Here is a 66,834-nt window from a genome sequence, read left to right on the forward strand (position 1 = left end):
ACATTCATAGTGTTTGTTTATATTGTTTTCTCTTCTTGACTCGATTCTTCAAATTCTCCTTCTTCTCTTCTTGTTCTTTCCTTTCGTAGTCTTCTCTCCTCACGGTCGATATCTACAACAAAATCACAAAGTACACTCCGAGAGGAGCGGGTCATGCACAAAAGGATAGTTTAACCAAACTAACTATTTTTTTTGTTTTGTTTTTATTTATTTTTCTTAAAAAAGAGGAATTCAAAGATTCTTAAAGGCCAATTGCACGGTTCCCCGACAACATTGCCAGTTTGATTGGTGAAAAATAGTGTTGTTAGTTCTATCTTACCCAAGTAAATGAAATTTATAAGGCTCTATCAGCTACCAAAACTAACACGTAGTTAAAGTGGAAGTAATACATCAATCCCAAAGGAACCTCTATTAATTGTCCAAAAAAAACCCTTGAATTAAAAAAAAAAAGTAATTGGGGGGGGGGGGGGGTTGTAAAGAGATTAAAAGCTAATTGAAATGAAGATAACGGAAAATTGGAACACAAACTTACTATTTTTGTTAGAAGAAAGTTGATAGAAAAAGATTCTTAAGATTCTTAGGAAGAAAGTTAATCCTATCATTGTTCTTGAACATTTGCTTGAAAACTCAACATCCCACAATCTGATAAGGAAAACCCTTAAAGACTCATACAACTAATTAACATGAATCACATCAATTAGCCTTAATCTAAGTAAAAAAAACACTTCCATATTGCATTTATCATGTTCTTTTCTTAGATTGCTTTAAAGACGTGGGTTATCATGATAGTGACATTCAAGAAACATATTAGAGTAAGTTTCAAGAATGATTGAATGAATGTTCTAATTAAGAATTTCAAGAGTTAAATTCGGAAAAAGTCCTAATTAACACAAGAAATCTTAATTTTGTAACCTATCTCACTATTATGCAATAGTGCCAAACAAGGATTATATACAAGAATTCAATGGAATCAAAGCGTCAACTATCCTCCATTAATTTCTATTCAAAATCAACACAAGAACATTCAAGAATGAAGACAATTCAAGAAAATATAAAAAAAGAACTTAAGAATTAAACCTAGAATTAAGAATCTCCAAGAAAAAGAATTACTTAGCCATAAATATAACAAGTCTTGAAGAAGTTCTTGAAAGTATGATGAATTCCATCAAGCAATTCACTAGGTGATCGTAGAAGTTGCAAGAAATCTCTCATACAAAACACAAAGTTGGGTAATTTTCTCTCTAATTTTGTTCTAAGTTCTCTATCAACTGAAAAATAAAATTTTCTCCTCGTTCTCGCTAAAAATGAAACAACTAAATTCAAATCTGCGCTGGTGCTCAGTTGCGTAAGGTGCATGCGTGCACATGGACGATTTCGTAAATCTTCGGAGCGTTGCGACCCTAGGTGAAGCGTTGCAACGCTGCCCTGTTGCACCAAATAGGTGCATTCTGTCTTCAAGCGTCGAGCTAGCATCAGGCTCAGTGTTGTGATGAGCATTGCGACGGTGCAAGCATTGCTGAATTTTGTTGAATTATTCCTCTTGAAAGGCAAAGTGGTAATTTTTCCTGGATCTTCTTGTTAAGTGATTTTTGGGTGTCGTTTGGCTCGAATTAGCTCCAAATCTTTCAAAATAACTTCGTTTGAGTCGGGATTAGAATTTACCTATCAAAATAGACATTTTATGCAAATAATTGAATAATAATTGAGGGAATTAGTATTAATAAGATAGTTCTTTACAAGACCTATCAATAATATAACTTATAAATATTATAACTCATATACATCTTTATGATTTTTGTTTGAAGTTTGTAATAGATATCATGGCTTTCAATATTTAACATTTGAGTTTGATGAAATTTTAGTTATTAGTATGTGTTGTAGACAAATTTAAGTATTTTAAGTTAATAAAAGAATATTAAAAATAAATAAATAACCCTCAACCCAACCCAACTGAATTTTAAGGGTTGGGTTGGGTTGGAGACCTAATTTGGGTCATTCGGGTAGCCAACCCGACCAACCCGAATTTTTGGGTTGGACTAAAAGATCCACTCAACCCAACCCAACCCAACCCAACCTAACTCAACCCATGTACACCTTTGTTGCTCAAGCCATAAAATCCTAGGGTATCCACGTAACTGAATGTTGGGAATGTCCTAAAATTCGCAGTTCGTAATCATGGAAACATATTCTATTTATCAATAAAAGTATTGTTGAAGCATTTATTCAATAAAAGTGTTATTGAAATTACATTAGGTAATAAAACCCAATAAACGAATCCACGACTATAGTATGAATACTGTAACTTTATGTAGAGACATAAAATAGAATCAAGTTATAATATATAGCCAAAAAGGTCTATGAGTATATGGGTGAGATTGGGTACCTCGTCTGAGGGGACACTATGGATGTGACCTACTTTGTATACTGATACAAACGACGTGATCCCGAAATTGTTCATGTGGAGACATGCGAGTGGGGCATCCTATGCAAAAGAGTTTTGCATTAGACCAGACCACGAAATAGTCACTTACCATTTACTGTTAAAACTAACTTTTTCAAATCGATGACGTATGGTAACTCGATCTTAATCCTAAGCTAACTATGAACTCCTATTTATTTAGGATTATCCTTTAATCTACATAGATGAGAGTAGTTCAATGACATTGCTCAACAAGCCTCCCATTTTAGGGATAAGATCGGATAGATAGTTGAGGACATAGTCCTGCAAGATGAAATTCACTCATACCCATTTTAAGGTTAGTAGATAGGTTGTTTCCTTAAGTACTGATTCCCGGTCTTGAACAAATGGGCTCCACCCTCTCATGGCTGAGAGGGACATGGTTTATTAGTTGGACTATAAACCAATTGTTCAATAGAGGATCAGTGGGAGCTTAAGGAGCAAGATGTATTTACAGGGGTAAAATGATAATTTTGACCTAGTTGTAAATACGAACGACCTGTGAATGATCGACTTACAGATCATGGTTAAATCAAGTGGACATAAATATTTCTACAGTGAGGAGAATGCAACCATCGAGCTATAGTGGTATGTCTCGGTGGTTGACGAATATTAATTAACTCGAGTTAAAGAGTTTAACTGATTAATCTTAAATTGTTGGGGCTCATGATCTGTAAGTCCATAAGGTTCCTCTACTAGTTCGTAAAACATTACATCTTGGATTGGAAATTTGAGTGAATTTGAAGTGTTCAAATCCGAAATTAAGGTTTGAATTTGAAATGTTCAAATTCAATTTAGGGTTTAGATAATTATATTCGATATAATTAACATTTGAATGTATCAAAATTAAACGTAATTGAAGAGTTTAAAATATTTAAATATTGATTACATGAATAGGAATTCATGTTTGAACTCGGTGTTTTATTAATTTAATATTTGATATTAAATTATTATTATTTAATTAATTAAATTTGTTTAATTGATTATTTAAATGAAAGTAATTTCAAATTAAAAATTCAATTTTAGAAATTGAATTTGTTGTTTAAATTAATTAATAACAATTAATTTAAATAAAAAATTGAAATTTAATTGAAAGTGGAAATTTGAAAGATTTGATCTTATTAGTGGGTTTTTCCTTAATTCAACACCTAGATCACTAAGTTGATGCTTCTTGAAGTGTTAATTTGCTGAATGCTTAGTGCTTGCATGTATTAACTAAATAAAAACCTTAAATTTCTGTGAATTGATGATCATGCATTCTGAAATTTATGAAATTTCTGCAAAAAAAAAAAAAAAAAAAAAACTCTTTAACTCTCAAACTTTCTCCAATCCCTTGCCTAATCCATCTCAATTTAGAGTTTCTACCACTTAATCCAAGGTTGAGAATAGTAGAAAAGCTCCTCTTTGTGGTCTGCTAAGAATTTGGAGATCCAATTCATGGAATTCAATAAGGAATTGAAGTGAATCTACAAAGATATACACAAATGAAACCCTCTTTATATTGAAACTATTTTTCAGCATGCTTTGAACTCAAATAAATGTAATTAGGGTGCTTAATGATTATGTTAGCTTCTGCTTTATGCATGTTTACTCTATCATTGAACCCCTTAGAGAAGCTCATGACTAACGATAAAAGAATGACCTTCATTAAATCATAAATTATACCTACAAGATGATGTTGAATGGGTGCAAAGAAAAAAGAAAAGTATAAGGAATAAATGAATAATAAATACTGAAAATACAACTCAAGAGGTCTTAGGATAAATCCTCAACTCTTTCGTCTTTCCCTAGGTTGATTTCCCTTTTTCAATGAAGAATTGCTCCTCACCACACGCTTTCACGAGATGAGATGACTTAGAGCCACTACGTCTTAGAGGAACATTCATTCTTGAGGCTATTGATTTATGAAACTGAGAAAATACCAAAGGGGCTGATCGAATGACAAAAACAATGAAGAATGGTGATGATTTCGATGATGGAGAATTGTTGCTTGAAATAGGAGGCTTCTCCTCTTTTATATAGGCCAAGGTGGTTGAGAAATGACCTAAATCATGCTCTAGACGTTTACCCATCATTTTAGGCATTGAATAATAGCTTTGACCCAGGAAATAGCAACCATAATTGACTGGTCGTGAATTTGCAAAATTAGGACTTTCTAATGCAGTTGCATTAGACAGAAATTTGTAATATAGCCAAAATCACCTGCCAAAATCCACCAAACTACCTTTAAATCAATAAATAATATCTTTTAAGCTCAATCAAACCCTCATAAACTCATTTAACTAATTAAGACCAAATTTAGGAGAAAACACATGCAAAAGTCCATTTTTCTAAGTAAAAGTGTATAAACAGAGGCCTTAAAACATGCATTTCATGGCATGTATCTATTGCTGATACGTGGCGCATCGAAATCTCCTCTTGAAACTGGTAGTTTACTTCTTGAATTCTTCTAATTCTACGAGATCTTCCTTGCTGTGACTCTAGAAAGGATCCGACTTGTGGGAACTACTTCTTGAAAGAATAGAAGGAATATGAAGAAGAATTTACTTAGAACTCTTATGCACTATAGGACACGTTATGTCCATGGATATAATCAATATAGGTAATTCGATAATTCACGAGTTGTTCATAGTTATACTAGGTCAAAAAGTCCATTTTACCCCTGTAATTACATATTTTCCTAAAGCTCCACTGATTCTTCTAATGAACAATTTATTTACGACCCAACCAAAAACTAAATTCATCTCGGGCCAATGAGAGGGTGAAATGCCTTTGTTCAAGACCCGAAATCAGCGCTTAAGGGAGCTACTCATCTACTTACTCTATATGAGAAGTAGTGAATTCCATCTCGTGAAGTTATGTTCCTTGAAGGAAATCGGATATGAGGATTTCCATGAGCAGCGGAATGATCGTTCCAAATTCCATTCGTATTTGAACATACACAATTACAGTCAAGAAATGAAAACTAACCGGTCATGCACAAAATGAAATTACAGCATGCTTAACAAGATAATTAAGGGAAAGATTACACATACCTTTGAAGAATTATCTTCAAACTCCCTTGATCACGAACGCTTGAATAATCTCCAAAACTGCAACACATGAATGCTCGAACACAGCGACCGCAACACAGCACGATCATACGAACACCACACGAACACCGTGAACTCAAAGAATGGCCTCCAAAAACCTCGAACTATGTCGAGTTGAATACGACACCACCACAATGGCTACCTTGGTATTCTCGATGTGAGAATCCAGAAGTGTGGGCTCTGTGTGGACTTGGTTAGAGGAAGAGACCGGAGGAAGAACAATCATGTAAACGATTGAGTAAGTGGGAGATGAAAAAGGTCTATCGTATAAACGATGCCTAATCGTTTAACAAAAGCTATGCGATTGTTTAACAAAAGCTCCGCAATTGTTTAGCTAATGGCCAGCTGAGTGAACTATTGTATAATGTCACTCCACGATCGTTTAGTCTCTCTTCAGCTATCCTTTAGTGAATCTAATCCACTTGACAACCTTTCCGTGAGTCTTTGCGAGAATAGAAACTCTCAATTCAACCACCACTAAATTTAGGAAAAAATATTTTCCTTTTATCTCAAGGTTACCATGAAAACTACCAATAACCTCCGACTCAATTGGTTATTAGAGAAAAAGAGATAATTAATATTATTATAAATATATGTGATAACCAACTTATCATACTATATTTATAACCTATGATTTTAATATTTAATCTCATGAAACATATAAACTATAGTTCTTTTTCTATCTCATGGTACTTAATGTAAATCTCATTTACATTAATCCTCCACTTGATGTATCTCATACATCACACGATCATATCATATATAATCAAACTACCTCTTGTCAATTTGAACACTTCAAATCAATACCAATAACTTATTCTCAACTTGAATCCATTGAGCGACCAAGGGGACCTTATGGACCTGTAGTTTGAAGCTCCAATAGTACGTGAATAACTAACCAAACTCTTTAGTCACGGGATCCACTTATTGGGATTGGTGTCCTAATTCTCCCGGAATCTCGTTGTTTTGTAAAGATACACATTGTTTGATGAATAAAGTAAATGTTATTTCATTCTGGCATTTACTCATATCCAATAAACAAAGCTCCTTGGTTATCTTATGTGAACTTAAACATGTATATGTGATATATTAGTGGATCATGCCTTAAGTGATAACCTAAATAGGTCTGTAGTATAAGGATTAAGGTGGGATACCTGATCCTGGTGACACTACGGATATAGTCCGCTTTGTAGAGGTTTGCAAGTATTGTAAACTATTACAATTGATAGATCCTAACCATTCATGTGGAGACGTGCGAGCGGGGGTGTACTATACAAAGAGTTTGTATAAGATCTGGACCACGAGATGACTAGACTCTGTATATAATACCGTTGATACTAGAGACTTACATCTCACCTAAACAACCATAGGTGACACGACTTCAATCCTGAGTGTTTTGGGAACTCCTGCCTTTGAGAGCAGTCATTTGATTAGTATGGGTGAGAGTGGCCAGATTGTCAAATCAACATACCTACCTTTTTGAGGATTTGTCTGATCTGGGAGTTGGGAACTTAATTCAAAAGATGGAATTCACTCATTTCCCGAAGCAGGGATAAGTAAAGAGATTTCTCTATTAAGGGCTGATTCCGGGGCTCGAACATAGTGGCCACAACTTCTCTTTGGAAGAGAGGACTCAGTCATAGTAGGACTATGACTTATGTTCATTAGAGGGATCGGTGGTACTTAAGGAGTTAAATGTAATTACAGGGGCATAACGATTATGTTGGGGTTGATGCCCTAAAGTCTCGTGTCCTATAGTTTGTAAACAGTTTGTACGAACGCTTGTGTTGTTAATATATGATCCTGATCATTCGTGTTGGGGACATGCAAGCGGAGGCGTCCTAGACAAAGAGTTTGTATAAGACCTGATCACGAAGTGTTAACGTTTTATTATATAACACCGTTCATGACAGAGACTTCACTTCACTAGGATGACCATAGGTAACATGATCTCAATCCTAAATGAGTTGGGAATTTCTGCCATTGAGAGCGGTCCTTTGATTTGTATAGGTACGAGTGGCCAGTTCGCCGATTCAAACCTACCATTTTGGGGATTCGTCTGATTTGGGAGTTCGGAACTCAGCTACACAAGATGGAATTCACTCCTTCCCCGAGGCAGGGGTAAGTAGATAGATAGCTCCCTTAAGGGCTGATTCCGGGGCTTAAACGATGTGGTGCCACACATCTTCTCTTGGCCCAAGAGGTGTTCACACATAGTTAGACTATGTTGTATTGTTCATTAGAGGAATCAATGGTACTTAAGGAGTGAGATGTAACTAAAGGGGCAAAACGATAATTTGGCCCAACTGTACTTACGAGCATCTGTGAAGGGCTATCGTACTCATGATTTGTTATATCCGATGGACAAAGAAATATATCTTTGGTAAGAAAAGTTCAGTTTTTGGTATTTAGTGGAATGCCTGACAGTTAACGGATGGTGGATCTTGTGGCTAAAAAGTTTAGTGAGCTATTCACGGACCGTTGGAGCTTCGAGCCACAGGTCCATTAGGTCCCCTGGGTAGCTTGGATAAAGTCGAGAACTAGTATTTGGGTGAATTTGAAATGTTCAAATTGACAAGAGGAAGTTCGATTATATATGATATAATTGGACTGGTTAATTATATATGATATAATTGGCTAAATGTATGAGATACATTATTTTGGAGGAAATTAGATATAAATATGATTTATATCAAGTAGAGGAGAAAATACTATAGTAGATATGTGATATCAAACTATAGGATAAAAATATAATATAATTATATTTATTAATTAATTAGTTGATTAATTATATGATAATTAATCATTTTTTCACGTTCGGATGTGGGTTAGTGGGGAGCTTCAGTTAATGTAACCGATGAATTAAAACGAAAAAGGTTTTCATTTTGATTGCGCGAAGAGAAAAGTGAGAGCGCGCTGGTGTTGATCAAAACGATCGCTTAAGCATTTCGAGAGACTATACGATAGCTCTTCTCCACTTGAACAATCGTCCACCTTGCGCTAAATGATCGTACACTGTTGCCTACACGATCAGATAGCTTCTCTAAATGATCGTATAGTGTGCCGATTTTACTAAACGATCGTGTACTTTTTCCTAAGCGATCGTTCAGTATATACTACATGATAGTGTAGCTCCTCCTAAACGATAAGCATTTCGGCTATGCGATAGCGACTTTTTCCTTCCCACTTGCTTATCACCTACACGATTTGTATTTCCTTCTTTCTCTATTAAATTCACCAAAACCCACCCTTTGGGTTTTCACTCCGAGAATACCTGGGGCTCTTTAGTGGTGGTGTCATCCCCACGGTGTTCGTGTTCATGCGTTGTTCGTGCTGCTTTTGTTGACATTGCTGCTGGGCACTGATAGATCACTTGGAGGGTTCTGTTGCGTTGGAGTTCCGAAGATTGAAGATTGTCTTCAACAAGTATGGAATTTTGTCCCTTTGTTAATTTTTTGTTCGTAGTATGCGGATAATTAGATTTATTTGCATAACTGTTTGTATGAATGTATATTATTGTATTTCAGTCACTGTGAGATCAGAGTGATCCGAATGCACTCATAGAACTCTTAGATATGAGATCCTTCAGGTTATTGGCCCAGTTGTACTAATGGGCGATCTATGAAGGGTTGTCGCACTACTGATTGGTTAAGATAGACACATAATATATCTGTGGTAAAGAGAGTTCAACTGTCGGTCTTTAGTAGAGTGCCTAGTAGTTAATGGATGGTGGATCCCGTGACTAAAGAGTTTAATTAGTTATTCACGTACTGTTAGAGCTTCGAGATACAGGTCCATAAAGTCCCCTTGGTAGCTCAATGGATTCAAGTTGAGGATCAGTTCTTGGTGTTGATTTGAAATGTTCAAATTGACAAGAGGTATTTTGATTATATATGATATAATCGGTATGATGTATGAGATACATCTAATGGAGGATTGATGTAAATTAGATTTACATTAAGTACCATGGAATAGAAAAAGAACTATGGTTTATATGTTTTATGAGATGAAATATTAAAACTATAAGTTATAAATTTAGTATGATAAGATGGTTATCATTTATATTTATAATAATATTAATTATTGGATAATTAAATATTTTTCTCTAATAACCAATTGAGTGAGAGGTTATTAGTGGTTCATGGTAACCGTGAAATAAAAGAAAAATTGTTTTCCTAATTTTAGTAAGTTTTGCAAAAGTGATTTTGAGGTTTTTTTCTCAGCAAAAGAATCTCACGGAGCTTGTCAAGTAAATACGAATTTACTAAGCGACAGCTTATTTTAGTAAACGATCGTGTAGTGTTTGTAGACGACAGACACGGTACTAAACGATGAGCTAAACGATCGCTTAGCTTTTGTTAGACGACTGCTTAGCTTTTTCTAAACGATTAGGCATCAACCTATATGATAGGTTCAACCTTCTCCCACTTGCCCGATCGTTTACACGATTGTTGAATCATCCTTCGTATGCCTCATATCAAGTCCACACAGAGCCCACCCTCTGAATTCACACACCGAGAATACCAAGGTAGTCTTCTTGGTGGTGTCATACTCAACTTGACGCCGTCGAGGTTCTGTGGATGCCGTTCGTGTTGTTGGGGTGTTTGTGCTGCAGAACGATCGTGTTGTTTGAGCGTTCGAGGTTGCTATGTTTGAGCATTCGTGAGCAAGGAGTGTGGAGACGAGTCGACAAACGTTCGAGCATTCGTGAGCAAGGTTGTTGTATTGATTGCATAACTATTTGTTTTGTTTACTACTGTAATTGTAATGTTCATACATGATTGTAATTTGGAATGATCTACTCCGCTGCTCATGGAAATCCTCGTGTTCGATTTCCTTCATCACCATCTGTTACCTTCCAGGCACTCTACTAAAGATCGACAGTTGAAATCTCCTTACCATAGATATATTATGTGTCCATAGCAACCAATCAACAGTGCGATAACCCTTCATGGATCGCTCGTAAGTACAATTGGGCTAATAACCGTTATGCCCCTATAGTTACATCTAACTCCTTAAGTACCACCGATCCCTCTAATGAACATAAGTCATAGTTCTACTATGACCGAGTCCTCTTTTTCAAAGAGAAGATGTGGCCACTATGTTCAAGACCCAGAATTAGCCCTTAAGGGAGCAATCTATCTATCTACTTAAGGGAGCAATCTAGTAAGGTTGGACACCCCCACTTGCATGTCTCCACATGAATGGTCAGGATCTACCATCTGAAGTAGTTCATAACACTTGCAAACCTCTACAAAGTGGGTTGTATCCGTAGTGTCACTAGGATTAGGTATCCCTCCTTGATTCTTATACTACATACCTTTTTAGGTTATCACTTAAGGCATGACCCACTTGTATATCTCATATACATGCTTAAGTTTACATACAATAACCATGGAGCTTTGTTTATTGGATACGACTAAATGCAAAATAAAATAACTCTTATTTTATTCATAACAATGTGTATAGGTTATAAGTTACGAGACTCCGAAGAATTAGGACACCAATTCCAATAGTTCCCAACTTCCCATTTAGTCAAATCCCCAAAATGGTAGGCTTATTGAGTAGGCAACTTAAGCCACTCTCATCCATGCAAATCAAAAGACCGACCTCACACTCAAGAGTTCATAAATCACTCGGGATTAAGACCGAGTCACACATGATCATCCTATGAAATATTAATCTCATTAATTAATGGATTTACAAAGAGAGATTAGACGGTCTGGTCTATACAAACTCTTTATATAGGAAACCTCCACTCACATATCTCCCCATGAACGGTTTGGATTAAACCATTTGTACCTATTACAAAATGGGTCGTAACCATAGTGTCACTAGGATAAGGTACCCAACCTTATCCATATACTATAGACTTTTAGGTTATTTCTTGAACATGATCCATCTATATGTCAACTACATACATGTTCAAGACTTTGTACAATAACCTTGGATTTTCTAATTTATTAGATAATGTTATGCAAAAAAAAAAAAATGATAAAAAAAAATAAAATAACAACTTATTTAATGATAAATACTTTATTTACAAAGCTACGAGCTTTATAACATAAACCTCAACAGAAGAAACAAAGGCATTGCCCTTCAATTGTCCGTAAATGTTTTGTTTGAAGATAACCATTCAAATTCTAAAGAATCTATTGTAGACTCGATATCCTTGCTATCCAAATAGCTCAATAGAATTCTAAAGCATTTTGAAAATAGATAAGGAAACTATATGCCTTGAAATATTAAAGAAAATGGAGACATATCTGTGAAACCTTGCAGATCTCATAATCAAAAGAGGGATGTTGACAACTCCGACATCAGTGGTTTGAATAAAGACAAATCTTTTCATTACAGAATATGAAGGTTTTGGTCATTATCGGTCTCAATGACCCAATTTTCTTAAACGACAAAGTAAGAGCTATGTTTTATTTTTGTTTGAAGAAGACTCTGAAAATAGTAGTGATTATGAATGAAAAAAAAATGTTAAAGTCCTTGTCAACAACTTCACCAAGGACATTCATTTTTGCAAAAATCAAGAAACATATTGTAGCGGCAGTAGTAAAGAATAAGATATGCCCAATTTGATTGAGAAGTCTTACTATATGTTACATCAACAATGGATTGAGGACATAAAATCTTGGATGTTTAGAAAGAAAGAATCAAGGCTCTTCTTGCTAACAATCATAGACTCATGACCATTTTCTTTTAGCTTAAACGGGATATGAACTTAGCTAAAAGTGAATTGAAATTTCTGCATAAATTCATAAAGATGTTGAACTCAAGAATGGCTCATCTTGATAAGATTTTGTTTCGAGGTAAGAAATCTTGTGAGCTAGCAAGTATTGGATACTTCGAAAGAAGAGAGGAGTTAAAGATCTAGCTTATTTATAAGGGGAAAGAAAAAATTACAGTTAGGCGTGATCAGAAATAGATGTCGGCACCTTTGTCCTTAACATCTACATAGGCATCCTCCCAAAAGTCTGTAAAACATGCCAAAAGGGTGTGGGTTTGTCATCATCGTGGTAAAAAGGTCACATTAGAATTTATTATTTTTAATTGCATAGTGTTTATAACAATTTATCTCGGTCATCTTTTACTCAGGTCAGGAAAGGCTATGTTCAAAAGCCTTTAACTTCTTAGTTGAAATAGGAGTGATGTGTAAAAACAGGTATCTGATGCAATGTGGTACTTACATCTTTTCGGTCCTCCATAAAATATAATTGGTACTTTGATAATGGTTGCTCGAGACATATGATAGATGAGAAATCCTTTATAACAAATCTCCAGTCTTGTAAAATCTAGTCATGTCACGATGGGTGATGGGACAAAAATAAAGATTATTGGTAAAGGGCAAATCCAATACCCTGGTCTTCATTCTCTAAGATATCATGCTTATAGAAGGTCTGGCAACAAATCTCAATAGTATCAGTCAGTTATGTGATCAAGACCTAAATGTTAGTTTCTCGAAAGACCAATGTTTGGTGACAGACAATGATAAATCTCTCATAATATTAGGTATATGTTATTCTCACAATTGCTACCTTTGGATTCCTAGTGGTGTTAATTTTGCTTGTTCTCTAAGCACAATGAAATAGTGTTCTTGCACAAAAAATTGATCAAGTTGATCCCTGTTCAATCAAGAATGTGATTTCAGAAGAAGTTATTGTGGGAATACTCCGTATTCATTTTGAAGATGGTGTCATATGTGGTAGTGGTGAGGTTGAAAAACAAATAGAAGATTTTCACAATAAACCTTCTCAACTTCCCATTGTTTGTGTTCCTAAACTTCTACATATTGATCAATATGAATTTTCTCCCCAGGAAAGTGGAATAATTGAGAGCAAGTATAGTAATCTTCATGAGATGTCTCTTGATATGATGCAACATATTAAATCTTTTCCATATCATTGTTGGGTTAAGACAATCAATATTATTTGTCATTCTTCAAATCATTTTACTTTTGGACCCTAGTACGTTTGCTCAAATTATGAAATATGGAGGGGGAGGAAGTCTAATAATATCAAATATTTCTACGTAGTTGGCAGCATATATTATATTCTATTTTGTTGTGCTTCGAGACTAATGGGCTCCAATAAGAGACTACAGTAGTTATTTGCAATATTTTGTCAACAGTCAAGTGCACCATATGTATAAATTGGAGCATGCTTTGTTTATAAAGAAGTTAGAAGGAAAGTTGAGTGTCTTATTTAGCTTTCTATAGATAACACTACTTCCAGAGCGATGTCTCAAAAGATGGTGGAGCTTTCTGTCCAACAAATGCAATTTGAGCATGAAATGATATGGTTAGAGAACTTAATTACTTTTGTGGATCTCAGAATAAACAGATAAAAACTGTGGAAATAAAGGAACCCCAAAGCCCGCAGTGGAAGCAAGATTGATCCCAATTTCGTTTTTCATAGAACTGCAAAATTACAGAGCAACAAATTTATGCATTAAACATAATATAAATCACATTTATACTAAAATCAATTATATGAATCTCATCCATATAATTAGTATTTGAATTATAGTCAAATTTAATTCATCTCTAAATAAACTTTATACTATAATGTATCAAATACATTATATTAATTATATTATATATAATTAATTTAAATTAATCATATCACATATAATTAATTCCTCAATTAATTTGAACCGTTCAAATTATTCCAAAATTAATTTTCAATAATTTTTGTTGAGCTACAGAGGGGACCTTATGGACCTGTAGATTAAAGCTCCAATGGTACTTGAATAATTAATTAAACTTCTTTAATTAAATTATTCAACATCCATTAACTGCCGGTCACTCCACTAAAGACTGACAACTGCACTTTTCGCACTACAGATGTGTCTATTAGATATAACCAGTCAACAGTGCAATGACCTTTCACAAATTACTCGTAAGTACAACTGAGCCAAAATTATTGTTTTGCCCCTATAGTTACATCTAACTCCTTAAGTACTATTGATTCCTCTAATGAACAATAAGTGAATGTCCAACTATGACCAAACTTCTCTCGGGTCAAGAGAGGGTGTGGTGTCATATTGTTCAAGCCCCATAATCAGCCTTTAAGGGAGCAATTTATCTACTTATCTCGACATTAGAGAAAGAGTAAATTTCATCTTGTGTAGTTGTGTTCCCAACTCCCCAATCAGATGAATCCCTAAAATGGTAGGCTTATTGAGTCGGCGATTTGGCCACTCTCGCCCATACAAATTAAAGGATCATCTTCATAGGTAGGAGTTCACAACTCACTTAGGATTCAGGTCATGTCACCTATGGTCATTCTGGTGAAATGTAAGTATCTATTATTAACGACGTTATATAAAGAGACTATTCATTTTGTGGTTTGGTCTTATACAAACCCTTTTGTATAGAACACCTTCGCTCACATGTCTCTACATGAATGATTAGGATCAGATTATTTGTAGTACTTCATAACAATTGTAATATCTATAAAGTGGGTCGTATTCATAGTGTCACCAGGATAAGGTATCTAGCCTTATCTATCTATTATAGACCATTTAGGTTATCACTTAAATATGATCAACCTGTATGTCTTTACATACATGTTTAAGCTACAGAAGATAATTTTGGATGTTAGTTTATTGGTTTTGTGGGTTAATGCTACTAAATGTTGAATAGAATATAACATATTTTATTAAATAAATAAACTGTTTGTACATTACAATTACAAACTACAGGACCCACAAGATTTAGGGCATCAACCCCAACAGGAAATAGTTCAATTTGTATCCCTCAGGGCAACTTTATATCCTTGTAGAATTGACTTATAGCAATTAAAGATATATGATCAAGGAAAGTCAAAGTGCGCCAAGTTAGCTTCTATAATTAGAAAATCTCATATGGTATAAGAATTGAAGACTTCATAGGTCATGTCACTAAGTTCACCAAGTATGTTTCTATAGATACTTCAAATCAGTTCACTGCCTCTTCTATATAATTTAAAGATATTACATATACTACTATACTTAGTATTTTTATAGAGAACTCTAAAAATGTGAATTATCTTACCTTGCATGTGAGTTCTAAAGAAACTAAGGTTGTAAATGCTGACCAAAGTATTGTTAATGTTGATGGTAATGTGATGGAGTCTGTGAACCCTATTAACTATGTCGTTGATTAGAAGATTGCACCTTCTAAAACCACTATGTTGATCTCGTTGTCTCCTTTGTTATTGAACATATTACTCTTTTTGAAACTGTTGTTTCTGGTGTTGCTTTTCATACTGATGTCCCCACATAGCTTATCATCGGTAGTATTTGTTGGGATTGGTGTCCTAATTCTTCCGGAGTCTCGTAGTTTGTAATACATACACATTGTTATAAATAAAATAAGAGTTATTTCGTTATGGCATTTACGCATATCCAATAAACAAAGCTCCATAGTTATTATATATAAACTTAAGCATGTATATGAGATATACAAGTGGATCATGCCTTAAGTGATAACCTAAATAGGTCTGTAGTATAAGGATTAAGGAGGGATTCCCGATCCTGGTAATACTACGGATACGACCTACTTTGTAGAGGTTTGCAAGTGTTGTAAACTACTACAGATGGTAGATCCTGACCATTCATGTGGAGACATGCGAGCGGGGGTGTCCTATATAAAGAGCTTGTATAAGACCAGACCATGAGATGACTAGTCTCTGTATATAACGCTGTTGATACTTGAGACTTACATCTCACCTAAATGATCATAGGTGATATGACTTCAATCCTGAGTGTTTTGGGAACTCCTGCCTTTGGGGGCGGTCCTTTGATTAGTATGGGTGAGAGTGGCTAGATTGCCAACTCAACATGCCTACCTTTTTGGGGATTTGTCTGATTTGGGAGCTGGAAACTCAGTTACACAAGATGAAATTCACTCATTCCCCAAAGCAGGGGTAAGTAGATAGACTGCTCCCTTAAGGACCGATTCTGGAGCTTGAACATAGTGACCACATATTTTCTTTGGAAGAGAGGACTCAGTCATAGTAGGACTATGACTTATGTTCATTAGAGAGATCAGTGGTACTTAAGGAGTTAGATATAACTATAGGGACATAACAGTTATTGGTCCAGCTATACTTACGAGCGATCTGTGAAGGGTTATCGCGCTGTTGATTGGTTGATATGGACACATAATATATTTGTAGTAAGGAGAGTTCAGCTGTCGGTCTTTAGTGGAGTGCCTAACAGTTAACAGATGGTGGATCTCGTGACTAAAGAGTTTAGTCAGTTATTCACGTACTGTTGGAGCTTCGAGCTATAGGTCCATAAGGTCCCCTTGGTAGCTCAATGGATTCAAGTTGAGGATCAGTTCTTGGTGTTGATTTGAAATGTTCAAATTAATAAGAGGCAATTCGATTATATATGATATGATCAGTGTGGTGTATGAGATACATCTAGTGGAGGATTAATGTAAATGAGATTTACATTAAGGACCATGGAATAGAAAAAGAGCTATGGTTTATATGTTTCATGAAATGGAATATTAAAACTATATGTTATAAATATACTATGGTAAGTTGGTTATCATGTATATTTATAATAATATTAATTATTGGATAATTATCTCTTTTTCTAATAACCAATTGAGTGGGAGGTTATTGGTGGTTTCATGGTAACCGTGAGATAAAAGGAAAAATGTTTCCTAAATTTAGTAGTTGTTGAATTGAGATTTTCATTCTCGGAAAGTACTCACGGAAAGTTTGTCGAGTATATTAGATTTACTAAGCGACAGCATCAGAGAGACTAGACGATCGTGGAGTGTTTCTATACGATAGACACTCAGCTGGCCGGTTAGCTAAACGATTGTGCAGCTTCTACTAAACGATTGCATAACATTTGTTAAAAGATTGGCCATCGTCTATACGATAAACTTTGACATTTCCTACTTGCTCAATCGTTTACACGATTGTTCTCCTCCAGTCTCTTCCTCTAACCAAATCCATACAGAGCCCACGCTTCTGGATTCTCACATCGAGAAGACTAAGGTGGCCATTGTGGTGGTGTCATACTCAACTCAACACTTGTCGAGGTTTTTGGAGGCCGTTCGGTGTGTTCGTGATCTGGATGATCATTGTGTTCGAGATTCCTGTGGATCGTGCAGTGTTGCGGTAGTGGTGTACGAGCATTCGTGTGTTGTCATCTTGCTGTGAACGAGCGTTCGTGATCAATGGTGTTGAAGATGAGTCTCCAAAGGTATATGTAATTCTTTCCCTTGATCGTAATAAAAAGCATGTTGTAATTTCGTTTTATGCATGACCGTATGTTTCTGTTTCTTGACTATAATTGTTGTTGTTCATATACGATTGAAATTTGGAACGATCCTTCTGCTGCTCATGGAAATCCTCATGTCCGATTTCCTTCAGTATTGAGATTAATTTGAAGAATTATATTGTTCCTCTTGTGGCCATTAAGTATGTTGTTATGTATACTAAATATGTGACTGGAATTTCAAGTTTTTTGGATTTTTATAAAAGTAATTTATTTCATGAAATTCTTTTGGTTTTAGTTGTATTTTGTGAAAGAGTCGTTTTCAGGTTTATGCATGTGAGTAGTAACGATCCAATACCAGTTCTAGAAAGTTGGGTCGTTACACTACCCAATCCAAAAATAAAATTAACCTAACCCAACCCTTATAATTTGTATCGGGTATGTCCGGATTGTTTAGTTATCGGGTTATTTGAACACCGTTAATTTTGTTGATAAGTTTTTGTCCATGGTTTCATGTTCTTAGTAAGCCTGAAAGACTACTTATAGGTAGCATAATTTTATTGGTATGTTAATCTTTGATTTGTTTCTACAACTCTGTCCCTACATTTACTTCTTATGTTTGCACCGCTAAGTGGTTGAATTTGATAAGTTTCAAGTTGTTAAAGGTTTGTCACAAGTGTAATGTTGATATAGGAGACTACTTTTGCACTGTATTATATACTGATTCTTTGTTTTGTTTCACTATTTTTAAAGACTGGTTTATTTAACTTGGCTTTCTATGTTAAGTATCTCAACACATTATGTTAGTTTGTCATTCAATAGAGGGATAGAAAGTGAAGGACATTAGACTAATATTGATTTTTGTTGCTCCTTTCATTCGAGCAGTTATCTTTGGTGTGCATATTGGAGGTATCATCTCGCCCAGGTTTGACTTTTTATCCACTCCTGAATTGACTGACACTTAATTGCTTCAGATCCATAGGTTTAAGCTAGTCTGGACACCAACCAGCTAGTGTTCAAGCCCTTTTGGTAATAACTCTCCTTAAAACCCTTCGAATTTAATTAAAAGTTAGAGTCTAGCTTCTAATCTTTAGAACTTTTATGTTTGTAGCTTCAAATTCATGTCAAACTAACTCAAACACTTTTTCAGCAAGGACCACATGTCTGCTTTGGTGAGTTTTAGGTAGTAAAATTTTGTTCAGACCTTTTCGAATTCAATTAAAGTAATTTAGATTCATCTCTAACCCTTGGATACGCTATTTTGTAGTTTGAACTTGATTCAGTGTGTTCTAATTTTGTAGTTTAAACTTGATTCAGAGTATTCTAATTTTGTAGTTTGAACTTGATTCAAAGTGTTTAAATTAAGTTTTATGATTGAATTTGGGATAAGAATATCTCACTAGCATTGGTTTCGAAGTATGTTTGGACTCTAAAATCTTATTCTTGTTGTTTAAGAACAATTGAACTCCTTTAGGAGTATTTTAGCAATTGAACTCCTTCAGGAGTAGTTTAAGTATAATCCTACTTGTTAAGTCTATTTGTTGTGTGCATACATTTGGATTAAAGTAATTTAGATTGGTCTCTAATTTCATGTTGTCTTCTCTGTCTTTTGGGTTGTCGAATTAAATGATCTATGTCTTCTTTGTCTAGGTCGTATGAAGATGAAAGCTAATAGAGTTGAATGGAAAGATGACAATTATTTTTTCTTTTGGCTCATTCGCGTTAGTTAGAAAGAAGTGTTGGTTAAAGATATGATAGATATTATGCACTAGAAATTAGTTTAAGTAGATTAGATTTGTCTCTTTTTTTTTGTTAGGGTTGAAAAAACCTTAATATATGTTTTGTTATATGATTAAAAACCTCAAGAGATGTTTAGACTTACATGAATGTTTTGATTATCATCGACATTGATACATTGAGTTGAACTCTAAAATGGATATTGTGTTTTTAACTAGGTCCTGCTTGAATCCATTAAAGTGGTGAAACTATCAACAAAGTGATTGATGTTGGGTTGGTGATAGAACTTGTTGTAATATACTTACTTATGGCAATACCTTGATGTATTTAGTTTCTTTGTAAGAAATCTATCAACTATATTGTTATATATGAAGCTTCTTATTTATGTTTGTACTGATTTTGTGTTAAAATAGGATTAGTTGATAGAAATAGTGTAATGATAGGGTCCAAAGAAATGACAAACTATCCAGACATGTATTTTATTGACAATATAAAAGTATCATAAACATGAAATTCTATGATAATAAAAATGTATCGTAATAGAAGATTTGTTGAGGTAAAATACTTGTCATGGTTCAAGTAATCTTGACAATAAAGTGTCATGGTTAAGATATTTTTAATAAGAAAAAATGTCATTACATATTCTTTTTAACATTTATAACTGTCGCTAATACCCATTACGCTACATCAATTAGTCAATTTTGAGTCAATTAATGACAATGTCAAACTAAACTTGACAACGACAGTTTATCATTATCAATAATTGTTCCATTGTTGACAATTATTTATTTTCAATAAAAGTTCAATTATGATACTTTTAAAAAACTGTTATTAATGCTCATACCTTTACACGGGATACCATGACAAAAAATAATTGTCACATATTTCAATTGTGATAGATTTTAAATGTCATGGAATCACAATTTTGTTGTATTGTATAATCTCACCGAATGTCTTGAACTATATCTCTTGGATGATATGATTGACTAACTTGTTTATATTTGGACTTAGTGTCCAACACCCCAATTCTTAGCTTGTTGACTGATCGACTTCGTTGTTGCAAAGAAGCTATCAACAATCTCCCATTACTCGTCTCAATACTTGACATCAATGATGTTGAGTGTTGATGCAGAAGGTTGGTGGAGAATAAATATTGATAGAGAATAAAATGAATATTGATGTTGTATGGATGGAGTATTGTGGTTGTTGAAAAGGAAGAACAAAAGAGACAAAGAAGAAATATGGAGAAGTGAAAAATTTGAGGACAAAACCTACTATTTCACACCTAAAAGAGAAACAAATATTTTTTTTCTTTCTAAAGATGTCAACTCATTCCATTCTCATAGTTTTTAATTCAATCATCTTTCCCACCTTTTTACGTTTCACAATCTCATTTACTTTCAACCTTAATTGCATACGTATTCCAACACTCTCATTTTCGATTAATTCTTATTACATTTCAACCTTCCAAAGAGTTGAAGTTTTTGAATTTTAGGTCAGTTTGGACAATATAATTTAAATGAAAAAAAGAAAAACGAAAAACACAAATTTGTCGATTCATCGTCCATCTGCCAGACGCTACGTGGAATTAGAACCACCACGTTCCGGACCTTTTCTCTCGAGTCTTGACAAAATTGTTGGTTATGAATATGATTATGATGAGAACAAATCCCCATTTCTGATAGAAAGATCCAGTAATTCTTGCATTCATCCATGGCGCAGATCGCATTATCTGTATCTATCACTCTTGGAGTCGGAACCCTCAATTGTAGGCTTTCTTTCTTCCTTTACTATATCTCTATTTTCAAATCCACTTTACAAGAAAATTGATTTCGAAGGATTCTGTTTTTTGTGAACAAAATTATATGTATGTCTTCCTCAAAGAAGTCTTTCAATTATGGTTTCTGCAAATGGCGGTTGCATATGGTCCGATACTGGCATGTACTGTCTTGTAAATGTTTCTTTACTACTTCATTTGCTGCCTGTTGAGAGCTGTCAATTCAAACTGTTAGTAAAAAGATGGCTCCCAATAAACTATCTGCATTTTGCATTTATAATCAATTGATAAAACTATAAATCACCAAAGATTAACCTAGGGTTATTGGGCCAGGGAAAATATAAAGTGTTTAGAGGTAATGAATTTGAAAACATGGTGTTATCTACCTAGAATTTAATTATTGGTCAGGTCTTACTTTAATTAATTGGGCGCAATTTTGTAGTTCAACTCATTTTGTGGGCTCTCTTTTTGTATGTTGTTGTATCCTTCATTTTTTTCTCCATAGAAGTATGATTATGATTAAGAGGTTTGTGGTTCAAATTCTCTTTATCTTTTTTATACTTAAAAAAGATATTATGGTTATGCATTAAAAAATGTAGAAATTAAAATCTTAGGAATTTATTTTGTAATGTAGATGTAGTAGGGTTAGTTGTTTGTGAGATTAGTTGAAGTGGATATAAGCTGGCAAGATCAGTTAGTAATAACTTAATTAGATCAGTTAGTAATAACTTAATTATGGCTGCAGTAGTAGTAGTAATACTAACTTACAAAATAATCTGCATTACCTAGAAATTTTCTTCATAGAAAGTGGTGGAAATCTATGGTTCCGTGTCATGGTGATTTTTCAATACTGATGCTCGTCTTTTGTATGGCTGTAGTTGCAGGTGCAGCAAGGCGATCTGGAAAACTATTTCCAGGTTCTTCAAGAAGAACTGGAACCAATTTATGTCGGTTCTCAAGTTTTCAAGGAAAGGGGATAAGATGTGCTGTTTCAAGTTCATCAAAGAACAATGGAGGTGTTGCGGAGATATCTGAAAGTGAATTGGCTAAGCATTTCTATGCCTGGCCAGATAACAAGGTCCGTGTTCTAGATCTATAAAGCAATCTTGCTTGTTTATTCTGAAAGTGTTGAATGTAAGTTGGTGCAACTTCTTCTATATTTGCATTATTTGACGTAAGATATCAGCCTATGTCAATTATATGCTCTGCTGTAATAGCGTGTTTTCAAGAATTTTGTTCTTTCAGCCATTTGACTATCTCAGAATTCAAGCAAATAAAAATCTGGCAAATTGTTAGTAAGTTCATACTAGTTCATTTATGCGGACAAAGAAAGAATATCTATTTATTAAGGATTACCTAAATTGGAATTATTTTTGTCAGAGTAATTTTGCCTGGACTGGTTATTTATTCTTAATTACTCCATATTCGAAGTTTATGTGGTAGTTACTAGCTTAATTGTTAAGTTTTATCTATTATAAATAATATGTATTGTGCAGTAAACTCCATGTGATTTGTTAAATAGGATTTTGTTAATAGTAGGTTAAAGGGGGACTGGTATGGTGCTAGGGAGCCAACGTAATTAGGATTTTCCCCCTCTTGGGTAAGAAACTGAGCCTTCTTTTAGAACTATAAAAGAATACATAAGGGCATACCAAAATACTAGCTCAACGCAAAAAAGGGATTCCAATAAGTACCTACAAGACAAGACTCCAATCCAACATAATTAAACCATACCGTAGGTACGTTTTCAAAAAGGTCTAGTGGCTGATGCCTACAAGGAAGCATTAAACATTGCCACCTTCCACACCTCGTTTCATGTTCTCTCCACCTCAAGAATTAGGTTAGTTCCTTGTTATTTTGAGAGAACACTTCCTCAGCTTCTCCTTCAACAGAAATGCAAAATACCCCTTTAGTACCCTCATATCCAATGAAGGGGCTCCTCAGAGTTCAAACTGCAGTCAATATTCATGCAATCCATAGTCGTTGGCTCGAAGTCATAGTTTCTTACTCAAAGTAATTGTGACACCTTAAGCATAGCATTTAGAGAATTAGTTGTTAGAGTCATTCTAAGAAAAAATAGCATTTGTTATCCCACTGGAACTATGCTAGAGCTTCCTTTCAAGACTAATCATTGTCATGACATCAATAGTGTCATACTTACCAAACCGCATACTGTATAATGGGGGCTCATTTCTTGATTCCAATAATTTCATTTTCAGTAAATTTGATAGAACATGGAGTGTGCTCCATCTATGAATTTTCTAAACCATTTTCAGCAATCACATTTTGTAGCTAGTCCTTCCATTGACGGTGGTCAGTAGTAGTCATGCTCTCCAAATTTTACTTTAACAGGTTGAGATAAAAAGAGAAGAATGGTAGGGTTACATTATGGCTTATCAAAGAAACAAGGATTTAAGTGATTGGGGAGGTTATCAAAGAAGATCCTGATGTAGCTTTAGGATTGGCTGCATTTTCAACATTGACGGATTCGATGACAAATCAAGACTAAATTATGAAGCAAGAGAAAAGGATGTAGACGATGAATAGGCATAGGAGAAAGAATTAGGTCAAAGCCTTGTTATTGTAAAGTGTAAACTAATGTCTATATATGTACAATCAAAGACTAATGGTATACACGTGGAACATACCACTGGAGAGCAAATGGCAGAACATTATGCAGTAAGATAGTCATTCATTGTGCCGAACGTTATTGCATCTGAAATGTGCATTTATGGCATTTTTTCCTTTAGGTGTATTTTCAAAAGACGTGTAATATCTTTTTGTGCTGTATGGAAATTCTTTAAATTGAATGTCAAGTGGATCAAGCCAAGGTGCTCCATTGTAATCTAATCCTGCATTTACAGAAGCCAAGAGTATGTATTCTAGGTGGAGGTTTTGGAGGATTGTATACTGCTCTGAGACTTGAATCTCTTTTCTGGCCAGATAATAAGAAACCTCAGGTAATTTCTGTTTTCTTTTGTTTCTCTCCAAAAGTTGTTTTCATGACCAATGTCATGGTGCATACAGGTCATATTAGATTCTACCACGTCATTTCTCTCCATTCTCTCTTACCTTTTCCCTTTCCAATAAATCAAACTGGTGTTGTGAAATGTAAGCAATGAGTAAGTGCAATATATACAGAAACGAACTGATTTTTTCCTTTTCTAGCTTCTTTGATATTCTGTTTTTGTTGAAATATTTTTTTACTTGAAAAGCAGATCTTGTCAGTTTCTAATTTCTAGGATGGTGGGCCTTGTTGCTGGCAACAACAAGATTCCTGGGCAGCTAAGCTGAAATTATACCATGCAGCCTTTACACTTTCTTGAACTAAGCGATGATTTCTAATAATTTTAGCTGTATAAATATTTCTAGGGTAGGATGAGTAGTGTGAACCATAGTTCAGGTAGAGAAGATGTTGGGAACCACTGAGGATTGTCCCTTTTTCCTTGCAATGTATAGTATTGATATCTTTGTCCATATCTTAAAAACATTTTCTTGCCATGTCATGTTGAGACTGACATGTGCACAAATATACTCTCTTTTTACTTGCTGAATCTGCAGAAGACAAAATTTTTACCTTTTAAAGATGTTTTGTTTTGTTTTTCTTTCTTTTTTTTTTTTAGCAAAATAGGGAAGGAGAGTTATTGTGTCTTTCTCCTCCCTTGAATTCCTTTTTATATAATTCCTGATTTATATGTTGTGGGAGCTCACTGTTTCTAACAATCATTTTCTTTACTTTTGACATTAGTAAAGAGTATTATTTACTATTTTTATTGGCACTTTATATTCAGTATCCACCCCATCCCAAAGAAAGAGGATTGAGGAAAATGAATTTTCTGTGCAATGTCTGGGAAGCCTTTTTTTCCCCATTCTCTCTCCCTTTTTTACACGGATCTTTTCATTAATGAAGAAAAGAGAATAAGTAGAACAAAATTAACGGATTATAAAATGTAGACCTATATGATAGAAGAAGCAAGAAACAAAAGACAAAATGGAGAATAGAACCAAAAAGTCCAAACACAGCACTGAAAATAGAATTAAGGAGAAATAAATGCATATCTTTAAGAGAAAATCCCCTGAAAAGCTTGGAATGGGAACATTCGAGAGAGGCCTTCAAGTTAGTTATTTCAAAACAATCAATCCATCAACGATGCTTGCTTTCAAATACTCTTTGATTTTTGTCGAATCATAACTCTCAGATAATAGCATTAACAGAATTGATCCATTATGAAAGAGGATGAGGTGGGAGACGGGGGCTGATTGGCAGCTGCAGCGAATTGTACTGATTTATTTTAGAAAACCTAAGAATGTTGAAGCTTCCAAAATAATGATGCCAGCAAGAGAGGGCATATGAACAATAAAATAGTAAGTGATTTAAACTTTTCGAACTTGAGCCATGTAATAAACAAATTGAGGGCATGAGGCCATAGAAGGAAGCTTTCTTTGCGGCACATCTGTAGACCTTAAACTACTATCTCAGTCCACAAAAGGATGTTGTTAGTCTTCTTTGCACAATTTGATTTCCATAATGCAGCGTCTGGAAGTAAATTTCATGTTACTAGAAGTTAACTATCTTTAGTTTTGACATTATCTTTAATCTTATGGTAATGGAACCAGGTGCTTCTTGTTGACCAGTCTGAACAGTTTGTTTTCAAGCCAATGCTGTATGAACTTCTATCTGGAGGTCTGCCTTTCGATTTGTTTTATAATAGAATTTACTACATTTTAACTAAATGCCCTTTACTCAGTCTTACTTAAAAAAATCATTCCATCAAATGTAGAGGTAGATGCATGGGAAATTGCGCCTCGTTTCTCCGATCTGCTGGCGAATACTAGCATTAAGTTTGTTCAAGACAAAGTGAAACTCCTGGACCCCTGTGATCATTATGATATGAAAAATCCTAAAAATCCTAGTTGTAGTGGAACTGTGCATCTTGAAAGTGGCCTCCACATCGAATATGATTGGTATTTCTTTAGCTTTCTATCAGTCATCATATATCTTTAAAATTTGACATAGATCATTTAAGTTTCTTTTGATAACCATTTGGTTTTTGGTTTTTGAATATTATGTTTGTTTTCTCATTATTTCGTTACAATGATTTTCATCTTTTTAATGAAAATATTTGACTTCTTAGTCTAATTTCAAAAACGGAAACAAGTTTTTAGAAATAGCCTACTTTTTAGTTTTCAAAACTTTGCTTCGATTTTGAAAACACACCTAAAAGTAGTTAACAAAACAAAGAAACCTAGAGGCAAAGAGGTTGAATCAGTGTTTATAAGCTTAACTTTCAAAACCAAAAACTAAAATATTGGTTATCAAATGCCTTGGTTTTCCTCTGGTTGTTGCTGGCATTGAAAGATAGTCTCAACATTTTTCTATTATGGACCTTGGACAGTCAGGCTGGTTCTTGCCTTGGGCGCTGAAGCTAAGCTTGATCTTGTACCAGGGGCTGCTGAATACGCTTTACCTTTCTCTACTCTTTGGGATGCACAAGTGAGTTAACTAAAAGAATACCTCAGCTAAGTTGCAATCACTTGTACTGAAGTGAGTTGTTGAGTTGTATGATTTTTGGTATTCCTTGTTTTACAGAGGGTTGACAACCGGTTAAAAACCCTGGAGAGGGTTAACTTTAGTAAGAAATCCTTGATTCGGGTGGCTGTTGTTGGTTGTGGTTACTCTGGTGTTGAGTTAGCCGCTACAATATCTGAAAGACTGCAAGACAGAGGGTTGGTGCAAGCTATTAACGTGGAGACTATGATCTGCCCTACCGCCCCACCAGGGAATAGAGAGGCCGCACTTAAAGTACGCTATTGAACTTGTGACACAACAAATTATGAATTAATTGCTTCAACGATTTCTAGAATTGCCAAAATCTAGCTGATGTTGCATTATGCGCGTTGAGAAAATTCGTGTTTTCTTTGCAGTTTAATCTAGTGAATTTTAATTCAACGTTAAATGTGTTTTTTTGGAGTGTTCTGTCTGAATGAAGCTGGTTTTAGCATTCTATTTTTTAAATATGGTAATTTTGAAAGTCCGAGTAGTCTTAGATATTGTTCAAGGTTAATTGTTAGCCTAATCTTTTTTTATTTAATAGATTTTTATATTGTTAGTTAATAATAAGTAGTCATTATTTTATTTAAGCTATTTCATTATATCGAGTTTTTTCTATTGATATCCAAGTACACAGACTTGGAGAAAGAGAGTAAAATCTAAAGAAAATAACTGCCTTTTAGTACTTTCTGAAAATCTAACCTCTTAGAATTGCATCTAAAAGAAAATTTTGTCTTTTTGAATTCGATGCTGGCCAACATAAATAAAGAATTTTATTTTCAATGTTAACAAAAACAGAATACTACCATCAGATCAAAAACCTCAGATGTCATACCTTCATATGGTTCAATCTAGTCCAAATTGTTTATTCCCTATGCTGTTGTCGCTCTGGAAGCATATTGGTGCCTAAATTGATATTTGTGATAATCTTTATACAAATTAAATATCATAATCTTGTTATACATGTTAGGTTCTACAATCTCGCAATGTTGAACTTCTCCTAGGTTACAGCGTCAGCAGTATTCAGAGAGTGGACGATGCAGAAACCTCTGAAAAGCCAAACAACAACAGACCAAGCCAAGGCACTCAATCAGAGCTTGCTTCAAGTAGGTATGAGCTGGAACTTCAACCCGCCAAAAGAGGATCCCAAGGTCGCACCCTGGAAGCAGATTTAGTATTATGGACTGTAGGTTCAAAGTCTCTTCTTCCAACATTGGAACCTTCTGAAAATTACCACAAGCAACTTCCTCTCAATGCTCGGGGTCAAGCTGAAACCGATGAAACTCTTCGTGTTAAGGGTCATCCACGGATATTTGCACTTGGTGACTCATCTGCCTTGAGAGATTCAAATGGACATCTTCTTCCTACCACGGCACAGGTATGAAATGCAATCATCTGATGCATTAAACTTGGATGCTCACTTTTTCTTCTGCCCAATCTGTATTCTTGAGAATATTACATGCCTACTATTGTTGAGGGGACAAGAATATATTTTTGTCTCACTTTTTATTTGTACAATTGGCAAACTAATAAGAACTGCACTCAAATTTACTTTTAGCGTCCAATACCAATGCAGTATAATATAAATTTGTTTATGTGTGCAAGAGATAACATTAGAGATAACATTAGAGAAAAATTGGAGTATGGGTAGATGATTAGTAGGAGTTTTTTTAAGTGTTAGTAGAGAGAAGCTAGTTTGAACCAATAAAACAACACGTTTATCAAATATCAAGACAAAGCCTCCATAGCATTTTCTTCAATTTTCTCTACTTTACATTTGCTTTTTATTTTATGTTATTTTTCTAAATACATTTTCTTCAAAGTTGAAGATATTATTCTCATTCTCCAAGCAGGTTGCTTTCCAGCAGGCAGATTTCGCTGGTTGGAATCTCTGGGCTGCTATCAACAACCGTCCTCTTTTGCCCTTTAGGTTCAAAATTTCGAGCTCACGATACCAAATTAGCTTTTCTCAACTTTGATGAACATATATTTTCTGATACACGCCTTTTGAAGTGTTTGTAGGGGAGCAAGTACTTGTTTGGAATAACTTTCCTAGTGTTTGAAAAATGACTTTTCGCATTCCAAACCAGTCCTAAAAGTGTTCTTTTAAAATTTATTTGGTTAAAACTTTAAAGAGCAGTAAAATAAGTGCTTTTATTTAACTAAAATCACAGTTTAAAGTTTTTGCCAACCGAAAGGAGTTTGAAAATTTTAAAATAGGGAAAAACAGCAGTTAATTTACTTTTAGATCAAGCAAGAAAAGTGCTTGATTCCACTCTGAGGCATTGCTAATATTTGTGTATTTGAGTTGCAGATATCAGAATTTAGGAGAGATGATAACTTTGGGTAGAAGTGACGCTTCAGTTTCTCCAAGTTTCATTGAAGGTTTAACCTTGGAAGGTCCAATCGGTCATGCAGGTATATATGATCTCTTATAGACTGAGTTTGATAATTCCATTAATCAGCCAATAAGGCTTACTTAGGTTAATTATGATTAGCGGAATAGTATTACTAACTTAAAACAAGTTAAATAACCCCAAAGTATAGACTAATATCCTAACTTATACACAATTCCATAGGCCTCTTAGATCATGATGTTATGGTAAAAACTACTTAAAAAAATCTTTAGCACAAGCATTTTAATTATAAATGCCCTAGTATACCGTATTTAATAACACATCACTTTGTTATTTAGTTCTATACTCAAAGCGATGGGTTTTTCAAGTGTTATAAAGTACTTTGAGGGCACTCTTATGTTATTTTTAGATTAAAAAACATTTTTAAGGCAACAATTTAGTTCCTATACTATGAAATTTGTAACAATTTATTTTTTATTGTAAAAAATCTTATCAAAATTAAGGGTCAATTTTGATTAGAGATAACTACACCGATAACCTTTAGAAGGCTTATAGGATATGATTTGCTATAGTTAGGAATAATATTACAAACTTAAAGCAACTCCTTAATATATACTTCCTAACAACTTATATACATAATCATGTCTTCTTCTAGAAAAAAATATTTTTAATTAATATTATGGGTTTTTTTTGGCAGCAAGAAAATTGGCATACTTGATAAGACTACCAACGGATGAGCATAGGGTAAAAGTGGGGATCAGTTGGCTCACAAAGTCTGCTGTTGATTCCATCGCATCAATTCAAACCACTTTAACTAGTGTATTTACTGCTCAATGAGCCATTCTCTTTATAATATGATCTGAAAAAAGAAAAAAAAAAAAGAGAAAAAGAAAAAGAACCTAAAGCTTTATTATTAATATGTCTATCTACATTTGTTAGGGTTTGCTATGGACATGAAAATTTCAACATTTTATGATCTATTGGCAAAGTTCGGTGGTATCTTAATTAAAGTCGGTTGAGTTTTCTATAATCTAAGAGAAACATTGATGAAATATGAAAAGAAAATATTAATGAAGGGTTGCTAATATGAACATAAATGCCAAACTATGGATTTTTAATTTACGTTTCTTTGTTTCTTGATATATTTGTAATTAATTTTTTTAAAAAAATCTTGGAATGTATCTCGAACTGCACAAGGTGCAGTCTAACCAGTTATTTAATTATTGTTTGTCACATGACAAAATTTTGTTCGTTTTAAAAGAATAAAATTTTTACTATTTTTACTATATGATTGAGAAAGGATATATGGAGATGGTATAGTCTAGATTGCATTTAAGTATTATTCTTTTTTATCTTTATGATTTTATCGTCCACATTTATGTCTACTTTCAAGTATCCATTTTTGAAGGACATATCTTTATCCACATTTATGATATGTATATTTTTCTTTTTTCTTTTAAACTTCAACTTGGTTTTTCCTAATATATTTAAATTCATAATCAATTTTTTGAAACAACTAAAATCTAGATCAACTTTTTTTAACAAATTATAGAAACCATTCATAAAATATGGTGGTTGTTGCAATTATACCTCTAAATTTTTAATTATAAAAATTGAATCCTTAAATTTGTACAAGTTTTAAAATTGAACCATTAAATTTACATAATTGTAGAAATTGTAACAATTGTATATGTTTGCGGGTTCGATTTTTTATTTTTGGTTGACGTTGAGGGTCTCTGGTGAGTTTTCCCCCCAATCCTACTTCTCCTTGGTTTGGTTTCGAGTTATTCCGAATTGACATATGCAAGAGATTTTCGCACCAATGTGGTGTTAAGCCTACCACACTCTTGTGTCTAGGTTAGTATATGAAATTTATTATTCAACTAAGTACACAAGAAGTAAGGTTAGGATCTCTTTTGGATATCACTTACTCTCCTCTCTTGGAGTTTTCGAATGAGGCTATTTATAGGTCTTTCCTTGACGTTAGACTTTGGTTACATATAACGCGGATGGAGTCAAGGATGTTTTCGATGCTCAAAGTTGTAGGATGCCAGATTGGGCGCTGCTTGATTACTTCCCAATGATATGTATTTACCAACTCGTTTAGTTGGTCCAAACTTCGAGAAATTTTCCTTTTGGGATGCGTGTCTCCCTATACCTCCTCCTGATACTCTAAGGATTGGGATCCGTCTATGGACTTTGGGCCTTGCTTGGACCACCATCAACTGTTTTAATAAATATCTCATTATCATCTTCACACTTTTATATATCACTTGGTTCATTTCTGCAGCTTTGTATTTCTGTTTTCCACACTAGGTAGATTGTAATTTTGCTCAAAAACTTCAGACACACTATTTGAAAGAAGAAAGTACAAAGACTTTTTTTTTTTTTTTTTTTTTTGGAAAAGAAGAAAGTACAAAGACTTGCTTCTTCTTAAAAGGGTAGAAAAAGTTAGAAGAGAGGAGTAAACTTGGAGATTGTTTTTCGTAGTTAGCTTTCATTTCTTACTTGGTTGCTGATTGTTAGTTAAATTTAGACTTTATATTGTTAGTTCACATTCAAATTAAAGTTTGTTTCAATTTTTTTCATTTGTTATTTGTACTAAAAAAAGTTATATTGTTATATTTGTGATTTTTATTTTGTTTACTGTAATGAGCAAAAATCCTTCTTCAGAATTCAAATATGCATACCTAACGTAGAAAGAAAGTCTCACCTTATTGCATAAGCAACCTTGTTCAACACTTCACACTGTTTGCTTTTATTGAAGTTTAAGTTTCATTGTTAGTTTAAATGGATCACTTACGTTAATATACTTTGTGTACGATGGAAAATTTCATAAAATCACCCAAAAATAAAAAACTTTTTTTATGATTGACCTTTTTCTGAAAACGTTATTGTTATTGACCTTTTTGCCATGTGAAATTCTAAATTTACCCCCAAATTTAAAACCTTTTTTTCAGCCCACCTACCTTCTTCCTCCTTCAATGATTTCTTCAATGATTGATAACAGATATATTCAAGGCAACACCAACATTCCACCAAAGCATTTATTCTCAACTAATATTCTATCAACAACATTGAATACAATTGATATCGAGAATGGGGCAAGTAATGGAAGGTCACTCTCAATTATTCATTTTCAGTCGAACTCCCCAACTTCTTCTCTCATTGTTCTCTAGAGTTCCAATCCAACATTCTCATTATCGATCGCTTTCATCTTCGTTCAGTTCATTTTATCTTTGGGAATAGAGCAAGATCATCGTTAGAACAAAAAATTGAGACAATGTAAGTGTTTAAGAAGTATTCTTCTTCCAAGATCACTCACCATAATGTAAGTGATCATTTAGTATTATGTAAACAATCGCTTATATACAACTAAACGACCACTTACATTAATATGGGCGATCACTTATTATTTACTGGGTAGTTGCTTATTACTTACTGTGCGACTGTTTACTTTAATAGCAATTCGAATCCAATTGTCAGTTTTCTAATTGTAGATCAATAACACTAGTTTGCATTTTTGTACGATTTGGTGGGGAATGGGACCAGTTCAGAAGCAATTATATTGGAGGTCATACGAAAGGTCTGAGGGTTGAAATGATATAACCTGTAGTGAATTAGTGAGTATTCTACACCAATGACTAAATATCGATCCAAGTATATTTGATATACACATCAAATGTTACTAAAATCCATTGGTTCCAGCTCTCCCAATTACCATAGTTTCCAGTTGACAAAGTCGACGATGAAGACCTTAATTTTTTTTAGAAGGTAGTGATACATCCTAGATGCCGTTATTTGTAATAGTTACACCTAGCAAAAGTCATGAAGTAGACACAGATAATATGTACCGGTAATGCAATCCAACAATTCAAATAATTCCAACTAGTCAAAACTTTGGGTTTACAACCATTTTAACACATAATATTTCCACCATATCTTCACTAAATGAGAATATTGAGTCATGTAACCTGAGGGAAGCTTGGATTGGTCAAAACATCCAATCTAGATGTACTCCACAGTTTGATACTAACCATATATATGGACAATCTTTACAGACCGTTTGGATTATGATTTTCTCAATGCCTAGGAATTAAGGATGCTTGGGAATTATATATCCAGGAATAAAATTACTAGGAATCAAGGATGACTATGTTTGGTTGTGCATGAGAAAACAATGCCTGGGAATAGTATGTGTGGGAATTAAAGATAACTATGTTTGGTTGTGTAGGAAATGTGTTTGGTGTTGCATGGGAATTAGGGGTGTTAAAAAAGACCGAAGATCCGAAAAAATCGAGCAACCCAACCCAACCCAGCTGGTTAAAAAAAATGGTTTGGTTTGGGTTTTTTTTTAATGAACTCGAATAGGTCGGTTCGATTCTCGAGTTTGTAGGAAAACTGTTCGGTTCGAACCGAACCGACCCAGAGACTAGATGATTGCTTAACAAGTCCAAACGATCATTTACAAAATACTATACGATTGCCTACCCAATGCTAGACGATCGCCTACTAAATGCTACACGATCGCTGAGCTCAGCTAAACGATCGCTTAGCTCTGCTGCACGAATACTGAGTAACAAAATGCTATACGATCGCCTACCCAATGTTATACGATCGCCTACCCAATGCTACAGGATCGCCTACCAAATGCTACACGATCGCTGAACTCAGCTACATGATCGCTTAGCTTTGCTACACGAACGCTGAGTAACCAAATGCTATATGATCGCCTACCCAATGCTATACAATCGCCTACTAAATGCTAAACGATTGCTGAGCTCGACTACATGATCGTTTAACTCTGCCATACGATCGCTAAGTAACAAAATGCTATACGATTGCCTACCAAATACTATGCGATCGCTGAGCTCGGTTACACGATCACTTAGCTCTGCTATATGATCGCTGAGTAACAAAATGCTATATGATCGCCTACCCAATGCTATACGATTGCTTACCAAATGCTACACGATTGCTGAGCTCGGCTACACGATTGCTTAGCTTTCCTACACGATCACTGAGTAACAAAATGCTATATGATCACCTACTCAATGCTATACGATCGCCTACCAAATGTTATACGATCGCTGAGCTTAGTTACACGATCGCTTAGCTCTGCTACACGATCACTAAGTAACACTAGACGATCGCCCACGAAGACCCCGCGATCGCTTACCTGGCTACACAATTGCTTAGCTCTGTTACCAAATGCTATATAACCAATATCAAAGTATAAATACTAAACGTAGACAAAATAAGCATTTATATTATGTTAATATTCGTAGTTACAAACAAGAGTACAATGCAACATTCATTCAAAATGAAGATACTTAGGAAACACTAACATGCTAGCCTAAAATAAGGAGTACACATCATTTGATAAGGGCACCAATATATATATATATATATATATATATATATATATATATATAGGGAGTACACATCATTTGATAAGGGCACCAATATATATATATATATATATATAATTGCCCATGTATAACATGTTATAAAGTCTCCTATTACATAGAAGATACTACGATATTCCCACAGTTTAAGAATTAACGTCTTCTTGCAAAACCTCCGTTATGAATTCATATCTTTCATCATGTGGAAGATTAAAGAAATAATCAATCTGAGATTGGTCTTTAGTGATAATCTTACCCGCTCTCACCCTTTGTCGAACACTTAATCCAACTACCTTTCTAATTTCACTAACTAATGAATTTCAATGTGCTTCTCTTGTAGACTCTCGTTCAGCTACCTGTCGATAAAACATAGCAATTTCTTGAATGTTATCATTAGCGCTTAGAAGATGACTGCTCATAACATTCTCAAAACCATCCATTGCCGTCACCAATGGGTCCATACTTCGCTCTTTTCTTACTAGACCTATTTGATGTATGTGCACTAGATTGTATATTTGTTGCCGCTTACTCATTGAGGTAGGTCCATCCACTTCTTCCCCTCCAACTATTGGTGGATCAGGAACATAAAAACCATCCATTTCTCTCCAAAAATCATTGTTGTCCATTTCTCGCTTTACTGCTTCAAACATGTCAGCTGGATCTTCTGCACCAAGTCCATTGGCTCTATCTTTTCCAAAAATAATGGCTAACTGTTCGTAGAACGAAAAAGACTTGTTTCTCAGTTCTTTTGCATTTGGATGACTCCGTGAAAACAAATATAAATCAACTTTTAATATATTTCAACAATAACATGATAACAATACACTAGCGATAAAAAAAAACTACATTTACCTTTACCCATTTATCAAATATATCTTTTTCTACTTCTATACACTTTTCTTTATCATTCCATTCGAAGTCACTACAATTTGGGCCTAACATTTTAGCTATTGCATTGTACTACTTCTTCAACAGTTTAACTCTAGACTCTATGTGTGGTTGAGCCTTAACTTCAATTATGAATTTTTTCAGCCATCCATTTCTCTATTTGATTGAGAAATCCTGGTTTGAAAGTATCATTATCAGCCTTCCATGTGCCAATGTTAGATAACTCCAATAAGCATTCTACTAATTTCTCATATTCTATCTTACTCCACATATGTTTTGACCTACTCGAACCAGCTATAGATTGTTTGTTGACATCCATATCTATGATTCACATCACATATTAGACTATTAAAACTCAAAACTTCACATATAACATGGTATGAAAATCAAAACATACATCACATATCATAATTATGAAATAAGTAGCAATATAGTAGTTCACAATGTTTCATAAAAGATTATAACAAGGTGCATGTTTACATCATAATAATACATCCTATTATTAATATTTAATGCCCCTCCACTCCTAAAAAATCTCAATTTCTAAGTTCTCTCCAATTTGTCCATTCATTTGAACTCTCAACATGTGTTATTCGATCACTATCCATGTCAAAAGTACTTGAATAAGTGTCTCCAACTTCATCTTCTTCTAACGGATCTACAACCATTTCTCTTCTTATAAGATTATGAATGAGACAACAAGCTGTAATAATGCGACATTGAACTTTTACTGAATAGTAAGATTTCCCTCGAAGAATAGCCCATTGACCTTTTAATAGCCTAAATGCTCGTTCTATTACATTTCTTGCAGATGAATGCTTCATATTAAAAAGATCAACTGGAGTTCTTGGTTGGTATCCTAGCATCCAATCATTTAAATGATATCGTTGTCCTCTATAAGGAGCCAAAAATCCTTCACCATTTGTATAGCCAGTATCACATAGATAGTAACAACCTAAATACACCAACTGAATACTTGAGAATGTATGTACAAAGTGTTCTAATCCAAACTACATACCAATCCTAATATCATACATGTTACCTTTTGGAATCTTTAATCCATTCCTCCTAGATATAGCATCTCGTAAAACTCTTGAGTCAAAAGCTGAATCTTCTCATCCAAGTAAAACATAGATAAATTGCATATCTTGGGAGCAAACTCCTAAGACATTAGTAGCAATTTCATTCTTCCTGGTTTGATACCTAGGTCTATCGAGAATACCCACATTGACTTTAATATAGGTTCCATCTAGTGCACCTAGACAATTCTATATACAAAGAAGACTCTAAATTAATTAAACCACCTACTAGTATTTAAACATGAGCAAAACTATAAAACAAAAATTACCTTAAACCACTTAGTAGGAATAGGCTTAGGATGTTTAAGTAATAACTCATGTAGTCGTATCACAGAGTTCATAACTATATTAAAATGTCTACTAATTGTTTCTCCTGAACGCACAAAATGTCAACGTATAACTCTATTTTTAACGTCATGTGCAAGGATATGTAAAAATATTGTAACCATCTCCTCAACTTCTACATGTGTCGTTGATACATGGTTAATGTGATGAAATAATGGTGTAGAATGCGATGGTGGAAAATGCGTTGTGCATGCAAGTTTTCTTAGTAAGATCCAACTATAAACCCTACTAAGTTGCCTGGTAAGCCCAGGGTCGAACACAAGGACTAAGGAAGCAGTATGCGACAGTGATTTCTGATAACTTTGCGATAACAAATAAATCAATATGTTGGTTGGTATATTATTTAAGGTATAAAGTTTATGTGGTAGAATTGAGAAAAGAGTTAATAATGCAAAAGATACAATGAGTATGCGGAGGAACGGGTTTAGAAGGTCTTTAGCTTGCGCTTTCTGAGATTGCGTTCAAGCTATGCGATCATGCTACACACATGCGACAACAATTCTTTTTCCAATGCAAATAGCTACTAGTTTTAGGACATATGCGATATATGCGATGATGTCTATAGAGCTTATTCCTAAGTCTCTATTTCTTGCCTATGTGATGATGAATGATGCACACAGGTACAAGGTGACCGCATACAATCATATCATATCTCTAGGGTGCATGCGATGCATTAATAGCAAACAGAACTTATTCCTAAGCTTCTATCTCTTGATTATTTGATTCTAATCTGACTCTCCCGACCCTAGATTTTAATCTGACTTTTCCAAGCCTAGATTCTATCCTTAGACCACCCTCTCAAGTATCTCTAAAATACGAATGACGCATACATAATACAAGATGATCGCATAAAGTGAAGATCTCAGGTCATACTAGCTAAGTGCTTCTCAACCCATTCAACAGTTTAGTTACTCATGCGTAGGGTGAAGAGAGTGGACAGATATAAAGATGCAATTTCCATTTTATAAATAAGTTCAGAATACAGAATGACAATGGAAAGTAAGGATAGAGAGTCTGGTAGCAATATCTTGCTTCCCAAGGCTTTTACACTGAGTTTTCTCTACTCTGCCCAAAAGATGTTCTTGCTCCCGCAAGAGTTGGCCCTCTCTCTGTTTTCGATGTTTCCCAGCACCCTTCCAAGTTAACCAGGACAATCTCTCGGCATATTATCCCTTCACTTGCTTCCGCCTTCTAAGTATATAAAGTTACAGACTACGACTATCTATAGTGAAGAAGAACTCTAAATTATGAATAGTAGAATCGAATTCTCCGGACTCTTTTAACCAAGGTGGCCTTCGGTATTTATAAAGCTTTAGGCTGAAGAGATTTTCTCTCAAATGATTGCACTGATGGGATGTCATTAATTCTCTGTCTGATGCACCGATTAATTGTCACTGAAAAGTTGAGTGTACTTGCTACAGTGTGTCGTTAACGATGTGTTAACTTAATTCAGAATCGATTGTCATCAGCATTGTCCCATCGTGATTTATTGAGCTTTTCCCTTGATGCGCCGGCTTTATGCGACCACCTTCTTGAGCAGATCTTCGCGAATGCATATGATCGCATAGCCTTGCGATCGCAATCTCTTGATGTGCTCGAACTCTAAATTCCTTGGATCACAATTTTGCCTTGCACCAACGCATTTTATGCACAAAATACATAGATTGGTTGTTTTAATGCGATGGACACATGCGATTGCAATGTTATAAACTTAATGCTTTGGGACACAATTTCATATATTTTTATCGTCGCAATCCTTCATTGTTTTATATCTTTGCACTATAATAACGTGCACTTCTGCCCGTTATCACATCCCCAAATTTAAAACAATGCTTGTTCTCAAGCATAGACTAAAGATTTTCTTTAGAAAGTCGACCGCCTTCTTCTTTCCTAGATTTCTCAAGGTTGCCTTATTCAAATTCTAATGTACCAAAATCTCCTTAAATCTTAGCCAGGTCTCTTCTTAAAATATTTATAAAATTTAGCTACCGCAAGTTTAACCTTAAAAAAGACTTTACTAGTTTTCAGGGTATCGCATGATTTATTTCATAAAAAAAAACTTTTTCAACTGGGGTGTTTTCAACTGATTTTTATCCTTGCATAGTTTAGACATATATTTTTTTTCTATGACCTTGCATTGATCTGAGTGCCTAGCTTTTGTTTTGGCTTGCCCCCACATGTGTCATGCGGACATCCAACTATGAGCAAGGCGCTTTTTCTTAGTCTAAACTCATGCCCATTTGGCAACGGAGTTGCGATCATTTTATTTATGCGTTGATCACGATTCCTACTTTCGTTTTGGCTTGCCTCCATGAGTGTCATGCGGACATCCAACTACGAGTAGGATCTGATCGCAACGTTATGATTTTTTTTAATGCCTAAAAAAAGGTTGGAAAAGAATACCGCACCCCCAAATTTAAACACATCAATGTCCTCATTGCTGAAAGATTGAAAGAATTCATGCGATGCTCTTAGGAAATTTCGTAAAAGTCAGTTTGAAAGAAAGTTGGTGGACCACTAACTTCTAGAAATATTTCATGAGTTGACTGTCCTAAAATTAAGTTGACTCTAGCATATATGAAAAAATAGAGGCATGCGTTTCATCATTGAAATCATAATTGGCAAAGAGAAATAATGCGGTGACTTACTAAATTAATCAATGTGTAATGATTGCGCCGACTAAAGAGGATGCGATGATAAAATATCAAAGTTAAAATGTGATGCGAGAGTGCAAAATTTGGAATAGACAAAGTCAAGGAAAGATAAAACCCCCAAATTTGCTCAGTCGCCCACATTGTTTGTGATCGCATCCTTCTTTGTGGCGAACTTCTGTCTTCAATTGCGATGGCAGAATAAACTAGTTACGTCTTTGTGTAGCTTCTCCCCAATCGTTCACCACGATCGTTGCAAAGAAAACATTGAGAGCGTCAAATAAAAGACAGAGTTAGCAAAAATATTCTTTTATATATATATATATATATATATATATATATATATATATATAAAGACAAATAAACGATAACAGTTATAAAAGAAGGGTAGTGAAAGTTCATTAATCATTGGTAGAAAAAAAGGATACTCCAAAAGACTTGTGCCCCTGATGATTTTCTGTCGCATAACAACGCAGGGACCGCTCGATTTTTTTCTTCATTCAGGATTTCTTAGGTCTATGGAGGTATTTTCCTGATGAAAATCACCTCCGCGATATATCTTGACTCTTTGTCCGTTAACCTTGAATGCACGGGTCCCTTGATCATTAATCAATTCGACCACACCATGCGGGAATACTTCTTTGATTATGAAGGGTCTGGACTAGCGTGACTTTAATTTACCGGGAAAGAGCCGCAACTGCGAATTGAATAGTAAGACCTTTTGTCCGACATGGAGATTCTTCTCGCATAGCTGTTTGTCATGCCATCTTTTTGTGCGTTCTTTGTAAATTTTGGCATTCTCATAAGCTTATGTTCTCCATTCATAAAGGTCGACCAATTGAAGTTTCCTTGCTTCCCCTACAGCCTTTAAGTCGAAATTAAGCTTTTTCACTGCCCACAGTGCTTTATGCTCCAGCTCAAGTGGTAGATGACATGCCTTACCGAACACCAGCGCATACGGGAACATGCCTATAAGTGTCTTATAGGCGGTTCTATATGCCCACAAGGCATCGTCCAGCTTTGTTGCCCAATCTTTTCATGAAGACTTTACAACTTTCTCTAATATCAACTTGATTTCTCTGTTGGACACTTTAGTTTGACCATTTGTTTTTGGATGGTATGCGATGGCCACCTTATGGAGGATATTATATTTGAGCAACAAGTTATTGAAGATGTGATTAACAAAATGGGAGCCTCATCACTTATTATGGCACGTGGAGTGCCAAAAAAAATGAAAATATTTTTCTTTAAGAACTTGGAGACTACCGCCGCATCGCGTGCGACGCACGATACCGCTTCTATCCATTTGGAAACATAGTCGACGACTAACATAATATATTTGTGACCATTCGATGGTGGAAATGGTCCCATGAAGTCTATGCCCCAGACATCGAATAATTCCAGTTCTAAAATGATGTTCATGGGCATCGCATGCTTCCATGAAATGTTTCCCGTGCGTTGGCACTGGTCACATTTCATCACATAGTCTCTTGCGTTCTTGAATAATGTTGGCCAAAAATAACCACTTTGTAATACCTTTGCTGCTGTGCTTGCCTCCAAAGTGTCCTCCATATGGCGAGTCATGGCATTGTGATAATATGCGTTAGTGAGCCGCGTCTGGTATGCAGAGGCAAAAAATTTGGTCTGATCCTCTTTTATAAAGATTTGGCTCGTCCCAATAATATGATCTGCATTCATGTATGAGCCGCCTCTTCTGGTGGGCTGTGTAGTCTTTAGGGAATTATTCGCAAACCAGAAAATTGACCACGTCCGCGTACCATGGTAATTCTTCATCTTAAATAGCTGGTCGTCTGGGAAAGTTGCATTCACCTCTGACTGGTTACGGTCAACTTCTGGATTTTCTAAATGGATAAATGGTCCACAATCTAGTTCTCCGTACCTGCGATCAATGATTTCCATGTTGAATTCTTAGAGGAGGAGAACCCACCGAATCAATCCCGGCTTCGCATCTTTCTTTGTCATCAAATATTTTATCGCCGAGTGGTCAGTGTGAACAATTACCTTAGCTCCCAGCAAGTAAGCTCTGAATTTTTCCAACGCAAATAACACCGCACGCAATTCTTTTTCTGTAGTAGTGTAATTTTTTTGAGCAGGGTTCAAGGTTTTACTCGTATATGCGATGGGATGTAGAATTATTTTCTTCTTTTACGCCAACATTGCTCCCATCGCATAACCGCTTGCATCACACATTAATTCAAAGGGTTGTGTCCAGTCTGGTGCGATCAACACATGTGCGGTTGTTAATGTGTCCTTCAGTATCATGAATACGTTGAGGCATTGGTCATCAAAGTCAAACTTTCTTTCTGCCTCAGCAACACACTCAGTGGTCGTGCAATCTTTGAAAAGTCTTTCACAAAGTGTCTATAAAAGCCAGTATGTCCTAAGAAGCTCCTGACAACCTTCACATTTGCTGGAGTTGGAAGCTTTTCAATCGCCTCAATCTTTGCCTTGTCCACCTCCAGCCCATCCTTGGAGACTTTATGCCCAAGCACAATACCTTCATTCACCATGAAGTGGCATTTCTCCTAATTCAGCACGAGGTTCGTCTTTTCACATCTCATCAATATCTTTTCTAGATTGTTGAGATAAACTTCGTATGTTTGCCCATACATTAAGAAGTCGTCCATGAAAATTTCCATAGAATCTTCGAGATACTCAGAAAAGATAGTCATCATACACCTCTACAAAGTACTCGGCGCATTGCATAGGCCGAACGGCATGCGTCAAAACACAAATGTTCCATACGGGTAGGTGAATGTGGTTTCTCTTGATCTTTAGGAGCAATCATAATTTGGTTATAGCCGACATATCCATCCAAGAAGCAGTAGAAATCATTTCCAGCTAGGCGATCTAGCATTTGGTCGATAAAAGGCAAAGGGAAATAATCCTTCTTTGTCACCGCATTCAGTTTGCGGTAGTCCATGTAAATCCACCATCCAGTGATGGTCCTCATTGGTATCAGTTCGTTATTTGCATTAGGGACTACCATCATCCCTCCTTTCTCCGGTAAGCATTGCACGGGGTGACCCACGTGCTGTTGGCTATTGGATAGATAATTCCCGCGTCTAACCACTTGATTATCTTCTTCTTTACGACCTCCTTCATCGCAGGGTTGAGTCTGCGTTGATGTTCGATTGATCCTTTCTGATTGTCCTCGAGACGAATTCTATGCATGCAGTATCCGGGGCTGATTCCTCTAATGTCTGTGAGCGTCCAGCCAATTGCTTTTACATACTTTCTCAGGATACTCAGCAGTGCATTTTCTTGATCTTCATTAAGTGCAGAGGAGATTATAACTGGGAGCGTTTCATTCTTCCCCAAAAAAAGCATACTTTAGGTGGTTTGGAAGGGTCTTCAGCTCTATTGTTGGTGGTTGTTCCAAGGATGGTTTTGTTGTTTTTCTTTCTTCGCTCGTTGTCAGCTTGTCTTCTTTGGATGCGATCATCTTATCTTCTTTGGTTGTTTTTTCTGTGATCACATTGCAGGCTACTATGGATGCAGTCGCATCCTCATCTTCATTTTCATCTTCAGACTTTTCTTCTTCATTCAAACTTGGTTCATCATTGGATTCATTGAGGTCTTCTTCTTCAGGATATTTCATGGCTCGGATAATATCAAACCTGAGCTTCTGTTCATTCACGCTCAGTGTGATATCTCCTTTGTACACATCAATCTGAGTACGACCAGTGGATAAAAATGGTCGTCTCAGTATGATGAGTACATCCTTGTCCGCTTTGTAGTCCAGGATGATAAAGTCTGCCGGTAATATAAATTTGTCAATCGTAACTAGAGTATCCTTCACCTTTCCTTCTGGATGCACAAGGGATCTATCTACTAATTGGAGAGTCACCATCGTGGGCGCCAGCTGCCCCATATTCAACTGCTTGAAAATTGAAAGGGGCATCAAGTTGATGCTGGCCTTGAGATCGCAAACACTTGACCAATGTATAACCCTCCCAGGGTATTGTGAAACTTCCAGGGTCGCACATTTTCGGTGGAATTATGGATTTTGAACTTTGCGTCAATGCCACCGTTGCAAACTTACTAGTGCTTCTTTTTTTTGTCACCATATCCTTCAGAAACTTTACATACTTGGGCATTTGTTCAATCGATTCAGTGAATGGAATGTTAATATGCAGCTGTTTCAGCATACCCATGAAGTGTTGATACTGTACCTCATCATTTTTCTTCTTTTTGAGTCTTTGGGGGAATGGTGGCAGTTGTATTCTCATGTTTCCTTATTCTTTCGGCTTCGAAGTGGACATAATCTCCGGTTCCATCGCCTCATTTTCTTCTGTTTCTCCTTGAGTCAACGCAATCTCTGGTTTCAGCAGAATTAGAGCAGTCCGCCTAGGCTTCTTCTTCTCTTTCGCCACAGTCTTTTCGCTTTGCAACGTCATAACTTGACATTTCTCTTTTCCCGTAGCCCCTGGGTTGCACGGGAGTTCTGTTGAACTCAGCAGTGCCCCATGCAGTCTATTCTTGAGTTCGCCTGCAATCTGCCCTATCTGAATCTCAAGATTACGGATGGACGTCGCTTGATTCTGAAGCACTGTTTCATTCTTTTCAACATATTGCTTCAGTAGACTCTCCAAAGATGATGACTGCAGTGCCTGTGAATTGCTGGCTTGGTTTTTTGATTGATCGTTTGTTCGCAGGAAAAATCCTGGTGACCCTTCTTTTTGCGCCACTGATTGAAAATTTTGTTGTTGATTTTTCCACGCGAAGTTGGGGTGGTTTCTCCACCTGGGGTTGTACATATTGGAAAATGGATTATTTTTCACGAAATAAATTGGTTGTGTGTTCCTCGGGCATTCCTCTATTGGATGGCCTTCACCGCAAGTAGCACAACTTGTGGTCGTCTGGTTGATTGCGTTGACTTGCCCACTATGCGTTCCTGGCTACTGATTGCGATTCCTTGTATCAAACTCATTATTGCAATCATTTGGTTCTAAAGGGATGCAATGGCCCCGTTATTCACGTCACTGTCTTTGATGCTCAATCTTTGATCGCTTTTCCTTCAGTCTTCATGATTCTTGGAAATGCGATCAAGGATATTCTTGGCCTCATTGTATGTCTTATCTAGCAGACCTCTAGCTGCTGCCGCATTGGCAGCCGTCTGCGATGCAGGGTTCAATCCGTGGTAGAAAATTTCCATCTGTAAACAATCTGGTAAGTCGTTATGCGGGCAATCTCTTACCAGCCTCTTAAACCTCGCCCATGCGTCACTGAGCGATTCGTCAATATCCTGTTCAAAATTAGTGATCAATTTCATCTTTCTGGCGTTCTCTGTTAGAGGAAGTACTTCTTCATGAAGTTCTCAACTACTTGTTCCCATGATGTAATCTCCCTTGGTTCGAGAGAATAAGCCCATTTCCGTGCCTGGTCACACAACGAAAATGGAAACAGTGTTAATCGAATCTCCTCAACGGAGATGTTTGGGAACACAAACGTGTTGCAAATCTCAATAAAACTCCAGAGGTGGGCGTGCGGATCCTCGCCACGCCTACCGCCAAACTGTCCAACAATTTGAATCATCTGTAGCATCACAGGTTTCATTTCGAACCTCGTCAAGAGCTGTCCTCATGATTCCTTGTAAGAAATCATTAAGGTTGGGCGACGCATAGTCCCGGATGGGTCTATTGCGGTCGTTCGCCAATAGGATAGGATTCGCTATGATATTATTTGCATTTGGTGCTCTATTTTCTAATTGCTCCGCCATGTTTGGATCTTTTTCTTGTTGTCGCTGGCGACTGTTTCTTCTTCTTCTTCGAAAAGTTCTCTCAATCTCTGGGTTGTAAATGGGCTCTCCTTCGCTCATACGACGCCCGCTTCTTCCCTTACCTAAGGAGAAGTAGTGCACAGAGACGGAAAGTCTGCAAAGAAAATCAGAAAGTTACCATTAGCACAATATATTGTCGTAGTCCCCGACAACGACGTCAAAAACTTGATACGTGGTTAATGTGATGAAATAATGGTGTAGAATGCAATGGTGGAAAATGCATTGTGCATGCAAGTTTTCTTAGCAAGATCCAACTATAAACCCTACTAAGTTGCCTGATAAGCCCAGGGTCGAACACAGGGACTAAGGAAATAGTATGCGACGGTGATTTTTGATAACTTTGCAATAACAAATAAATCAATGCATTGGTTGGTATGTTGTTTAAGGTATAAAGTTTATGCAACGGAATTGAGAAAAGATTTAATAATGCAAAAGATACAATGAGTATGCGGAGGAATGGGTTGAGAAGGTCTTTAACTAGCGCTTCCTGAGATTGCATTCAAGCTATGTGATCATGCTACACATGCGACATCAATTCATTTTCCAATGCAAATGTGATAGCTTCTAGGTTTAGGATGCATGCGATATATGCGATGATATCTATAGAGCTTATTCCTAAGTCTCTATTTCTTGCCTATGCGATGATGAATGATGCACACAGGTACAAGGTGACCACATACAATCATATCCTATCTCTAGGGTGTATGCGATGCGTTAATAGAAAACAAAACTTATTCCTAAGCTTTTATCTCTTGATTATGCGGTTCTAATCTGACTCTCCCAAGCCTAGATTCTATCCTTAGACCACCCTCCCGAGTATCTCTAAAGGATGAATGACGTGTACATAATACAAGATGATCGCATAAAGTGAAGATCTCAGGTCAAGCTAACTAAGTGCTTCTCAACCCATTCGATAGTTTAGTTACTCATACGTAAGGTGAAGAGAGTGGACAGATATAAAGATGCAATTTCCATTTTATAAATAAGTTTAGAATACTGAATGACAATGGAAAGTGAGAATAGAGAGCCTGGTAGCAATATCTTGCTTCCCAAGGTTTTTACACTGAGTTTTCTATACTCTGCCCAAAAGATGTTCTTGCTCTCGCAAGAGTTGGCCCTCTCTCTATTTTCGACGTTTCCCGTCACCCTTTCGAGTTAACCAGGACAATCTCTCGACGTACTCTCCCTTCACTCGCTTCCACCTTCTAAGTATATAAAGTTACAGACTACGGCTATCTATGGTGAAGAAGAACTCTAAATTATGAATAGAAAAATCGAATTCTCCAAACTCCATTAACGAAGGTGGCCTTCGGTATTTATAGAGCTTTAGGGTGAAGAGATTTTCTCTCAAATGATTGCACTGATGGTATGTCATTAATTCTCTGTCTGATGCACTGATTAATTGTCACCGAAAAGTTGAGTGTACTTGCTATAGTGTGTCGTTAACAGCTTGTCAACTTAATTCGGAATCGACTGTCATCAGCTTTCTGTCCCATCGTGATTTATTGAGTTTTCATCTTGATGCGCCAGATTTATACGGCCACCTTCTTGAGCAGATCTTCGCGAACACATATGATCGCATAGCCTTGCGGTCGCAGTCTCTTGATGCACTCGGACTCTGAATTCCTTGGATTGCAATTCGCCTTGCGCCAACGCATTTTCTGCACAAAATACATAGGTTAGCTGTTTTAATGCGATGGACGCATGCGATCGTAATGTTATAAACTTGATGCTTTGGGATGCTATTTCATATATTTTTATCGTCGCAATCCTTCATTGTTTTATATCTTTACGCTGTAATAACGTGCATTTCTGCCCGTTATCAGTCATGCCTCTTAATTTACCAATTGTTTTAAGCATATGACATAATATAGTAAAATATCTCCTATTCATTCATGTCATCTCGAAACATGCTAAATCACTCTCATCTATTAGATGAAAAAAGTTTAATTGTCTAATTCGATGCCTATAGAAAAAACTTCCACTCATAATTCTGTTACGTGTTTGTCCTTTATACAATACTATTACTACCAATAGAAAAGATGTTTTCATTGCTTGTTTTATTATCTCTAAATAGGACAACAAGACAATAAGAATTTGTTATTCAGTAGCTGAATATATGTCATTCATATCTACATGATAAATGAAATGTTTTATCTCATCATTAGTTAATTATAATAAACAATTCTTAGAAATAAATCACAATGTAGCAAATCAACTCATTCAATACATCAAAAGAGAACAAAAAACGTGCAGAATGAATAGGATCCTAGTTACTTCAATTTGAACAATTAAGAAAAGTCAAAGAAAAAAGGTAAAATAAAAAACCCATCAAACATATCTTGAATATCACAAAACCAAAACCCAACCGAATTAGATAAGAAATCGAACAAACTCCACCAAATAAACCAATGAAAGCAATGCAATAATTATATTATGACAACAGTAGATAAAATGAGAAGCTAAGAGAATGATATTAGGACAATATAATTGAAAGAAAAAATTAAGAGAGAATGTCAATATCCTTCATCAAGAGAATTTGGTTTTAATGACTGAGTTTCAGAAAAAATTTCCACATTTGGAACAGTGAAACATGCGCGAAGACGGGATCTGATTACAAAAGAGAATTTGCTTAAAGTAATAGTTTGATTACAAAGAAATAATGATAATAGTTTGATTACAAAAGTGAATGATATTTTTGTGGGAACTAAAAAATCCCATATAACAAAACTGTGGGAACAAAGAAACATGTGCGAAGATGGGTTCTGATTACAAAAATTCCCATATATCACAAAGGACTGAATAAATGGAGAATAAATAAAAAATTCATATATATTACAAAGGGCTGAATAAATGGAGAATAAATAAAAAAATTTCCATATATCACAGAGGGTTGAATAAATGGAGAATAAATCAAAATTTCTCATATATCACAAAGGGCTGAATAATGGAGAATAAATCAACACTGAAAAATGAAGAGATAAATGGAACAGAAAATCAATAAATGGGGGGGGGGGGAGCTAAAAAAAGAATGCAGTGACTGAAGATTGAAGTACCAATAGGAGGGAGATTGAATAAAGACATAAATTGAAGTGAGAAAAAAGACATAAATAGAGATGGAAAGAATGTAAGTACCAATAGGGGAGTAGAAAATCGTGCCGGCGAGAAGAGTGGAAGAGAGACAGCAACACCGAATCAGAGAGATGGGCGGCACTCAAATGGGTTTTCATGGCTGGAAGGAAGGAAAATGGTGGTAGGAAGGGAAGAAGAAATAAAAACCCACACTTCTTAATGGGTATGCAATTTCTTCATTTGTGTGGGTAAAAGATACCTAGGAATTGCCTTTTCCAAGATAAATAAACAAAACCCACCAACCAAACATGGGCTTTGTAAGCCCATTCCCATTTCCACCCTCTTTTTCCTCCAACCAAACAACCCACTAGGATCACAAACAATTCCAACACCTTCCATTCATGCTCCAACCCCACCTGCTCTCATCCCACTAGTGGTGATGCTTCAATTCAAATGTATTCCACTATTCCAACCTAACCATTTGTAGATATATCTAGACCATATGAGAGCCCATCGTACGACGATCTCATCACAATGACAAAGATATAAAAGTTGATCATATTTTCTTTTTGAAACATGATTTTGTTAATACTTACAATAAGAAAGAACTTTGACTACCGTACAAAGAAGTCAACAAAGAGCTTGCTAACTGTACAATGTTTAGTGGAGAAATGCAAGTGGATGGTTCATGAAAAAAAAATAGAAGGAAGTGATTCCTTCATAGTGACGAAGTATCCAATCGTCCACACATGTGCTCTTAGAATGAGAATGAGTAATCATCAACAAGCAAAAAGTTGGGTTATTGGACACTTAATAAAATTCAAATACGATCAAGTTCGTCGAACATACCACCCAAAGTATATAATTGAAGATGTCTGGCAAGATTATGAGGTGAAAATAAATTACAGACGGGTTTACCGCACAAGAGAGTATGCACTAGTGTTCGCACGAGGGCCGCCAGAAGGATCATATGCTCTTGTTAAAGCATATGGCGAGACACTAAAGCTTGCACATCTGGGCATGATCTTTGAGGTTGTACTACTACAAAAACTGTATTACTTGATATTTTTCTCCAGTCAACTATCAGTTTACTTGACGTTTTTAAAAACATCAAGTAAGCCCCTATCAAGAATAAGAGTGATATTTTTTACTGGGTAAAAGCGCCAAGCTGCAATTTACCTGATATGTTAAAGATGTCAAGTATATGAAATCCGCTGACTTATTTAAAGTGTCAAGTATCTAAATTCTTGACATTTATTATGGATCAAGATTTTTATAACTTTTCTTGACACCCAGAAAATGACAACTTAATTAATAATGTATTATTAGAAATTACCTATAATTGCTCATGTTTTGTGGTCCAATAATGATATAGTTTAATTGAAGAGGATGATCACTTATTAACCAAATAAGCAAACAACACATACATATAAACAATTAAAGCATCAATGAACCTAAATTTTCCACCAATCTAACAAAGTTCATATATATTGAACATGTATATATTGTCATATACTTACAACCTCGTGTTACAAAGTTCGTAGAAAGAGTTTGTAAGTAGAAGACTATCAACCTCATATGAACAATTCCAAAATTATAGTAACCCCACAGGAACAATTTCAAAATTATTACTATCAACCCTCCTAGGCTACATTTCTTAAAATTGTTTACTTAATCTATTCAACAAATCAGCAAGAATTAAACCATACACTAACAGATTCACCGCACTGTAACATCCTTACATGTTAAGTGCTTCAACAATGACCACATTATTACCCCTAATCCCCTAAAATGGAAAGGGAAAAAAAAAATCAATTCTTGCACTACAAAGAATTAGAAAGAACTAGACCCAATGATTAGTCAAAACTATTTTCCTTTTGAAGACCTATATTGTCAAAAAGTGTACAAGAAAAGCATACCAAACTCCAAGGGTACAAAAAACTACTTTAAATATCTTAGTTTTGTGTTTCTCACTTCAAAAACAAAACGGTTATCAAGTACGACCTATTTTATTTCTTCTTCTAGAATTTGATGGATTTTGATAAAACTTTAAAAAAAAATAGATAACAAAATAAAGAAACTTATGATGTATAATAATATGAATATATTCTTGTCATGCATTAGTGCTTTCCCAATTCCCAATTCTCATATCCATGCTATTCATACCATTTTCAAACAAATTTCTAGGAGTGCTTCGAAGTATCAAATTATTTTTTTTAGAAAGATATTGTAATTAAAGTGTGGAGTAGGAAAATCGAACCTCAAACCACGAGGTTGATAGTATGAACACTATGCCAGTTGAACTAGGCTCTTGTTGGCTCGAAACACCAAATTACCATGGTATATAAATGTACATTTAATGAAATATATCTCCATATTTGTTAATCAGAAGATGCTCAAACATCAAACAACATTTGCAGATTTAATCATCCACAGAAAATGATTTTGACTTCACACCTTAGCATAAAGGTCAAATCCACGAAAACAACACAAAACAATATTTGTTCGATTAAAACAAGAAAATTGAAGAACCATGGCAGCAAGAAACAATAAGGTGGGGTAACTATTAACTTTCTTACCCATTAATGTCAGATTAAATTGTAAAATATCGGATGGGGTGTTTATGAGTTGGATTGGATTGAAAGACTTTTTAGATCCAATCCAATTGTTCTAGTTGTAAATTTCTTCAACCCAAATAACTCTTATTAAAAAAATGAACTATATACCCAATCCAACCATGAAATATTTGGGTTGGATTTGTTCGAGTTAAATGGTCATCTATTTAAAATTTTGTTTTAAAATGAAGCAAAACGTAAATATGCAAAAATCTAGTTTAATCATTTTCATATATTGAATTAAGATTAACAAATCAATTTTAATTTATATAGTGAAAAATTTCTTCCGAAAGTGCAAAGAATACTTTTAAGAGTTGTTAAAGAATAGATTATTTAAAAAATATTAAAATTAAATAAAACAAAATCAATATATGTATAAATAATTGTGTTATAAGTAACAAAATAATAAATTCGGATTGATTCAAATTCGTTTGGGTTATATTAGGTGAACCCATGAACCAACCCCAATTCATAATATTTTTATTTATTTGAACTTAACCCAACCCTAATGAGTTAATAACTCAATCTACTATATGGATTGGGTTAAGTTGATTGGTTTTTTTGGGTCAACACCCGTAGATGCAGCTTTCTAAGTTTTTCATCATTTGTCGTAGCGTAACCACGCTTAGCGTAATTACGCTGCCCTATTTTGCTAGCTTCTGCCTTCAAGCCTAATGTTGGAGCGTAAAGCTAGCGTAGTTACCCTGCAATGAATAGTGTTAGTTTCGTAATTTTGTCGATTTCTTCAATTTTGTTGATTCTAAGCACCGTTTTGACTCCACTTGGGCTTTGTTTTTCTACTAAGTAACTTCTTTGACCCTCACAATGAATTTCACTAAAAAAATGAGCATGTTATGCATAAAAATTATATAAATACGGTAGAGTTAGGGATAGAAGATTAGCTCTTGATTAGAGCTATCATGAATGAATTCAGACCTCAGAAGATAGGAAAAAATCAGGAAAAGATAAGGTAAGATAAATACTAGATAAAGTAGATTTATCTAATCATATCTATTCCTAGCTTATTAGGCATAGGAAAGATTCATCTCATCCCTATTATAAGAGGAAATGGTAAACTCTATCTCATTCTCCCTATAAACACATCATTATAACTTCATATGAGGTAGTTTGAACATCAACTCGATTGTGGATCTAGATCTTGATCTGAGACTTCTGACTTCTCCTCTATTCTATAATTCTCTTATTGAATTAGGCATCAGACCCCTTTTCTTTGTTTTACCGGTCCTCTCTCTTCTCTAAATTATAAATCCAATTGTTGGTGTCACGTGAGGGTTTGTTGCATTAGATGCATTTCTCCTATCCCAAATTTTGCATCAACACTATTCAAGTTATATAAAATAAAATCAGATCTTAATTTATTGGATTAAGTTAATGTAATTTAGATGACAAATAAAATAATTTCTTATTTAATTAACTAAATAATTCGTATATACAACTCACAAACTACGAGAACCACGAGATTTAGGGTATTAACCCCAACAATTAGAAAATCAATGGTACTTAAAGAGCAAGAGGTAATTACAGAGATAAAACGGTAATTTGACCCAACTATAACTATGAACAACTTGTGAAGGATCGATTACTTGTAATGGTTATATCAATGGACACAAAATATTCTACGATTCATAAAAGTGAAGCTATAGATTTTTAATGGAGTACCCCATAGTTAATGAATGTTGATTAATTTAATTAAAGAGTTTAATTAGTTAATCTCGGATCATTAAACCTTATAACTGTAGATCCATTAGGTCCCCTCCTAACTCATAACGGGTAAAACAAGAATTACTAGTCTTGAAAAAATTTGAATTGTTCAAATTGTTCAAGGGAATCTATGTTAATTGTATATGATACAATTAATATAATAGATATAAACATGTTATAATATAAATTAAATTTGAATGAAATTCAAAATTAAGCTACACAATATGAGAGAATTTATTTGAATAAGATTCAAATAATAAATAATATGAATTTTATTCATATTAAAACTAGTGGTTAAAATTAATATGAACAATATTTATATTAAAACTATAGGTTATGAGAGAGATGTGTATTTGAATGTGATTCAAATATATATATTTAATTAAATATATGATATTAATTTAATTTCTTAATTATTAATATAAATATATAATTAGTTATTTATTCATTTAATTAATCAAATATGATTTTATTTAATTTATATTAAATATATCACCCCTGCAGATGAGTAGAGGGGTGAGGAGTGGAGAGAGGGAGTTCTCTTCTTTAAATTCTGTAGAGTGTCTACACAAGGAGTTGAATTTTTACATGAAAATTAACTGCACTTTCCTCTCTCTAATTAGAACTCGCTCATTCTCACAAAAAATACAGAGAACAAAAATTCCTCCAATTTTGCCTAATTTTCAAAAGGTTCCCACAAATCTTTCCTTACCCAGAGAATAGGGGAAGCCCTTTTGGCGGTGTCTCGATCATGAAAGGAGAATTCGTGACAAACTTCAAGACTTTGAGAAGAGAAAAAAAGATTTTCAAACGTAACCTTCTTAATCTACTATGTTTAGTTTCTATGTTTAATTCTTGAAATTAAATTAAAGGTTTCTCACGAGATTCAATCCCTTCAACCCTAGCAAGGAGCATAATTCTAAAGTGTCTAACATGTATGAGACTCAAAACCCTTAAAGTCAAAGTCTTCCTAGCTAAATTTTGAATGGTTTGTCTCAAACAAAATTTGATGAAGCAATTAACGTGATAATGAATGTGTAACCATCTTCTATGAAAGAATTCAAATTGTCTTATTCCTTTTAAAGCTCTCACGGAGACTCAAAATTTTATGTGCATGGTCCTTCAATAGCACCTCATTTACTGATGTATCGCATAATTGAGAAAAAAAAAACGTAAGGAAATGAAATATAATATAGAATCTCAACCATAATCATTAGAAGTTCTCAAGAGGTAGCTCACTTTCTTTAATTAGATCGTTGTCTTTCTCCTGAGGTGCTATGTCAACCTTTCAGTTCGTCCAAATTCATGCATCAACATTTATGAACTAATTACTCAACGGAGAAAACCAACATTAACAAGACTAGTAATTAAAGATTTGAAGCTGGTCATAATATCAAGGAACGCCTAGAAATCCTAATACCCCAAATGCTATGTTAATTGTTCGTAAAGTTTTTGAATACTGAAAAGGAGTCAATGAGAAGGATATAATCTATATTGTACGTAGTTCAGATGTTGATGTTATTTTAAGATCGATCGAAGATGTTTAAAAAGTCAAATAAGTTGATCAACATATGAATGCTATTATGAGGCATATTGTGTTAGTTTAACTGATATGAACATGTACTATCGACTTCAAAGGATTGATCTCTCTACCTCACATAAATATGTAAACAAAAAAAAAGGCACATTGTGAAGAAACATGTCTCTTGAACATGATAATGGTCTTGGATAAGTCCAAAATGAATTGCTCTCCAAAAAAACAGATCTAGCTATAAAAGCTTTATCCCTCAAAACTTTTTCTGAGCATATAATTATATAAAATTTAGGTTTAAATACTATTTTGATTATGTATTTTTTTGCTTTGGTTAATTGTAGTTCTTGTATTTTTAAATGTCTATTATGATATTTATGTACTTTCAACTTTGATTCATTTTTATTCTATACTTTCAAAACGCCCACTTTGGTTATTGTATTTTAAAAAGTGACTAATTTGGTTTTTTTTTATTTTCATTTTTAGGGACCAAACTGGTCAATTTTAAAAGTACAATGACTAAAATGAACCAAAGTTGAAAGTATATGGACAAAAATGAATCGAGGTTAAAAATACATGAAACAAAATGAACATTTTAGAAGTATATGGATTAAAATTAACCAAAATTAAAAGTATAAGGACTAAAGTAGTATTTAAACCTAAAATTTAAAGGCAACTATGTTATGAATAATTGTCAACTCTAAACATAGCTTAATTGGTTAAGACGTATATCCTAGCTAGAATAAGAAGTTGATACTGAAAAATCTATTTCTTATATGTTGTTGACCAATCATGTGTTATGAAAACCTGATCTTATTGAGCCAAACATGGAAGTAATCCTTAATTAATGAAGGACAAGAGTAAAATGGTTGAGGCAAATATTACTCCTCTATAATGCTTCAAGGAAAAGTTAAGGTGGTACCCTAAGAAAAAAAAAAGTAGAAGTGAGGGTGGTGGTAAGAATAATATGTTTCCATTGCAACCCAAATAAGGTTAATTGTTTGATGTAGTTTGAATCAGAAAATTGCATGTCAATATAATGAGGGGATTGAATTCTGTGCGAAAACGTATGAACATCGTACGATTTAATTTTCAATTTGAAAAAAATAGAAAATATAGAGAATCACATGAAACTAAAATCACAGGATAAACATTTTCCGAAAACAACATGCTAAAAGGAGATGGGAAAAAACTAATACTTACCCTTGAAGACAATTGTTCTTTACGTTTCCTATCTCGATCTCACGAACGGTCACCTTTTCTAGTCTCACCACACCGAATGCAGCAAAGGAGAAAAAATTAATGGGCACCACCACTAGAGCTTCCTTATTATTCTTAAGGTTGAGAATCGGTTGAGAGTTGTGGGCTTTAGTGATTTTTAATTTTGGAAAAGGGATAAGGGTTTTTTATGAGATGAAATTTTTTTTACAGAGAGCTTCACTTGGGAGGTTCAAACGTGAGTGATGAAGATGAAGATCTTAACCTCTCTGTAGAATTTTGAGAGATTAGAGGGGAGTGGGTAGTTATTAAAAATAACTCCCTCCCTTGTATTATTTTAAAAAATCAAAATCAAAATCAAAATTCGTAATTTTGAATTTCAAATAATAACCAACTTTATTATTATAAATAACCATATATAACATATGACTTATAGTTTATATTATATCACATATAATATAACTTATAGTTTATAATCCCTTAATTAACCTATAGTATTACTATGAATTACATTCATATTAATTTTAAACTATAGTTTTTATATGAATCATATTCATATAATTAATATTTGAATCATATCCAAATATATATTCCTCTCATTAAAACTTTATATTATAATGTATCATATACATTATATACATTATATCTTATATAATTAATTCACTTTAATTAATTTGAACAATTCAAATTAATCCAAAATTAATTCGATTCTCAATAATCTTAATTGAACTAACGAGGGGACCGTAGATTGAAGCTCCAATGATACTTGATTAATTAATTAAACTCTTTAATTAAATTAATCGACTTTCATTAACTGTCGATCGCTCCACTAAAGACCGACAGTTGTACTTTTCTATATCCACTGGATATAACCAATCAACATTGCATTGACCCTTTACAAATTGCTTATAAGTATAATTGAACCAAAATTACCGTTTTACCCCGGTAGTTATATCTAACTCTTTAAGTACCATTGATCCCTCTAATAAACAATTAGTTATAGTTCAACTATAACCAAACCCCTCTCAAGCTAAGAGAGAATATGGTGCCACATTGTTCAAGCCCCAGAATCAGCCTTTAGGGCAGCAATTTCTCTACCTACCCTAACAAAAAGGAATGAGGGAATTCCTTCTTGTATAGCTATACTCCCAGCTCCCCGGTCAGATAAATCACAAAATGGTAGACTTATTGAGTCGATGAATTATGCCAATCTCACCCATACAGATCAAAGAATCATCTTCATAGGCAGGAGTTCACAACTCATTATGGATTAAGGTCAAGTCTCTCTACCTACCCTAACAGAAAGGAATGAGGGAATTCCTTCTTGTATAGCTGCACTCCCAGCTCCCCGGTCAGATGAATCCCAAAATGGTAGGCTTATTGAGTCGATGAATTTGGCTAATCTCACCCATACAGATCAAAGGATCATCTTCATAGGCAGAAGTTCACAACTCATTCTGGATTCAGGTCAAGTCTATGAGCATTCTCTCCGTTCACCTTAGTATTGACCTACCCAAACACCATCTTTTAGGGGGACACTCCTAGGGTGCCACGAGGCCGAGGATAGATCTCACGGTGTGAACTTCAGAGAGAAACATGTTGGGTTTTATGTCCTAAAAACTCGCAGTTTGTAAAATAATAAACATTTTCTATTATCAATATACTTGTTATTGATCTCATAAATTGTATGAAAGTCTAAATCCAATAAACTAAGACCCATGACTATTGTATGAGTACTTGAACTTTATGTGGAGACATAAGAGTGGATCGGGTTTGAATAAATAGTCAAAATGATCTATGGTACATAAATGAGTTTGGGTACCTTATTCTGGTAGCGCCATTGGATGCGGTTTACTTTGTAGTTGTTACAAAGAGTTGTAAAGTGCTACATACGATGTGATCCTAATTCGTACATGTTATGACATGAGGAGTGGGGGTGTCCTATGCAATGAGTTTGCATAAGATCAGGACCAAGAAATAAGTCACTCTTACTTTATAACGTTGTTTACTGTTTAAGACTGACTATTTCATCTAGATAAATCTTAATCCTGAGCTAACTATGAACTTCTATTTATTCGGGATTGCCCTTAGATTTGCATAGTTGAGGGTTGGCTCAACAGTGCTGGCTCAATAAGACTCCCATTTCAAGGGTAAGATCGGATAGATAGCTAGGGACATAGGGTGCAAGATGGAGTCACGCCTACCCGATTTAGGGATAAGAGGAAGGTTGGTCTCTCAAGTACTGAATTGATTTGGTGATTGGATCACAAACCAGTTGTTCATTAGAGGATTAGTAGGGACTTGAGAAATAAGACTGGGTAAAACAAATATTTGACCCATCCGTTATTACTAACAACCTGTGAAGGGTCAACTTGCTGATTATGGTTAAATCATGTGGACACAATATATCTACAGTGAGGGGAGTGCAACTATGGACTTTAGTAGAGTGACCCATTAGTTAACGAATGGGGATTAATTTGGTCTAATGAGTTTAGCCAATTAATCTTGGATCGTTGGAGCCCATGATTTGTAGGTCCGCAAGATCCCCCTACTAGCTCATAACGGACTAGCTCTAGAATAGCGTGATAAGTTAATTTGAAACGTTCAAATTAGAATTAAGGGAATTAGTAATTATATGAGATATAATTATATGTTTAATTTTAGAATTAAACGGAATAGGAGAATTTATATATTTAAATATGATTTAAATATATAAAGATGGATATGTGTTAAAATTAATTTAATATTTGATATTAAATTAATTAAATTTTATTTAATAATTAATTTATGAAATTAATTAATTTTTTCATTTTTTAAAAATCAAAATAGATTTTATAAAATCAAATTTTGCTTTTTAGATAAAATTGGAAAAATAAAACAAACAAAACACATAAAATGGAAAAAGAGGTTTTTCCATTATCCATCACCAAGTAGCTCACTCAAATGGCATTATCTTTGCCTTGTCTTCTCTAAGCATGAGCTGCAACTCATGCAACTCTTTTCTTTGCATGTTGATCTGCAATATAATGAAAAGATTGGAGTGAAAATCGGGCATACAATCTATGAAGAATTTTAGAGAAAATTCGGGTTGAAGAAAATGTTCTTCAACAAGGTTGTTGCAGTGAGCTTTTCTCCTTCATTCCTTGATTCAAACTTGTTTTGAGTCCCACAACTCAATATAGAGCACCAAAAGAATAGTGGAGAAGATCTTGAGGTGGTCTACAACAAGATTTGGAGAAGATAGCAGCTGATGAAGAAGCTTTGAAGAAGTTCTACAAGAGGTATGCCTTGAAACCCACTTGTTTCTGCAAAAGCATGATTTATATTTTGTCAAAATTAGTGAATTTGAGTGCTTAGATGATCCTTGTGCTTCCGCTGCTGTTGATACAATCCTTCAAAACGTGTAGAGGTTTAAGTTAAGTATTATATACCCCAAGTACCTCCCACTAAATGTTCTACCTAGGGATTCATTAACTTAGACAATCCGACTACTGGTTTTATCTAAGTGAGAGTTTAATTTGCTAAAAAAGTACGCTTGCTTTTAATAATTAAAAAAATTTGAATTAAGTCTTTTTAAACACTTTAACATGCTATCATCAAATTTGTATGCATGCATCAAATATATCTAATTCATCTTTTCAGATAGGTTCCCAGGTAGGAGTGTTTCATTTTCGTTAGCTTAAAAACCCCAACCTAGCTAGAACTTATCTTAGACAAAAGATCCTTTATAGATAGATTTGGTACATATTTAACCTTTTATTAGTCAATTTAATCCTATTAAATTGATCAAAAGATTAAACTTACGTTTCTAATTTCATTAGAACCGTGATCTTAGGTCTATCTCAATCAAATTTTAATACTCTTTTAAAACCTGATTAAACCTAAGTTTGCATGCATTTATTTTTTATTGATTTTAGTTTTAATTTCCATTATAACACTTATAAAAAGAAACAATTAAAATCATCTACATTACTAAGCTAGACTATGTATTTATAATTTTTATAAATTAACCTATGTGTCATGCTTCATGCAATGTTCATTCATTACTATATATAACTCTTATATAACTTGTAATGAACCAAACATACATGCTTTCATACACCCTTATACTATAACACTTATAATATAAAGATGATGCATGGATATGTTTAATGCATGCATATATTATAACTCTTATATTATATGATGCATGAGCATGCTTTAAAGTAATTTTAGTCATGCAATGTACTATATCATAATTCTTATAATATAAAGATGATGCATGACAAATGCATAACCTATGGTGGGTTTTAAAACTATATGGCATACTTTATGATATACAAATAAACATATATCATGTGTACATTCATCAAGAATCAATGGACTAAGATGATTAGCCTAAAAAACCAGAAAAAATAAAGTTATCTATTACAAAACCAATGAGCCAACCGGTTCAAACAGGCGAACAGGGTCTTGAATCGCCCGGGTGAAGCATTGTTCCTTTAATCATATAGCAACTCCTTGTGATCGTCTAGTAATGCTAAACGAGCATAAACGATCATGTGGCATGGATCACATGCCTATGACAATGCGATGAAGCATGAAGGCCACGCGATTGTGCAGTGCACATCATGTAACGAATGCCTAAACGATCGAGTAGATGACAACTATGCAGTGAAACATGAGTATTGTATACCACGTGATTGAGTAGCCAGTGACTATACGATGAAGCATGTTGCCTGACTCAATCATTTAGTGTGCGCGCCTTCCATGCGATGAGTATTATAAACTCAACGATCATTTACCTCAGCGTCTACACGATCGAGTAGCCAACGCAACACGGCCGAGTAAACTCTTTACCCGATCGCTTAGCATCAGCCATGCAATCGTTTAGCAAGTACTACACGATCGAGTAGAACTTTTCTAGACAATTGCGTAGCCAAATCTAAACGATCGTTTAGCCTGGGCTACACGACGCAACAACCCTTTGGTCTTCTTCCTCGATGAGAACGACATCTTTATGCGCTGAAGCTTCTTCATGAACGACTCTTACAGACTCAAACACTTTGAATACAGACTCGATAGCATTGTCATTATGCATAAAAACATAGGGGCTCTTACAAATTGACTTGAAAAGTAAAGAAAGCTTTAATAAACAGAGGCAACCATCTCGAAACATCCATCGACTCACATCCACAACTACATCTAACATTCAAACGCATTGCAGACTACATAAAATCCACCAAGACCGTAAATGTATTCGATGCATCAATAGAATTTTGACTATCAGAACAACCTGGCTTTGATACCAATTGAAGAAACTCTTGAACAAGAGAACCAGTGAGTGGAAGCAAGATCGTTCCAAACCCATTGTGAAAGAATAAAGCATTTACAAACATACAATCACAGTTATGCATCATCGAGTAAATTACAACATGCTTTCATTTAAAACCAAAGGGAATCGAGTGACATACCTTTGAAGAACTCTTCTTCAAGTATTCCCTCGATCAACTCCAGTCACGCGTCCATGCAAACTTGATCCAATGAACGAAAGCAATGAACAACCAGTGAATTCCACGAACTGTCTGATCCTCGAACCCAATAAGTAAGACTCGATCCTCGACCCTCGAATAGAAAATACTCGACACTACCACTCAGTTACCTTGGTATTCTCGATGTGAGAATCCAAGAGGTGTGGGCTCTGTGTGGATTTGGTAGAGGGAAGGAGGAAGTATACGATCGAGTTAAATGATCGAATAAGTGGGAAAAAGGCTAAGTCTATCGTATAGATTGGGTACTCGATTATCTAGTAAACGAGAAGTTTTCGTCTAGTAAACTCGATTCCTCGTCGTTCACTCTCTCAAAGGCTATCGTATAGCTTTTTTCTTTTGTTCATTCGATTATCAATCGTGTATCAATCGCATAATGAAAAAAATGAAAACGATTTTTATTTTATCCATCAGTTATCGTAACTGATCACAACTTCCCACTAAGTTGGTTATTAGGAGAAAAAACTAAAACCAATTATCTCATAACTGATTTAATTACAAATAAATAATATATTCATAACCTATAGTTTTAATATCACATCGTATGCAATATATAAACCATAATTTTTTTTTCTTCTTTATGGCATTTAATAATAATTCCTCCAATTAATGTATTTAATACATCAAATCAATTATATCACATATAATTGAAGTAATTTATTTATATCATATATAATCAAATTTTCTTTTGCTAATTTGAACACTTCAAACTAACCCAAAAACTGATTCTCAACCTAAATCCATTGAACTACCAAATGGACCTTATGGACCTGTAGCTTGAAGCTCCAACAATATGTGAATAACTGACTAAACTTTTTAATCACGATATCCACCATTCTTTAACAGTCGGACATTCCACTAAAGACCGACAGTTGCACTCCCCGCGCTACAGATATATTTCTGTGTCCATTGGATATAACCAATCAACAGTACAATGACCCTTCACAAATTGCTCGTAAGTATAGCGGGACCAATTTATCGTTTTGTTCCTGTAATTACATCTTGTAGGATTGTATCAGCAACAGCAGAAGCAACAAGGATCATTAAGCATTCTAATTCATTAATTTTGGCAAAATATAAAGCATGCTCTTGTAGAAACAAGTGAGTTTCATGACACACCTTCGTAGAACTTCTTTAAAGCTCGATCTCCAGCTGCAATCTTCTCTGAATCTCGTTGCAGACCATCTCATGATCTTCCTCACTGTTCTCTTGGTGCTCTAGATTGAGTTGTGGGACTCAAAACAAGCTTGAATCAAGGGATTATGGAGAATTTCTCATAGTAGCAATCTTGTTGAAGAAAACTTTCTTCACCACGAATTTACGACTAAAATTCTCTTGATTGCTGTTGTTTTATGTCCTAAAAGTCATGATATGTGAACAATGGAATTTATTCTGAAAATTCAATAAAGGTGTTATTGAATAGATTTATTGCTTGAATAGAAATCCAATAAACCTAAAAGTTCCTTGACTATTGGATGAGTACTTGAACTTTATGTGGAGACATAAAGGTGGATCAGGTTCGAGTAAATAGTCAAAATGATCTATAGTATATAGATAAGGTTGGGTACCTTATTCTGGTAACACTATTGGATGGGCCCGCTCTGTAGTTGTTACAAGGAGTTGTAAAGTGCTACAAATGATGTGATCTTAATTCGTTCATGTTAGACATGAGGAGTGGGGGCATTCTTATGCAAAAGGGTTTGTACAAGATCGAACCAGTAAATGAGTCACTCTTACTTTATAACGCTATTTACTGTTTTAAGATTGACTATTTCAAAGCGATGACCTAGGTAACTTGACCTTAATCCTGAGCTAACTATGAACTCCTGTTTATTTAGGATTATCCTTAGATTTGCATAGGTGAGGGTTGGCTCAAACAACGCCAACTCAACAAGACTCCCATTTCAGAAGTAAGATCGGATAGATAGCTGGGGACATAGGGTGCAAGAGGGAATTCACTCCTACCCGCTTTAGGGATAGTAGAGAGGTTGTTCCCTTAAGTGTTGATTCTGGATCTTAAACAAGGGATCCCGCCCTCTCATTGGTATGAGAAGACTCAATTTTGTGATTGGATCACAAAACAATTGTTCATTAGGGGATCAGTAGGGACTTAAGAAACAAGATGTAATTTCGGGGGTAAAACAGAGATTTGACCCAATCGTCATTGCAAACAACCTGTGAAAGGTTGACTTACTAATCATGGTTATATCGAGTGGACATAATATATCTACAGTGAGGGGAGTTCAACTATGGGTTTTAGTGGAGTGACCCATTAGTTAACAAATGGGGGTTAGATCGGTCTAATGAGTTTAGCCGATTAATCTTGGATCGTTGGAGCCCATGATTTGTAGGTCCACGAGGTCCCCCTACTAGCTTGGGAATGAATTAGCTCTAGAGTAGCGTGATAAGTTAATTTGAAACGTTTAAATTAGAATCAAATAGAATTGGAGAAATATATTTAAATATGATTTAAATATATGAAGATGAATTTGTGTAAAAATTAATTTAATATTAGATATTAAATTAATTAGAATTATTTAAATTGATTAAATAATTATTTATTAATTTTATTAGAAAATTAATTTATGAAATTAATTTGTAAAATTAATAAATTTTGATTTTAGAAATAAAATATGATTTTAAAATCAATTTTGAATTTTGGAAATAAAATTAAACCAAAAAGGAAAAATGGGTTTTTCCATCTTCATCTTCAACTAGCTCATTAGGAACCCACCACCTTCAAGCTTCAATAACTCCAAGCATGAGCTGCATCCCATGCAGCAAATCTCTTTGCATGATAGTCTGCAATATATTGAAGAGATCGGAGTAAAGTTGAGATGATTGAACCGATTGAATTTTTCTGAAAAAAATCGGTTGAAGAAGGTATTCTTCATTTGGGTGTTACAGGGAGCATTCTCTAAATTACCTTTGATTCCAGCTTATATTGAGTCCCACAACTCAATCTAAAGCACCAAGAAAATAGTAGGGAAGATCTTGTGGTGGTCTGCACAAAGATTTGGAGGATTTAGCAGTTGGAAATAAAGATTTCAATGGTTCAGCAAAGGTATGTTCTTGAAACCCATTATACTCAGTTTAAGCATGTTTCTTTTCTGCCAAAATTAATGAATTAGAATGCTTATGACTCCTGATGTAGTCCGTTGCGTGCTGGTACCTCTCCAACAATTGGTATCAGAGCATCATATAAGCATTTAGTTCGGATTAACTTTGGTTTGGTGGGTGTTTTGTATGAAAATATAAAACTGCTATACTGATATGGTTTTCTGGGTTTTCACTTTTAATTTCGCTTTGATTTCTTGCTTAAATTTATAATTGGCTCTTGTTTGATGAGCTTATATGTCTTCCCAAGAGTATGTAATTTATTTGGAGTCGTTAGAGTCGAAATTAAGCTGTAATTCAAAGAAACGAGCGAAGAGGCCAAGTTGCAGATTCTAGAAAATCAGCCTCTGTTCATATCGTCTTTGAGCTTCAGTAGCTAAGCGATCATTTAGCTTCATGCGTTAGACGATATGAAGGAAAATCTAAACGATCGTGTAGCTTCGGGCGTTGATTGTTTAGGTGTTTTGCGCTAAACAATCGTGTACCTCTAGAGCTAAGTGATGCGTTGTATTGCTAAACGATGACACTACACGATCGTGTAGCTTCGGGTGGAAGCTAAGTGATGCAGTGAAAAGCTATACAATGGCATTGAGCGATCGCTTACCACGATCATTTACCTTTGATCGGGAGCTAAGCAATGCATTGAGTCGCTATGCGATAGCATTAAGTGATCGTTTACCTCTATGCGGCAGCTAAGCGATGCATTGAAATGCTAAGTGATAGCATTAAGCGATCGTTTACCTATGAGCGACAGTTGGGCGATGCGTCGAGAGCTATGCGGTAGCACTAAGCGATCACTTACCTTGGGCGCACACTATACGATCAAGACGCGGTGCTAAACAATGGAGCTATACGATAATGTAGGAAACTAAGCGGTCGGGTAGCATCCTTTGGCACTAGACGATGAGACTATACGATAGAAGGAAAACACTACACGATCGTGTAGCTTTGTTAAGCGATGAGCATTGGTTGCTAAATGATCAAGCAAACACTAAACGATCAGGCAAAATGCATGACAATGGTCGTCCACACTAAATGATTAGCCTCAGCGAGATATTGAGTGAGAGCAAAAGTTGTCGGTTCGACTGGTTCTCTTGAGGTCTGGTCCAGTTCAGCTTCAAATGGTTTTTGGCTAGTTGGGTTCAGACGGTTGGGGTCCAATTCAAGCGATTTGGAGCTGTTCGAGCAGTGTTGAAGCTGTTTTTGTAATAGTTAGGTTTTTATTTGCTTGTTTTTGCCAAAACTAAAACCATATAAGTCAGTGTTTAATTATTTATGCATTGGATGTATGTTATAATTAAATAAATCTTGTATGTACATATAGTATGCCATTTAGATTCAAAATCTCACCATAGGAAGCATGCAACATGCATTGAAAGTATGTTATAATTTGTTATAATATATAGTATACATGTTAGGGTTTCTTGTATTTAATATAAGTGTTATATTAGATATTGAATGTCTGTATGTTGTGTATGTTTAGCATGTCTAAAGTTTTATAAGCTGTTATAAAATTGGGTTAGACATTTAAAATCCATAACGAAGAACAGTTGCATGCTCACATAGGTTGACCACTTGTTTTAATTAGTTAAAATAAGTCGTTAAACTTGTAAAACTAGGGTTACAAACTCAACCGGTATATAATCATGTCAAAGGTTGGGGGTATTTAAGTTGATGATCTACAGAACACCTCCTACCTGGGGATTATGGCCAAATAATTGAGCGTTGGTAACCAGTTTTATGAGTATCCGTGAACGATGTGAGGTAATAAAAGCGTTTATCACCTAGACATCGCAGGTTTAAGTCCATTTATAAGAGTTATACATGGATAAACCACATAGACTTAGGGTTATTTTTATTTAGCCGGAAAAGAACCTAAATATGTAGTTACTCAAACATTAGAACACTTAGAGATATTAGAAAACTTCAGCGAGAGATTAATAACCTACACGGTATGTTATTCTTAGCTCTCGCGTCCCTAAGAGTTCACACTCTGGATTTAAGCGGTACTTCGTGCCACCCTGGGAGTGACCTCCCTACGGAGAGTATTTTCTAACTTAAATTTAGACTTTGGTGAATAAGGGGAAGTTGTTCGAACAGAAATCAAGTGTAAGATTTCAACTGCCACGTCTCCACATAGTTCACACCGTGAGATTCATATGACGCTTCGTGTCACCCTGGGAGTGACCTCCCTACGGAGAGCGGATGTATGCGTCAATACCAAGGTGAACGGAGGAAGTAGTTCATAGTAAGTGGGTGAAGGAAATGTGTCAACATATCCTACAGTCTCCCCATTAGTCTGAACCGTGAGATTCTTATGTTGTGCCTGTTGGTTAGCTTTAAACGACCCTTTGCTAGTTATTTAACAACGGCTATCCATACGGAGGGTTGTAACATAGGATTCAGAACAACTCAGGCTTCAGTAAAATGAATAGGGTTTTATAGTTCTATATTGGGCATTGTTTTCCATTTCGGAGCGATACTCATACCATTCTATAAGATCCGAAAATGGTGGGTCTACACTTACAGAATTATTAAGTGTTAATAATGCCTGGCCAAAAGCGGTACCTAAATGACTATCGAAATATGAGTTATTCTGGAGGTAGTATTTAGTCAAGAATGTCTTTATTAGTATCGTTGCAAAAGAATAATCT

At 34.9% G+C, this 66,834-nt stretch overlaps 1 protein-coding gene and 1 non-coding gene across 2 annotated transcripts; both read left to right on the plus strand.

Annotated features, from left to right (window-relative positions):
* Window positions 1-20,865: 20,865 nt before the first annotated feature.
* NDC1 (NAD(P)H dehydrogenase C1) lies at window positions 20,866-30,213 on the plus strand. Its single transcript, XM_039026782.2, has 11 exons — window positions 20,866-21,286; window positions 22,174-22,373; window positions 24,160-24,255; window positions 25,913-25,979; window positions 26,077-26,260; window positions 26,696-26,789; window positions 26,886-27,098; window positions 27,817-28,224; window positions 28,700-28,776; window positions 29,161-29,264; window positions 29,901-30,213. The coding sequence occupies exons 1-11, from the start codon at window positions 21,232-21,234 to the stop codon at window positions 30,038-30,040; spliced, it is 1,638 nt and encodes a 545-aa protein (XP_038882710.1). The 5' UTR covers window positions 20,866-21,231; the 3' UTR covers window positions 30,041-30,213.
* Window positions 30,214-44,769: 14,556 nt separating this feature from the next.
* LOC150037529 (small nucleolar RNA R71) lies at window positions 44,770-44,876 on the plus strand. The gene has a single exon (XR_016528840.1). It is a non-coding gene; the product is annotated as a small nucleolar RNA R71 (small nucleolar RNA).
* Window positions 44,877-66,834: the final 21,958 nt, after the last annotated feature.

Source organism: Benincasa hispida, chromosome 3 (assembly GCF_027475165.1).
Source record: "Benincasa hispida cultivar pf3 chromosome 3, pf3_genome.v1.1, whole genome shotgun sequence".
NCBI classification, from domain to species: domain Eukaryota; kingdom Viridiplantae; phylum Streptophyta; class Magnoliopsida; order Cucurbitales; family Cucurbitaceae; genus Benincasa; species Benincasa hispida.

Excerpts from the sequence above, each read along its gene's own strand:
- NDC1 (XM_039026782.2), top strand. The coding sequence starts at position 21,232 with ATGGCGCAGATCGCATTATCTGTATCTATCACTCTTGGAGTCGGAACC. Across the intron at positions 22,374-24,159 it reads ATGCCTGGCCAGATAACAAG|AAGCCAAGAGTATGTATTCT; the intron begins GTCCGTGTTCTA and ends CTGCATTTACAG. Across the intron at positions 26,261-26,695 it reads CTCCACATCGAATATGATTG|GCTGGTTCTTGCCTTGGGCG; the intron begins GTATTTCTTTAG and ends TTGGACAGTCAG.